Source organism: Populus alba, chromosome 13 (assembly GCF_005239225.2).
Source record: "Populus alba chromosome 13, ASM523922v2, whole genome shotgun sequence".
NCBI lineage: Eukaryota > Viridiplantae > Streptophyta > Magnoliopsida > Malpighiales > Salicaceae > Populus > Populus alba.
The window spans coordinates 7,502,744-7,574,832 of NC_133296.1; the positions used below are offsets into that span (position 1 = coordinate 7,502,744).

At 31.0% G+C, this 72,089-nt stretch overlaps 3 protein-coding genes and 1 pseudogene across 9 annotated transcripts; 3 read left to right on the forward strand and 1 right to left on the reverse strand.

The window, feature by feature from the left end:
- Positions 1–2,227: 2,227 nt before the first annotated feature.
- LOC118053553 (protein PARALOG OF AIPP2) lies at positions 2,228–13,834 on the forward strand. Of its 6 annotated transcripts, none has more exons than XM_035064848.2 (12): positions 2,228–2,807; positions 3,034–3,102; positions 4,768–5,901; positions 6,185–6,270; positions 6,404–6,498; positions 6,615–6,905; positions 7,900–8,409; positions 8,543–9,296; positions 9,410–9,640; positions 9,733–9,854; positions 10,367–10,758; positions 12,547–13,834. In XM_035064848.2, exons 1-12 carry the CDS (start codon positions 2,736–2,738, stop codon positions 13,552–13,554), a joined length of 4,764 nt encoding a protein of 1,587 aa, XP_034920739.1. In that variant the 5' UTR covers positions 2,228–2,735; the 3' UTR covers positions 13,555–13,834. The 6 variants fall into 6 exon arrangements, with proteins under 6 accessions (XP_034920739.1, XP_034920741.1, XP_073260114.1 ...); XM_035064850.2 differs by having other exon boundaries at positions 7,900–8,400; XM_073404013.1 differs by having other exon boundaries at positions 3,044–3,102.
- An 11,102-nt stretch (positions 13,835–24,936) lies between these two features.
- On the forward strand, positions 24,937–27,674 carry LOC118053552 (uncharacterized). The gene is made up of 5 exons (XM_035064847.2): positions 24,937–25,096; positions 25,378–25,516; positions 26,247–26,340; positions 27,215–27,295; positions 27,396–27,674. Exons 1-5 carry the CDS (start codon positions 25,060–25,062, stop codon positions 27,531–27,533), a joined length of 489 nt encoding a protein of 162 aa, XP_034920738.1. The 5' UTR covers positions 24,937–25,059; the 3' UTR covers positions 27,534–27,674.
- A 17,220-nt stretch (positions 27,675–44,894) lies between these two features.
- Positions 44,895–50,305, forward strand: LOC118053550 (uncharacterized). Of its 2 annotated transcripts, XM_035064844.2 has the most exons (8): positions 44,895–45,273; positions 46,038–46,103; positions 46,675–46,752; positions 46,877–46,952; positions 47,719–47,792; positions 47,910–47,980; positions 49,830–49,897; positions 50,010–50,305. In XM_035064844.2, exons 1-7 carry the CDS (start codon positions 45,202–45,204, stop codon positions 49,870–49,872), a joined length of 480 nt encoding a protein of 159 aa, XP_034920735.1. In that variant the 5' UTR covers positions 44,895–45,201; the 3' UTR covers positions 49,873–49,897; positions 50,010–50,305. The 2 variants fall into 2 exon arrangements, with proteins under 2 accessions (XP_034920735.1, XP_034920736.1); XM_035064845.2 differs by lacking the exon at positions 46,038–46,103 and having other exon boundaries at positions 44,911–45,273.
- A 244-nt stretch (positions 50,306–50,549) lies between these two features.
- Positions 50,550–62,624, reverse strand: LOC118053579 (uncharacterized; annotated as a pseudogene).
- Positions 62,625–72,089: the final 9,465 nt, after the last annotated feature.

The window sequence follows — 72,089 nt, forward strand, 5'->3', positions numbered from 1 at the left end:
AATGACAAATTCTATCATTTTTAGGCTTGAATCCCTTATAGAAGTTAAGGAGATGAATTTGTCTAATTTTGTCAATGTTTTAAATGAACCATCAAACATCCTAATTTTCCACTCTCCCTTCAAAACAACCATTTGTTCACATTATAAATAATACATGACAAGCAATTTACAAATAAAATCATAAATTCTTTTCTTCCAATTCACCCCTAATGGGTGACCACCTTTGCTTCTTTAACCATTAAATTTTTCTCTTTGGTATCTCTACATAATTTTACATTCAAGACAATCTTCAATACTCTAATTAATTCAATTTCACTTAATTCTACATTTTCCTCAAATTCTACTTAAGAACCCTAACTTAAATTCAAGATTAATACACCAATTCATAATCGAATTTAAATTAGCTTACACAATCAAGTTCAGGGCTCCTTACCTAGTGATAAATTTGATTTCGATCCTTAACTAGTCGAAAAATTTTGACTCCTTCCTTTTTGCACAATAATCAGCCCCCACTCTCTTCCTCACTCCCCATAATTTTCTTTACTTGTTTCTTGCTAATTTTCTTGCCTAATGATGTTTTTCCTATCAATTGATCTAAACCTTGTGTAAACTTAGCAATTTTTTTTTATGTTTCTCTCTCAAATTTTGGTGGAAAAATTCAATTCTCTCTCCTCCCTTTTGTTGTTGTTGTAATCGGCTTTAAGGAGAAGAAAAATGGGTATTTATAATCTCATTTTTTTTATTTGACATTTGACCCCATTACATATGTTTTTTATTTTTGATCCTTTTCTTTCTTTCTTTTACTATTTGAATTGCACTCATTTTTATCTTTTATAATTTCACCCCTTAATATTTGAATTTAATTTGTTTTCCTTATATTTAACCATACTCTTTTTATATTCAAGTTAATTAAAACTCTTCTTTCTTTTATTTTTTATATTTTAAAATATCTTACTCGGGAAATTCTTATTAGAAAAATTTTCAATCCCTAATTTATTTTTTTTATACATTAATTATCTCATTTTTCTTTTTCCATCTACATTATTTTTAATTTATGTAAAAGTTTATTCCCGAGATTTACAAAGTTGAATATCGGTTTTGAAAATGTTTATTTTTTTATTGTGTAATTAAATAAATAATATTTTTAAAAAAACACAAAGTCATGTTAAGTGTTTTTAAATTTGTCTTAATAGATCAACTTTAATGAAAATATCAAATATTTCCCATAACCTAAATATTTTTCTATATTTAAAATCTTTTAAGTCTCCTGCAATATAGCATAGCAAAGAAGTGGAATTGTCAATTCCTTGGGGATTCATTTGGTGTGATTTAAAATTTTAAAATATTAGTTTGTTAGGGTAAATAGTTGGATATTGTGTGCTGCTTTTTGTTAATTAAAACTCAAAATTCTAAAATTCTTCATTTTATAATTTATGACTTTTAACTTCTACCTTTTTTTTTTGAATCCCAGTATTTTTTTTCTTTTTTCTTTTTGGAAAATATAAAAAACAACATAAGCTAAAATACAAACAATCCTTGAAAACTGGAACTGTTGACTTGACCCTGAAAGGAAAAAAGAAAAGCAAAATCTACAAAAGGAAAATTCTTTTTAGTCCCTTAAGTTTGATCAAAGTTGTAATGTAATAATTTATATTTAAAAACCTAAAATATAGTCCCTAAACTATTGTTTTGTTGCTGTTTTGGAAACGCAGTTATACCTGTATTTTATAAAAAATTTTATTTTTTTTTGTTAAAAATAATTTTTTTATATGTTTTGAATGATATGTTAATTTTAAAAATAAATTTTAAAAAGTTTTAAAAAATATTATTTTAATATAAAAAATATTTTAAAAAATGATTATACCTACTTTCCCAGACAATCAGTTATATTTGAGCGAGCTTCTCTGCCCATCACAATGTTAGTTTCTCTGTGAACTCATCAAATCGACAAGACAGTACAAGAAGAAATTGTCTTACTTAGTATTTTTGCAAATTCTTACAAATTGAAGGCCATTTTATATGTGAATTATAATAGAAAAAAATGGATAAAAAAGGACACTTTAATTAATAATTGTTTTAATTGGCATGAAAAGTCAAACATATTTTTTGAAACATTTTAGGGAAAAAACAGAGAACGACAATTACAAATTAAGGAGCTGAATATGTTTTTTTTTTTTTTAAATATATAATGGACTATACATTATAATAGCTTTCAAAATCCAGAAATTAAACGAAAACTTATTTTTTATGTGGAGAGAGAAAAGAAGAAGGGGAGAAAATATATGGAGAGAGAAAAATAAAAGAAAAAACTTCAGTCCTCTTGTGTGTGAGAGATAAAGATAAATAGAACACGGACACAAACAGATGGAGAAGCAATCAAAAGCTTAGAGAGAGAGAGAGAGAGAGAGAGAGAGAGAGAGAGAGAGCACGCAGAAGTTGATTAAGGATTTTATTAGTATTTATTCAAACCGACCATTTCAATATTTTCTTTCCAGATCATAGAGAGATATTATATATATAATAACAACAACAAGAATTATAGATAAATAAGTGTATTAATTAGATCCTGTTGTATTATTAGAAATATACTGATTGTTGTAGTTTTCTTCTGTGTGATTGATAAAGTGAGAAGAGAGAAAGGGTAGATTAGATAAGAATCTTTGTGAAACTTGGACAAAAATAATCTAGGGATTGATGGTGTTGGGTTGTGGTGGATTGTGTCGGTGGAGAAGGGGATGGCAGCCAAGCGAAGAGGAAGGAACGTCCAAGAGTTGTATAACGCAACGGAGATAATTGGGGAACCAAAGGCATGTTATTTTTTTAGGGTTTCGTGTTCTGATTAATTTCTGATTGGTTATTATTGATTTTGGATTGTTTGGGAAGTCTGCGTTTTGGGCTAGTCAGTGGATTAGGGTTGTTTTGGGTGTTTTGTTCTGTTGATTGATTGCTTTTGTATTCAATTTTGTGTTTTTGCTGTATGTTTGGGAATTTTTTTTCCCTAATTAAATTGTGGTTTTGACGGTGTTTTTTTAGATCACGTCAGTGTTGAGGGAGGGTCATCGTATGGAAGGGCCATTAGACAAAACTCAGAAGAAGTATATGGTGAGGAGAAAGGGTAATTTACATTCTGTTTGTTTACTATTTTCTTCTCTCCCTTTCCCTTAGGAGTTCTCTCTAATAGCGAGCACCTTCAATTGAATGAATACCTGCATAAATGGATGAAATTGAATATTGCAATCGGGGTTGTCATCTTGGGATGGTAGCATTAAGATGTATTGACTCTTTCTTTCATGGAAGTTGATGCAATGGAGTGTTTGGATTATAATCTAGCTATAGATGTTGTCTATATGTTTTGTTGAGATTGGAGTTGTATCGGATAAACAATCTAGACCCAAGAGTATGCTGCTCTGTTTTTTTTTCATCATCTTCACTGTGGACTAACATTACTATAAACTTTGATGGAGCATAGCTAATCTATCAAATGGTGAATCAAGTTTGAACTCATCCATTATTATGAAGTCCCGTAAAATTGCCATATATTGCTGTATTCTCAAGTCCTATAAGATTGCCATGTATTGCTCTTAAATCATAAACTTGCCAATGAACTTGGTCCAATGATGACCACTGTTGCAAAACTAAGGCATGAGAAGTCTTGGGGAGAGAGAGAGAGGCACGCATTTGGCTTGTGTATTCTACATCCCCTCTCCGTGTATTGTAAAAGAGCACTCGGCATTTGATAGGAACTTGCTTACTGTTGTTACATCACAAGGGTGTAAAAATGAAGCTGTCATGAAAGGAGATATCTCTTTCAAAAGGCAAGTCTTTGTCTTGGTTTTAATTAGGTACAATATTGGCATAAGAAATCTTGTGAATTTATATTGTATGGCATATAAACCACCCTTGGTTTCAACCTAAAGACAGTGGTGGTTGATGCTCCTTGGCTATTTTAGACTTGGATAATTGAACGTTCTCCCTTATTTTTGTCTATTTGAATAAATGTCCTTGATATGCTTGAAGTTCACAATTCTGGACTCTTTTAGAGGCTAATGGCAGAAGCCTTCTGGTTTGATTAAGGAGACACTGAGTGAAAATGAAAGGAAATAGTCATTCTTGGACTGGTTGAAGCTTCCTGCAATTACTTTTTTGCTTGCCATTCTTTTGTTTCTCTTGGCTTGTGCTAATTTGATTACAATAAAGGATTGGCCATATATGGTTTTTGAGGTACTATTAATGTGTGGAAAAACTATTCTTCTTCTGTATCTCATGGAACATAGGTGTTCAAAATGTTTCCTGGGGAGGATGAAGCAATAAGACCTTCTGTTAATAAAAGGATTTTGGAATGTTCATTGGATGAGTTGTTATATGAAGAAGTCTTTCATTATTAAAGGATTATCCTAATAACGCAAAGGCTTACTACTCAACAAATATAAAATAATTTCATGCCTTAAGTAACATTGTCATAATCCAGTTGGTTTTGTTATATCATTGAGTAAGATGATCGTTACAGAGCTATCAGCCATGGACAGCATGCAAGTAAATTAGTTACTGCTTTTACATATGATAAGAAAACCCCAAGAAAAGTGCTTATTGCTTTAATGCAAACCTTATATAGTCTGGTTTGGTTTTTAAATGTATCATCTGCATGCAAATTTACCATTTGAGGAATAGTTAAGAGTGCCTTTTTGGTTTTCTTCACTAAGAAGGTGAGCATTACACCCCTGATTTTGTTCTTATCTGATTTCTTATTTTCTTCTTAATTTTCATTAGGAACCATCACAGGCTGAAAAAGGATTAGGCAAGCCTTCGATGAGACGGAAGGTTCGTACGAGAGCTGAGTCTGGGACTTGTAACGTGTGCTCTGCTCCTTGTTCATCTTGTATGCATCTTAAGCTAGCCTGTATGGGATCAAAGGGTGATGAGTTTTCTGATGAAACCTGTCGTGTAACTGCATCAAGTCAATATTCTAATAATGACGGTGATGGTATAGTCTCTTTTAAAAGTAGAGCACGTGACAGCTTACAGCATACCACTAGTGAAGCAAGCAACTTGCTCAGTGTCAGTTCAAGTCATGACTCTCTGTCTGAAAATGCGGAAAGTAAAGCAAACATAAGGTCATCTGATGCTGATGCCTCAGCCGAGTCTCAGATGCTTCCGAAATTGTCCTCTGGTAGAGCTGTTGCTGAGGATCATTTTTCTCCAAAACCAGAGTGTCTTTCAGATCAGAAAACTCTCTCAAAGAAGCATGGGGATCCTAAATCTGAAGAGGGCCATGATGATACCATGTCATGTGTTAGTAGAGCTAGTGATGCAAGCAAAGTGGTTAGTTATCCTAAGAAGAATTTAGACAGGGATAATTTATTGCTCAGTTCAGCTTTAGAAGTGGAAGGATCTGGAAAGGCACTAGTTTCTCACAATTCAGGCTCATTGGAGACTCCTTCAAATGATGCTGATGCTGGTTGTAGCTCACCAAAGGTCCAGACTAAGTGCCTTTCCTTGAATGCAAATGGTAAATGTCTTGATGAACATCTATCATTACATGACCATGGAAAACCATTTGAATGCCCAATGGAACAAGTTAACCTGTCATTGCCAAAAGAAGCAGTATCTAATATTGATTGTGGTGGCAACTTGGCTGCATCTAACAATGCAGATAACCATGCAAATGGTAAAAGTACCATTAATGCTGAGAGTTCCAAGGTTTCATGTAAAATCTATTCAAAATTAGAACTGGAGGCTGACAAGGATAGTGGGGACCGATCAAATGAGGGTTTTAAAGGTTCTGAGCAAGTTGGACGAGAAGAGAAGTTGAATGATTTGGATGAGTTAGCAAATATGCAGGAGCCTCATTTGCAATCTGCATCCACAGACGAGAGTGATGAGTCTGAAATTCTGGAACATGATGTAAGTAATTGTTCTTATACTCGTTTATTAAGAAGGATTATACATGCATCAGCTTAAGGTGTGCTTTTTGACAGCTTTCAGAACTTGTTTTTTCATTCTCTTTTCAATTTATTCTTGTGTTCTGGTGGCTTTAAAGTATGTTCTCCCATTCAATTTATATTTTTGGAGCTCATACATGTGTGTGTTCCCTCCTCTCTGTTGTTTCTATTCTCTGTGATGTGCTCAATTTCTCTCCCTGCGGGTTCCCCTGTCCTTTCTGAACTGTTTTGCTTGCCTGAAACAGGTAAAAGTATGTGATATTTGCGGGGATGCAGGTCGAGAGGATTTGCTTGCTATATGTAGTAGGTGCACTGACGGTGCAGAACACACGTAAGAATATACAACCTTTCATCTATATTTTCATTTGGCAACCCAAATTGGTTATTTTCTTTTTTCCCCTTCTTTTATCTTACATTGCATTGTTTCTAGCCCAAGTTTTAACATGGCTATTGCTACTAATCAGCTATTGTATGCGAGACATGCTTCAGAAGGTTCCTGAAGGTGATTGGCTATGTGAAGAATGCAAGTTGGCTGAGGAAACTGAAAATCAAAAGCAAGGTAAAGCTGAAATAGCAGTCCAAATTATCTTCCTTTTTTTTGCAATGATTAAAAAATCAGTTCTGGACAATTGTTTTTTCATATTAGCATCTTTACAATATTAATTGAACATTCAGATGCTGAGGAAAAAAGAATGAATAGTACACAAAGCTCTGGCAAGAGACAGGCAGAATCTATAGAGCTGGTTCCAGTACCCAAAAGGCAGGCTACTGAATCAAGCTTGGCATCACCCAAGTCATGCAGTCCTAGCAGAATAGCTGCAGTATCTCGGGATACTTCGTTCAAGAGCTTAGATAAGGGAAAAGTAAAGATAGCTCATCAAACTTATTTTGGAAATCGCTTAAGTATTGATATTCGGGAAACTGCTCACCCTTCTCTGAATGGTTCACGTGTTCAAACCCCCAAGGGTAAGAATCAGAGCCTTGTTGGCTCACTTTCCTTTTTGTGGTCATATTCACACTGTACAATGCATTGAGCCAGTTTCAATTTAATTTACACATGTATGGCAAATTTTTTTTTGCACACTTCACAACTTTCTATTCAATCCACATTTTATGTTTCACCAAACCAACAATAGGTTTAGGTTCCCATTTATGTAGATCTATGTTTCAATTTTAGATCCCTTGGACAGCTATAGGCTTGCTATCCAATATAGGTCTTCAATTTGATAATTGTTTATATTTTTTGATGAACATAAATGTTGACATAACTGGAATGCCTATCAAAATCTGGTTGACACGTAATCTATATGGATCAAGAATTAGGATGTGAGTGTTGGTATGAGAAAAACTAGATTACACAAAGAAGTCATGAAGTAGTGTAAAAAGAAAGAATATTCTAATGCTTTATGTAATTTAAGGTTGTGGTTGGTGTGGGGTTAAAGATTGGAGGGTTAATTGTCAAGTGATGAAGTAGTAATGGTGTAAAGAAGTGTTTGAAGGGTGAAGTGTTCATGATGTTTGGTAGGTGTAAAAAATGTGTAATGGTGGGGCCCAATAGATTCCAAATCAAAATTTAAATGAAATATTTTGAAAATTACTAGTAAATAATGTGTATTGGTGCGGCCTAATAATGATGTGAGTGGAAGAGAAGGAAAATGGGTGAAGGGTTCAAGGAATAGAGAGATGCACAAAAAAAATAAAAATAAAAAATTCCCATCTTACAATCCATTCCCTCTGCCCCCACTAAATTAATATATGACCCCCTTATGGGGTTAAATGTTAACCCCTTAAGTTTTCCTCATTTCCTCAATTTTTTTCCAAGCAAGATTAGCCTAAAAACAAACATAATCTAAACCTGATGTCTACAGTTGAATGAAGTCTATGGCTTTGCTCTTTCTACTGTTTCTTACAAACTTGGTTTTATTATGTCAAGAATCAAGACAATTTCCTATTTGTACAGGTACCTTATTGAAATCCAACTCATTCAACACCATAAATTCCAAACCAAAAGTGAAACTTGTCAATGAATTTCCTCAAAAGCACAAGGGGACCAGGGAGAGTTCTCTTGATATGAAGGAGAGGCCTGCTAGAATGATGAGTAAATCTATGTCATTTAAATCTGTGAACTCAGGCCGATCTGTCACTATTGAATCAAAAGGTAAAATGATTTCATCCAAATATTCTCACACTCAAGATGCAAGAGGGTTAAAACAAGTGAAAGACCAGAATGCAATTGATAGAAAAAACTTGTTGAGGCTGGATCGCCCTTTAGGTAGCTCAATGCCAAATAGTGCTGTTTCAACACCTAAGGTTGATCAAAGGATTGCTCCTCGTGGTGAAAGTGCCATAGTATCATCCACAAGCATCAACAGAGAGTTGAAGTCCACACAGTCTGATGGAAAATTGGGTACCTTATCAAGATCAACTAGTAGTGTTGGTCGTAAAAGTGCAGATATCCCAGGTACTTCAGGTATTTCTTGATGGTTAGACTTGACAAAACATAATGTTCTTTCATGGTGCCTGTTTGTATTTTCTGATGCACTTATTTTATTTTTTATTTTTAGGTAAAGTGAGCTAAGCTATTTTATTGTTTGCCAATGCAGTTCGAGTTTCATCTACACATGGAATTAGCAGTTCTTCTGTGGAACAAAAATTGAACCAAATTAGCCCTAAAGATGAACCATCGTCCAATTCCTGGAATGCTGAGAGACAGCTCAATAATGCCAATGAAAATTTGCAAGATGGCTTGCCTCAATCACGGGAATCATCAAATCAAGGTGAAAAGGTTAGGGAAAGTTCTGTCAGTCTCTTGAGGCCTGCTGATACCACTGGGTTGAAAATTGTCACCTGTCAAAAGTGCAAGGAAGTCGGTCATGCTACAGAAAATTGCACTGTTGTTAGTCCTATGGCTTCTGGTACTGATGTACCTATTTCTAGAACTGCCAGAGAGGGGATGAGAAAAGGTAGTAAATTGAAAGCTGCAATTGAGGTTGCTATGCTTAAGAGGCCTGGAATATACAGAAAGAAAAAAGAAAGTGATCAATCTGATGGGCTATCCTTGTTAAATGTGGATGCAAGTAGCGAGATTCAAGATCAGTTCTCAGTTTTAAATAAGATGAATGAAGGAACACTTGAAAGGCAAGCAAATCATGGTGCTTCTTCCTCTGAGTTAAGCAAATCAACAAATATTAATAACGTGAAGCAGCTTAATGAGCACTCCACTGATACTGTTTGTCCTTCCAAGGTGGGGCAATTGGATTCCGTTGCCCCATATTTGGGAAAGCCTGCTCATACTTCAGTGGAGAAGTCTGTCCTTATGAAGATGTCAGCCATCCCAGAGCATGAATATATCTGGCAGTAAGTTTATCCTTGCTAATTTGTGTGCGTTGACTTTACATATTCTTCCACATTCTTTCCTGCACATGTTTTAAAAAGTACAACGTAGGTAAGCTTCTGTTATGTGAATACAGGGGGGTGCTTGAAGTGCATAGATCCGAAAAATTTATCGACTTATATGGTGGAATTCAAGCACATCTATCGACTTGTGCATCACCTAAAGTCCATGACATGGTCAACAAGTTTCCCCAGAATATTAACTTGGATGAAGTACCTCGCTTAAGCACATGGCCAAGACAATTCCACATCAGTGGTGCTAAAGAGGAAAATATTGCACTCTACTTCTTTGCCAAGGATTTTGAAAGGTTAATATATGCTTGTCATTTCTGATTGAGTGGTTTTATCTGCATTTATCTGTCTATGTATTTATTTGGCTTTTAAACTGCTCATATTACAGTTACGAGAACTACAAGGGATTGTTGGACAACATGATTAAAAAGGATCTGGCCCTGAAAGGATCATTTGGTGGTGTTGAATTCTTCATATTCCCATCCACTCAGCTTCCAGAGAACTCCCAGCGTAAGAATATTGGGAAATTGCTTTCTAGACACTGATTCTGTTGCACCACCATAATCATTTTGTTATAGGATGTGTTTTAGACCTTGAGGTTGATTCACGCTGAATTTCTGTTGGAATGAGATCTTTGTGAGACCTACACTATAAATATTACTCTGTGGATGTTGATGAAGCATCCTATCCCGGTCAGCTTTCTGATTTTCATTTTTGCAATTTAGCTTGCAGCAAAAAAATTGCTAATTCTCCATGCATAATAAAGCCTGATTCTGACTTGGCTATATAACTCTAATTCCCTTCCTCCCTTTTGTAGTTCCCTGGTATGATCTTCTTGGTCATTTTCTCTCTTTTTTTGTTATTACTCTAGATAACTCCTTTCTTGTGTTGCTGCTACTCGGTTATGCTGATTCCCATCTAACATGTTCAACTGCTATTCTGGTAGGAATTTGTGAGGAGCCTGCATGTATGCTTAGAAGTCATGGAATTAAAATAATTTAGTGTGTGATTATTATTTGCAGGTTGGAATATGTTGTATTTCTTGTGGGGAGTGTTCAGGGGAAGGAGATCTGATTCAAATTCATTTAAGAAGTTAGTTATTCCCAGTTTGAATGTGGTGCCCAGGGACAAAGACATTCCTGCTGCAGTCTTGTGTTCACCTGAGAATCTCTGCCCATCTGAATGTATTGTTAAAGAAACATCTGCATGTGACAGTTCTTGTGATGTGCCTAATACATCAAATGCTCCTGAAAAGCCATGTGTGTCCTTAAACAGGAATTCTGATAGCAAAGTATTTAATGCACAAACGATCCAAGAGAGTCAAGATGGGAAGCTTGACTCCAAATCCATGCCAAAGATTCCAGGAAGCAATAACCCATGGTGCCCAGAAGTTAGACGCAGCAGTTCTTCCCTGGTAATTTTTTTGCCTCGCACACGACAAACAAGAAAACACTTATTTGGTTGATATTACATCTTGGTTTTATCTATGTTGGAGTCTAGGTGGAATGATGACTATTGTGTCTAGTGGCTAACACACTATAATCCTGACAATAAGCATATGATGCTTCACAACCCTGACTTCCTCTATTCCCAAAAGAGAGAGTGACTGAGAAAGAGAGAGAGATTAATTTTTGAATTTTCTACTCGTTTTTTAACTTGACATTAGCCGTCACTGATCAGCAATTTAGCAGTCACATGAATTTCTCAAGTTTTTCTTGCCTTGTGACTTTTCCATATATTCAAAAATAAGTGGCAGCAACATTCTGGTTTCTTTTATCACCATGATCCAATCCGAACATTTTGTATGCATGCTACTTCAGAAAGGTGGCATGCATGACTTTCTTGAATGTGATTTTGAGATTTGTGATTTGTTGTAATTCTATAAAGCATTTTGTTCTAAATTACCTTTTATTTTCTATTTCTAAACTATGCCATTTCCTGTATCTAATAACATTAGATTTTTGAAGTACATATTTTCTTTTCTAAAAAGCCTTGTTTGTGACCCTAGATATTTAAAATCCAGATGGCTTTAGCTTTGTAGAGGTCATTTTTCCGATGCCTTATTATTAGAAGTGGTTTTGTAAAAGGTAAATTTCATGTTAGTTTGAATTATTTTTCCTGGTGGTGTGCATATAAATGATATTGCCCAACGACCAAATATTTTGTGCTCCTGAAAATAGCTTCCCAAGACCTCATACAATATTACCAAGTTCTCCCCAAAGAACTCCATGACCTCTCATAAATGTTTTTATTGAAATCTCAACATTGTCTTTGTAGTCTGTGTCTGCATGAATCATAAGCAGATCTATTAATGCTCAAATCATTTGTCTACTCCAGCACTAATGGAACCTTTTGAATACTGCAATACTTCCTGGTTATGCTTCTTGATCTGATGCTAGTTTAGTGAGAGATTTTGAATGTGGGCTTCTTGTAGGGGACTTTTTTGCAGTTTGACTGACATGGTCAAATTCCATGTAAAATTCTTGTTTCATGTGTGCTTGCTTTGTTTATGTTTACTGTGTGTGGCCTCTTTATATTTCTTGCTCTTCGAGGTCCTTGTTTTATCTACCTAGAAAGGAGAAGAAAGAGAACTTAAAGTCAAAGATTGTGAATTAACTTTAGTGGGGTTCGAGCTCTTCTGAAATGTTGGGCAAAAAATGATCTTAAGATTGCCCATTTCACCATTCTTGCCTTTAGGAAACAGTGGAGCCAGAAATAATTTCACAAAAAAAAAGAGTATTTTTCAGTTTTCTAGAAGACAGAATATTGTGAAAACGTGTTTGCTATTCACCTTTTTCTTGGAAACACCTGTTTTTTAATTTCACTACTAAAAGTTGCCCTTCAAATTCCACTTTAGAAAGAAGAGCCTTGTTTAGTTCCCCTTTATTTAAACCCAGTTATTTATTATTTTGAAGATAATCCTAGTGAGGCCCTTGTTTCTATATTTGAAACTATGTACTGAGTTAGTAAACACCTTTTCTCAGTTTTCTATTGAGGAATGATTTTAGAATAAAGATGTATGCTGGGGAAAAATCTGAAAATTGCTATCTAAAAGTGAACACAACTCCCAAGTCTCTGGAAATAGTTCCAACTTGTTTTATTTTTCGTTGTTCTTTCTGCATATTGGTTTCGTTGAAGCTTGTTTTATACTTCTTTTCGCCTTCTTTTACAATTCAATCAATGCTGACCCTTCTTTTCACAGGAAGAAGTTGGTCATCCTGAGTGCAGTATGGATGTGGAGTTCAAATCTTGTGCTGAGGTAACTGGAACTAATTCTAGCTCTGATGTGGTGGAGATACAAATGCATGAAGGAACTTCATGTTTTGGAGAAGGTATGCCATCTTTCAAGATTTTTGGTGTTGGTAGTCAAGATTCAGGTGGCAGGACGACTTTTGGTGAGGAAAAAATAGTTGATAGAACATACTGTGATAGAAATAATGTTAAAGTTGAAAGGGACTTGAATGAAGAGAATGTGAATCTGGATGTGGAGGCTTCTTCAGAGAAAACCCCCAGGAAACGACCATATATTGATCTGTCAGAGACTGCACCACTGACTTCAAGTAGCGTGACTCATAAAGCTCTGTGGAATAAGGCAGATAATGACAAGTTAGTAGATGGAGAGAGTGTTAGGAAAAAGCTGAAGACGGGTTTCAGGGAACTATATGGGGGTAGTGGTTCAAGAGATGGAAATTCCTTGAGTGGTAGTTTTACTTCTCAGACATGTGATTTGGGTTCCAGCTCCTCAATTGAGGAGAAGAGCTATGAAAAAGCATCTGATGAAAAAGTTATCTTGGAGGACCTAGGAACTAGTGAAAGGTACTTCTTTCCTGTGGATTCACATCGTGTCAAGGATATTTGGTTGCCTGGTAACTCCATGCCCTGGAACTCATTAAATGATGATGATAAAGTTCGTGATGGGATTCCAAATCTCGAGCTTGCCTTAGGGGCTGAGACAAAATCCCCTAATAAGGGAATCCTGCCTTTCTTCGGATTGGTAGAGAAAAATGATAACCAGAACAAGCCCCCAGACAAGGTGTTGAATAAGGAAGAAGACGATGGCGTCTCTGCTTCCCTCTCCCTTTCCCTCTCATTCCCATTTCCAGAAAAGGAACAAACTGTAAAACCTGTTTCAAAAACAGAGCAGCTTGTGCCTGAAAGGCGTCAGGTGAATACTTCACTGCTCCTTTTTGAGGACCTTTCAGATAAATAGAGCTATGGCGACTCGCCATATGTATAGTGCCCTGCATGGATGTGGTGAATGTGTCCAATCACACACTCGGAGGTCTTCCGTGGGCTTTATAGGGAAATCAATTCCATCTGTTCATAAACCCACACAGGAGTTACTAATAATTTTTCCTCTTTACTTTTCTGTTAGCTCGTGTCTGGAGTGCAGAGTCACGGCTGTTTTGTATATAAAGAGATTTTTAAGCCGGCACAGTTTCAAAAATGCCATGAGATATTTGCAACCTCATGATTTTTCTGACTTGCTAGATATTTTTTGCCTTCTTATCTGCTTCTTGGTATTGTTGCAGCTGTCATAATGAACTGTTTGTTGTCAGGAAAATGGTATTAAAAGATGATGCATGTTGGCTTGAGGGCAGGCAGGGACAAGGTAGATCCTCTCTTTCTATTCGCTTTAATAGATAACAAGCCGTCAAGGCTGATGACTCTGACTGGAGGAGCGCTGGGTGTATTTCATAGAATGCATCTCGTAATCGCTGGGCTGCGTTAGAGTTCTCTCTAACGCGCTGGCACCCATCAGTTACGTGGTGGATCGATGTGAAATCAGGCTCCTGCAATGATTTAAATTCCTTCAAATTGTTTCATTTGTATTAGTGTGTGCGTGCATGCATGCTACAATTATGAACTGCTTTGAGAGTGTCGCATGCCCCTCTTGGCGGCGAAGCCCTCCCACCACTACTGTCAACTTCCATGTGGAAGCTCACCAGGAAAAGGCTTCAAGAGAGTCTACTAAGCCTGGTACTGCTGGATATGAAATTTGATCCATCGCTATTGAATATTGTAAAACTTGAAGCCAACGCTCCAAACTTGTCTCTCTAGACAGAGTTCGTTGTAGATGCTCGTGCTACTCGATCCGTCTTCTATTCCATTTAAGGTATTGATGTTTTATAACAGCAATGTACAGGCTTGTGATTAACGATTCATCGCAAATCAAAAGCCTCGGGTGTCCTTGAAAAAAGAAGAGAAGGGGATGTTATATTGTCAAAATGGTTTGTATGTCTTTCAATATAGGATCTCTTCAAGTACTAACATAATTACATCTTACCATCACTCTCCTAACAATCTTTCTAAAAACTAACAAGGTAACTCTGGGCAACCAATTGTCCATCATTCAATCTATCAAGCTCTCTAAATCAAAAAATTGCATAACATTCAATCTTTTTAAATCAAGATATTACAACTAACATCCTGTAATAAACTAATTTTGGTGAATCACAAATCATTAATTTGTCTACTAATTTAAGATAAAACTTTGGTAAAAACATTAGCTATCTAGAATTCAGTGGAAATATAAGAGATTAATCATATGCTAGTCAAGTGCCCACAAATATATTGACAATCTAGTTCAATGTGCCTAGTGTGCTTATGAAAAATTAGATTGGTAACAATTTGAATGACGGTGGGGTTATTAACATGAAAAACAATAGGAGTAAGCTAAGGAATACTAGGTTCACTTAATAGACCTAAAAACCAAGCAATCTCAGAGCATGTGAATGACATAGTACGATACTTAAACTTGGTGAGGATTTAGAAACCCCATCCTTTTTCTTACTCTTTCAAAAAGTAAAGGTATCATCAAGAAACATGCACCAACCCATTACTAAATAATAAGTATTAAGATAGCCAAACCAATCCATATCACTAAAACCTTTCAATTGTAAAGAAGTCCTGATAGAAAAAAAAAAAAAAAAAAAACCATGACTAGAAGTACCCTTGAAATAACATATAATATGTCATACAATAACCAAGTGAGAATGGCAAGGAGCTTGCATACACTAGTTTGCTGCATAACAAAACAAATATCAAGCTGAGTAATTGTTAAAATATTCAAACTCTTTACCAACTGTCAACATGACAAGGGATTAAATAATAACTCGCCATCATATTGCTATAGCTTCAAGTTGACCTTTATTGGTGTAAGGACTATGTTTTTGGTCTTCTAGACTAAAGACCAACTAAGGTGAGAAGCTCCTAAGTATAATTGTGTTGATGTAAAAGTGTGTTAGTCAGACAATGATGTACCTTAAACCCAAAAAAAATATTGGAGGGTACCAAACTCTTTCATATGAAATAAAATGTTAAGGTACGCCTATAGTTACTTAATCAACTAAGAATCAAACCCTATAATAACAATATCATCCATATATACAAGAAGTACAATAACCTACACATACACACACATATATTCTTTGAGGTCTCTATGTAGAAATTCATTCTTCATATCCATATGTGGGATTGACCACCATTTTGAGGCAGTAAAACTCATAATAGTGTAAACAATAGTCATCTTTACTACAGGTGCAAATGTATACTCATAATCAAGCACCTACTCTTGTCGACTCAGAAGAGCCACTAAATAGACTTTATACCTCACAATATAACCATGAGACCATAGCTTTATAGTATAAACCTATTTTTCAACCAAGAAGTTTGATTCCATGAAGACAATAAACAATATCTCAGGTGTGATTGTCTTGAGAACCTAAAGCTCTTTTTTTATAGCTTACTTCCAACATGCTTGAGTAAGAGTTTATCAGTCAGACTTATGTACAATAGCAGTATTAAGAGTGACTTGAAAAATTCTATAAAAGAACCCATACCTATATTTGAAGGACGTGAAATTTGAGATGATTAATGAAGTTCAACCAAGACATGTTAGGGCTAAGTCAGGTAATAGGGCTGACAGACAATGTCTTCGATATATAATTCTTGACTTAGAATATTTATTGAAACTTAATAAATCATCAAAATTAGGAAGAGTAATTGAATAGGAATCACGAGAAGTAGAAGACTAAAAGAAATATTGATTTAAAAAAAAATTGAATTTTGAGAAATATGAAGTTTATTAATAGCCAAATCTTAATACACAAATCCCTTATAAACATTATTATATCCTAGAAAAGTACACCTTACATATAGAGTATCAATATTGTATTGTTTGATGGATGGTAAGAGAACAAAACAAATGCAACCAAAGATATAAAAAGAGTTATAAGTAGGAATAATACCAAATAAGAAAAAATATAGAGAATCAAAATCAAGAACTTAAAAGGGTAGATGATTAATCAAATAAAAGCCATAGATAATGCTTATATCCAAAATCTAGATGGTACACTAATATTTCTAAGTGAAGCTCTAGTCTTTGTCCCTTCAAAATAATTACCAAAAATTAATTTGGGAGAGTGAGAGCTTATATAACTTAGCTCCTTTAAGGGTACAAAGGAGTTACATACCATTAAAAATTGATTGCTATCTAGTGAGTTATAGAGATATTAAAACTTCAATTGTATTATCTACTTTAATAATAGAGTTTGTTATGAAAACATAATTATTCTTGTAAACCTTTAAGAGTTAGGTAAAAACTCTTGGTATTGGTGAAAGAATTTCACCACGGGAAGAATTTTGAAGATGACATATCTTCAAATGGGAAAAATCTTGAAGAATAGTTTTCTTCAAGTGGTGTTAAAAGCTTGGTGTGGATTCATCAAGTAGTTAGTGTACTCTTGAACTTGGATTGGTGAAGAAATACAATACTTAAGTACAATTTGATACATAAGGTGTGGATGTAGGCCTGCCAAACCATATTAAAAACAAGTTTGTAATTTTTCTCCCTTATTTCTTAACTTTAAGTATTTTAGTTATATTGTTGGTTATTATGTTTACTTGAAGTAATTTGCATTCTTTTTTGAATTTAGTGATACAGTTAATTCACTTCTCTTTGTGGTGTTAAATTGCCTTAATTCTATAATAACAATTGGTATCAAAGTTAAATTCCTATATATAAAGTTTGCTTAGACTGTGAGTAGAATGACAAGCACTAGATATAATCTCTATAATGAAGGATCATTCACATCTACGTCACCTTTTGTTTTTTTTTGTTATATATATATATATATATATATTGATTATACATATTGAAAATCTAGAATGATAATCTATCTTCAATCTATCGATTTTGATCTATGGTTATCTGTAGAGAATCGACATCATAGACCTATTAAAATTGAATTAAGGCAAACTTGTCTTGCTTTTGTTTTAGAAAAGGGACTTCGTTCCCTTTTCCTTGTATTGCTGGTCTCCAGCTTCTTTTTGATCTATACAATTCTTACATTTGATCAAAAAAAAAAAAAAAAACTTATAAATAGTGAAACCTCATATTTTATCATGACTACAAGAGTTAATGGAATGAAAACCATATGTCTTGTACTTTTGATAAAAAAAAGTTGATCCATTAGATAATGAAACCATTCATGACCACTATTTCTTTAAGATAATGTCTAAATTTCTATTACCGATTTAATTCTAAATCTTCTTTTATATCGATTCTAATATATATTTTTCTAAATTTTATTCAAGAACTTTGGATATGTTCTATATCAAATGTTTACACCTTCAATAATGTTAAGAATTAAAGCTTTGTTGGTCAACTTTCATTGTTTAATCCATCAAAAGAAAATCGTCAAAAGCATTTAAAAGCAAATCATCTATACGTTTATACTCTTAAAAAAATCATAACTTATTAAAGAATAATGTTAACTGAGAAAGATATGAAAAAATTCATATAGGAGTGAGGATTAAATAATATCTTCAACCCACTGAATGAAGTAGTTTATATTTATAAAGATATAGACATCATTTTTTTTTTAAAAAAGAAGGTAAGTGTATTTTACTTTTAATTTTCATTGCCCAACCTCTAATTGGTTATGGGTTATCTATTGTATTGAGTTCATGTAATAGTCATGTTGAATTGAAACACTAGCATTCTTGACATCCTTATGCATAACTAATGTAATTCTTGATTAGTCTTGACTAATGAAAGTCTGGTTCATGATAAGCCATCTTATCTTTATTTTAGATGGATAGGCTCTATAGATTCCTCTATAAACCAAAGACATGAATAATAAAGCTTATTTTTTTTTTATCCTAAAATATTTGATTAAGACTTTAGTTTTATGTCTCATGTATAATAAATTTGTTAACATGATATAATTAGTCATTTTTAGTCTAAAAGACATTAACATTTTTTTGAAGGTTGTTGTATTTTTTTTAAAAAAATTCCCCTCTCTAGTCCTTTTTATGGATCAAATACATTAATATTGTTAAGGCCTTCTGCTTGTACCTGGAAAGAAATTTTAGCAACTGTTTTGTTGCTAATTTCTTATGTATTTTGACCATAAAATTTATGTTGCTCTGGTAGTTATTGCATCCATATTAGATATCAACAATAGATGATTGATCAACAATCTTTATAAGGATAATGTCATGATAATCAAAATGCAATTTTATATCTTGATCCATGTTAAGCCAAGTCATTGACTTATGTGTTATTTTTTGTCATTGGAAAAACAAAAATAAAATCATAAAACTTTTTGATAAGATTTGTTGCTACTTCATAGTATGGAGTGAAGGTAGGATGTTCACATTTATAGTCACTAACTAACTGGTTGATAATAAGTAACATATCTCTTGTCATTATAACTAATTTTGTTCCTAACTCTATGAGTGTTTCCAGGCCTATGATTAAGCCCTCATATTCAGCTTGATTATTAATGCTAGGAAAATCAAGCCAAACGGATAAAGTCACTTCATGACTACTAGAGATATTACCACTCATGCACCAACATTGTTATTTGTTTATGAACCTTCAAATCTAACTACCATGAAAAACGTTTTACCATAATGATGTTGATGTCTTGTTTTATCTTATGGTCGATGTTGATGCATAGGTGACCAACTAAGAAGTCAACCAAATCTTGGCATTTAATTGTTTGTTATGTGACAAATCTTTGCAAAGAAACATAATCACAACTAGTAAAGTTTTCATAAAGAAAAAAATATCTAACCTGTAAAGACTAATTATGCTATTGAGTATTGAAATTTACTAAATTAATTACTATTTAGAAATAAAACTAAAGTTTTATAGAGATGACCACCTAAATTAAACTAAAGTATTTGACATAAGTAGATAAAAAAGAAAAAAAGAAAAAAACTTTAGGTTGTGGAGATAATAAAACAAATAAATCTAGAGCTTTTGGTTTCACCTAGTTAATATTGCACAATTTATTACTTGTTATTATAAAACTTCCAAATTTTCATGTTGATGATTAAAAAATATCTCTTAATTATTCAATGTTTTCTCTCTAACAACATTAAAAATATTTCATCCTAATAATTCAACCTATCTCTATTTAAACTTAATTATTTGAAAATTCATTGAGTTCTTTGAATTTTTCATAATTTAAAACCACACTAATAAGGGTAAAGTATCTTTACCTTTCTCTCAACTAATAGTGTTTAGTTTTGAAAGCTTCTAATCATAAATTACCTCCTAGTCTCACTATGATTTATTAGATCAAATAATAATTGGCCTAGATTATCAAAAGTAATAAAATCAAGGATAAACACTAAACATGAAAAAAAAAACTTGGAATTTAAATTGTGTAATCAAATCTAGACTACATCAAAGCCATGTAAAAAAAAAAATCAGTTCATAATGAATATGAAATAAACTATGTTCTTATTGGAAACTATTAAGGAAAACTAAAAAGAATAATAAAAGAAACTCTTTTGCTAGGAATAGGTTGAAGAAGCATTCACTACAATGTTTAGTTTCTTGTGGTTCTCTCATTCTCTTTTAATGGTAAAAATAACCCCCTTTCTTTTTAGCTCAGTTGATGGTCTATTCGTTGATCTTCTCTTTTTTTTTTTTTGGTTTAAAATATCCTTTTATTTGTTTCCTGATTTTCTTTTCAAAGTAGTAAGTTCTAATCTATTTTATACATTATATCAACTTATTTTGAGAAAATAATAAAATATAATATAATATATATATATGTATATATATATAATCCCCTTATATTTATTTTAATACTAAAATAACTTAATTTGGATATTTATATAGAAAGTTATGGTTGAGTTATTCCATACTTGCTTTTAGAAATTATGGTAAGGAAACTTTGTTATTCTTATAATAAAAAATTTCATTTTCCTCTTTCTTTCTTCACCGAAACATGTACACAACCTCTTCAAGGTGAATTTATTCATTTAATTGGATTCTAAATATGCTTCCTTAGCAGTTAGTATTATGAGTCTCAATCCAATTATGTATAATGTTTAGCTAAAATTCAAAGATTAAATGTTGAATTTCCACTCCAAAGTCCATGATTTCAAGAATTCACCTTTTCTTACATATAAATAAAAACTATATAAAATAGAAATATTTAAGATAAATTAGAATAAATTAAAAGCAAGAGTAAGTAAAAATCATATAAAAACCAAGCTCATCAAATACCTCTACTTCTTGTTTGTCCTTAAACAAGAAGAAAGAGAGAAATAGATAAAAATAAGATTTGGTTTAATTTATAAAATTTAAAGCCTCAAAAATTACCGAAAGTTTATAATCCAAAGGAATAATTCAATATCACATGAGTCTAAAAGTTAATTCAAAACTAAACTTCACCAATTATCAATCTTTTAATTCGTGCATATGTCATTCTCACTTCATTGTTAGCTCTTGTGATGATTTTTATTTTAAAAAAATCTATCTTTATCATACTTTCAAAGATCTAGCTCAAACAAAACAAAAATCTCAGATAATAGTAAAGAGGAAGAATCCTTCCATTATCAGTCTTGTCATCTTTTGTTACATTATTTTTAGCTTTTCACCTCTCTCTCTCCCATCAAAAAGGCAAATCATGTAATATCAACCAATGATCATAACATTTTTTTGTTTGCATTTTTTTTACCTGTAGATGCTCCACCTCTCACATCTTACGTACTTTTCTAAAAATAAAATTGTATAAACTTAGTTCTCTTGAAGGATAAGAAGATTAGTTTTTAAGATAAAATTGGGCAAGGAATATGTTGTTAAAAAAAAATTATAAGGCTAAAACATAATTAAACAAAGCTCAAAAGGGGTGACTGGGGATAAAGATAATAAATAGGTAAACTTGAAAGGCTCAACCTAAATCATTTTCCATGTAATACTTTATCTACGACTTCATCTTGAGTGTCATCAAACAAGTCCTAGAGCTTGTTGAGATCATATAAATTTATAGTATTCATATAAAGTTTCTCTAGATATGCAAAACAATTGATGATCATAATAATTTGAGATTTATTAAGGGGATAAAGTAGGAATCAATCATGAATCAAAAGAATCAAGAAAACTGAAAGAGTTTTTTATTGATTAGGAGTATTGAAGGAGCAGTCAACCAAATGATCAGAAGTCAAGATCAGCCATAAGAAAACGATTGATAAGTAGAGTTGAAACAAACATATAAAACTAAAAGATATAGTTATATTCATAACATTAGTCCTTAATAGAATAACTAATAAAAAATTAGGTTAGCCTAGGATTTAAGAGAACATCAATAAAAGTGGAGTTTAGTTTGTATTAGGATTTAATAAACTTCTTTATCTAATAATATCATTATCAGTGCAAGATTATGATTACCTATTGAAGTATTATGCAAACTCTGTAACAATATAAATTGGTTCATACACTATTGTAAGTGTTTTTATTGCTTTTGTTTATGGTTTTTCTTTACCTTTCCTGTATTTAAATTCTAGCAATTTATTTCCTTACACTCTAGTTTTTTCTACATGGTAGTGTTTCATAGAATATACATCCATTTTCCTAAGGTTTGAGATCTAGAATTCACTTCTTGTTTAATAAAAGTAGTTGTCTCTTTATTATAATTAAAATCCTAAGTAAAATTAATTGGAAACACTAATATTATAGCATACCTCAATACTAATACGAAATTCTCAACCCGACTTGAATTAAAAATAAAAAATAAAAAATAAAAAATAAAAATAAATATATAAATGATTGAAATACTAAAAACAATAAATCAATCTTGTTTTTCTATTATTTTCCTAATTATACACCACTTAAAACCATAATAAATATAGAAAAGCTTTTTAAATCACTCATAATCTATATAGTAACTTAGTGACACTTTATTAACCATCAAAAACTCTAAAATGCTTAAAAATCTAATAATATATTACCTCATTATATATTATTTCAATTTCTTATTATATACTTATAGATAAAGTAATGGAAATTTTCAATGATTATTATTTTTTAGAGTTCCCATTCTAACCAATTAACAATTAAATACTAAAAAATAATTCAATTTTATGTTACTTATGTTTTAAAAAAAATTCAAAATTAAGGGGTTTAATTTATAACTTACCAAAATTTACATGAAATTATTGATATTTTAATATAATAACTATTCATAATTATTCATTTATATAATTCAAAAGATATATTAAAAATTAGTTAATTAATACATGTAAAACAAATTAGTATTTTTACGCATCAGATTCAATCAACCAATCAAGAATATTGTAATTTTTTCTCTATCAGCTTCTTTTATAGCTCAAGTCTAGTCATAATGTTATCAATAATAAAATAATTACCCACATGTATTAGCACAAATGATCAAGGATTTGACTTTAGATATAGGAATGTCTCGAGTTCAAGTTCATTTTTTTGGATGGATTATGTAAATAATTCTTTTTGAAACATAAAACATAGACCATTTCTAATAATAATAATAATAATAATAAAAAGATGAGAGAAGCAAATGAAAACAAAAAAAAGAAAAGAAAAGAAAATGAGTATAAAAACATAGAATTCTATGGAAAATGAATCACAAGAGATTTTAAATTAAAATTCTATAACTCCACTTATCTTTAAGTAATTTATCTTTTTAAAATTCTTTAAATAAATTTAAAAACTATCCTAAACAAATAAGAAAATCTAAAAATAATAAAATTCCTAAATAAAGTGAAAAAAAATGAAATTATTAAATATGCTATTTAATTTCCTAAACTAACTTGAAAAAATAAAATAATATTTTCTTATAAAAGCTCTTTATATCATTAAGTCTTGATAATCAAAGGATTAAGCTCTTGACATAGTATTTGATATTAGAGTAGTTGTTACTTTTTAAAATATTTTTTATTTGAAAATATATTAAAATAATATTTTTTTATATTTGAAAATTTATTTGTAATATTAACACATTAACATAATTTAAAAATATACATTATTATTATTATTATGAAAAGAAGGCCCTCTCAGCATAAACAAAGCTGGCACGTGTGCAATAAGATTTGATATTAGATTAGATGGAAGTTGGGTGGAGACGGATAACCCAATGCCATATACGCTTTGGGCTCAACTGCAGATCTGTCTTTATTATATATATTGGATGGTTTGGTTTTAAAACTCATCACATCTTTACTTTACAATACTGCCCAACTCTATAAAACCAGCGATGATGGTAAGAAACGCACAAGATTTATATACTATCTGCGAAGGCGGTTCAAATTATATATTTATAAATTTTGAATATTTTTTTTGTTTAAAATAATTTATATATATATATATATAGATTATTTTAATATGCTGATATAAAAAATAAAATTTAAAAAAATAAAAAAAAATTTTATTTTATTTATAAGCGAAAAACACTTTGAACCGCCACCGTTATTACAATCCCAAATATGCCCTTAAAGGTGTTTAAGAATGTAGTAGCGATTGTGTTTTTTAAATGTTTTTCACTTAGAAATATATTAAAATAATATGTATTTTTTTTAAAAAAAATTATTTTTAATATCATCATATTAAAATAATATGAAAACACTAAAAAAAATATTAATTTAAAATAAAAAAAATAAAAAAAATTATTTTTTTTTAAAAATATTTTTGAAACGCAAAACCAAAAAGTATTTGAAAAGAATAAAATACTTCCTCTTAGTCTTTCAATTTTTTCTTTTAATTATGAAAATGTCAAATACATTTTTGAGTATTACTTTGAATTTCCATTTTATTTACCATTCAACATGTGAAAAAAAATAAACAAGAAACATTACAAGATTATAAATGTATGACATATGTTTTGTGTTAATATTGTGTATATGGTGTAGAGTCATATAATTTTATATTATTTGAAAAAAAAATATATTTATACATTGAAATCTCAAAAAGAAAAATCAACTAAAAATAAAAAAAAATTATTTAAATTTAAAAATAAAAAATTTTTGCCATATTTATTGCAATCGCTTAATAATTAATTATCAGACTAGTATTATATCTTTTTTTTGTTTGTTATATAAGGTGTTTTTTGTAATTATATTTTATGAAAATTTATTTTTTTTCTATATAAATTTTTTAATGTTTTGCTGCGAAAATAGTTTTTAAAAAATAATAAAAATTATTTTAATAATAAATAATAAAAGAAAAAAGAAAAGAAAAAGAAAACAATTCCTTACGAGGATATGATTGGGAAATATGGAACTTAGAAAAGTGATAGCTATTAGCTGGTGTACATTACAAGGACTCCAAGAGACAACATTACCTAGTAGCATTTCCTCATCTTCGGGCTTAATTACACTGCATTATCTCCCTAAAATTTTTTTGGCATTTCGTCTCTCTCTAGGCTGCTAGATCTCCATGGCTACTTCTTTCGCTCCTGTTTCAGTCTCATCAGGTATATAATTTCTTCTTCTTTTTAGTTCATAAAGGGTTTCTTGATTGTTTATTTATTTCCTGAGAAAACAAAGCAAGATTTTTCTACTTTCGTTAGAAACAATTCTAACGTTAATGATTGATAGTTTTTTTCTTCTTTTTTGAGAAAAGATAATAATCTTGTATGGAGTATTATTATCTTGTAATGTTTTGAAAATCTTGATCATGAGAATTGAAGTGCTGTTATAGTATAAGAGAAGAAAATGGTGGGAGTTTGTGTGTTTTATTTGGGTTTGGGTGTAGGTGGAGGATCCCAACTTAAGCCACGTGAACTTTGGTCGACAAAATCCATTTCATTTGCCAAAGCACCGAGATTGGCAATTGGAAGGAAATCAAACCTAGTTGGAAGCAGCCCCAAGTTCGCAGTTCGTGTCGAATACAAGTATGCTGTTCTTGTTCTTGATTCCTGTCTTATAAATGTAACAATTCCATGTCATTTGATATGACAACTCGGAAGCCTGTATTTCATGGCCAAGAAATGGCCATGTTGTTGACCTGTTGTTAATTTGCTATGATGGAAAGTATTTGCAAATGGCGAGATTTCGTCTACTACCTGTTTCATTGGTGTGGTAGCTTGTAGTAACAGATATACTAGCTTGATTTTTGGATTTGCTTTCTATTCTTTTTATTAGTTGATGCAGTGTTTGTTATAGGACCATTTCATTGACATGATGTCCATCACCTAAGTGTAGATTTGCGAAACTCACAAATATTAGCTCCAATTAAAGTGGTGATGCCTATGGACAGTAAAACTAATATGCTCATTTTGAACTGGTAGTTACATGTGATTGCCCACATTTCAAGTGTAAAACTTTTTATCCACAGCTAAGGCCATTTCACTTTCACAACTTGTGCTTATTAAGGAGTCAATAGAAGAGAGTTCTTGACTCAATTAGTTTACATCTCTGACATCCATTCTAACTAGGAAGAATTGAACCCCAACCGCATCCATCTCATTTTTATTATCTGAGCTGAGCCAAGCCCCTAGTTGTGTCTATTGAACATTTATGAAGTCGATGCTTTTCTCCCTTAGGCAGCATTTGTTCCGAGTATCCCTCTACTTTTGCTGATTTAACTCACCATCTTCTCTTGTTTCTCTCTGTTATATGCAGTGATGGTAGTAGGGGTGGTGGCAGTGATTTTGTTGCTGGTTTTGTTTTAGGAGGTGCTGTATTTGGAACTTTAGCATATATTTTTGCTCCTCAGGTGATTAGATATCTTGCCTCTTAATAATTTTGGCTACAAGGTACTTGAATGCTCCTTTCAAAAGGAACTAACATGCCGACACTTCAGTTGAATGCATAAGGAAAACTTTTCCTTCATTGAAATGAGCCATTCTTATTTCTCAAGTTTTTCCACCTTTGCACAACAATTGGCTAGAACATGTTGCATCAGGTCGAGTTTACTCTCGATGTCCAAATGAAGTGGTTGGATGCTTGGTGTTTATGGTTCTCAAAATCATTTTGCTTGTGCGGATGTAACATCAGAATCAGTATGATTACCTGTCATTTTTTCAATTTACTTCTTGATAACAACGTATTTATAGGCTATGTTCTATTTCAATTTGATAGGGTTACATACCTGGCTTGGCGTCCATGCATTATTCTCTATCTTGAAAATTCTCAATGCTATGCTGTTTGACATCCTTGTGTTGATCCTGTTCTCGATAATATGACTTGGGCTCTCCCGTTACCTTCCTGTTAACTAATCTAAAGATTAAGGCAGTACATAAGTTCATTTCATCGTTAAATAAACTATTAGAGTAACACACAGAGTTTCTTTTTTCATTACTTTTAGCTTTCAGTATACATTGCTGTATACTTTTCTTTCATTTCTGAATGCTACATGTCTTGCCATAATGACTTATTACCACTGTAATGTACACTGAAAGCTACAAGGATATAAATGGATCGTCAATGATTTATCCAATATATTGTCTTTGGACTGGAAAAAAAGAAGGGAATGTTGTTCATTGTTACTCTTGTCTGAGAAATGGCTTACGGTTTATTGCTCTTTTGAAGCTCAGGTTTATTTATTAAGTGTTGGTTTCATGTTTTTTTTTTAATTATTATTGTTTCAGATAAGAAGATCCTTGCTAAATGAAGATGAATATGGATTTCGGAGGGCCAAGCGACCAATATATTATGATGAAGGATTAGAGGTAATTACATTTTATTCATTCATCATGCATCTTTTCTGCTTGCTGGATAATCTGTACAGAAGTTTAACATTGGACGCGCTTCCCTTTTCTGGAAAAGCAGAAGACTAGGCAGACCTTGAATGCAAAAATCAGCCAACTGAATTCAGCTATTGACAAAGTATCTTCTCGTCTGAGAGGTGGTAATAATTCACCCCCCGTGCCTCTTGAAGCTGATCCTGAGGTGGAAGCTACAATGTGAGAGATATGGTTCTGTTTGTTTATAATAATCTGAGACCACAAGTTTGAATATCAGACATGTACCCTGTTTTTTTGCCATTAATGTTGATCAAAGGTTGCATTTGTGATTGTTTAAATGATAATATGAACTTGTAGTTTGCCATTTTGTTGGTCGAAATGTTTAGAGATTATTTTGAAAGCCACTTAAAAAAACCTTCTAAAGATGCTTTTAGACTTCTTTATTTCATTTTTTGCCCTTTCCCCACTGATCAGTGTTAGAACATGTTCATGAGATCAGATGATCTCTCTTTTTGAGCTATGATAGTGCACTGATCTTCAAATTAATCCTCAAGAATCATGTGCACAGCTGTGATAGTACCAAGCAGATTTTTCCGTGAACCGGGATAGACTCGTCTAATCTGGGGGAGGCTTGTCTAATTTTAGAAAGGTTTAAACTCTTCGAGTTTAAAATATAAGATTCAAGCTTTACTTATTTAAAAATTGTTAGGTTCAATCCCTTGAACTTGAGTAGTTGTTTGCTTAATGAGTTTGTAAATAAGTTAGATTTAAACTTAAACATATATTTATGACAATACAAATCAATCCCTATTCTATTATAATATCGCTATGTTCCAACTAAAAAACATAGAATAAATAATTATTTAATAAGAAAAAAATTTAAATTCATGTTCTATTAGTTCTCAATCTTTTTAACTATTTTCCAACTACATTATAAACTTATTTTATTAGCTCAAAAATCTCATTTAATTGTGTAATATCATAAAAGGTTATGTAAGCATAGTGTGTTTCATGCCGTTTTTAAAGAAAATATATTTATATTTTTAAGTCTTTATTTTAGCACACATGAAGATAATTGCTAAAGAATTGTATTAAATTTATTTCATAAAAATAATGTATTTCAATACATATTAAATTAGTTATTTATTTTATGAAATGTTAAACAAATTGTTTTTGCTTTCAAATTTTCATAAATTTGCAAATGAGCTTACTTGCAAGTTTTTAAACAAACTTGATTATAAATAAATAGAAAGAAAATTTAAATAAGTTAAAAAGTGCAATTTCTGTTCAATTTAATTTTAAAGGAGTAAAATGAAAATATATACTTATTTTTTAAAAAAAAATAACTTGAGTCAACTTAATTAAACTTGTCAAACTTGCAACTTGTTTCATGAGAACGAGATAACTTCATAGAAAATAAACAAAAAAAAAATACAAAGCTCAATTTACAACAAATCAAATGTTGAATAATGAAATTTAAATAAAAAAATTAATTAAAAAAACAATAAAAAAAGACTCGAGTCAACTCTAGTTAATTTGCCAAACTCGCGACCCGCGTTATGAGACCAAGATAACTTCATCGAAAGAAAATTGAAAAAACTAAGATGCTCAATTTCCAACTAATCCAAAAGTGAAGGATAAAATAATAAAAAAATTAATTTTAAGTAAATGATAAAAAAAAAAAAAAGCAATCACAATAAGGATCAAAATTGATATAAAAATATTGACATGCCACTTTGTTATTTTTGAAGGGCCATGCATGGGAATCGAGGAGATGAGAGAAAAAAAATAAAGAGAAGAACGGGTCATTCGAGCCCCATCATAGCTCCAATGTTACCTCATGTCGTATAAAAGAGCACTTGCTAAGATGATTCTAAATGTACCAAGAAAAGTCGTAGTCAAATCATGGATAAAGTTGCATGTGCCACCACAACACAATAATCACCTTTCACCCTCTGGCTCATGTGTTACAATCGCTAACCAATTTTTCCTCTTCTTTCAATCTAATCATTGGTATGGACAAAAAAAGGTTTGAATATTTATAATAGTTTCAAATCCACCCCTTAAACTTTCTATTAGTTTAAATCAATTTGATTAAATCTTACTTTGTTAAATTGAGTATCAACCCAACACCAAAATAATTTTCAGGCACTAAGATAAGCATAGAGAAGGAATACGAAACAAACCATAAAATCTAATTCCAAGACAAAGCAATGTAGAAATCCATAGTGCATTTACTCATAATGCACAGTGGATTCAACAGTGTGAACACTATCTCATTTAGTTGTTTTTACTAAATTATTGGCTTGTGTTGTCCTACAAGCCAAGTCAATTTTTTTTAACCTAAAAGAATATCCAAGCATTAATAACTTGTATTTTTAATAAAAATATTAATCATAAAAAATATGCATATTAGTTGACCTCTTTATTAAATATTAATATGGCTACATATTTGATTTTTTTTAAAAAAAATTATTAAGACAGCATCATATTGGATTGATTTGAGTTAACTTGTCAAATCTGCGACTTGAATCATGAAACCATGATAATCCTATAAAATTAAAATTAAAATTAATTACGAGAGTCAACTCCTAATCAAACGAGTGTTAAAGGATGAAATTAAAAAAATAATATTAAATAAAAAATGACAAAAAAAGCTACCTAATTCAACATAGATTAACATGTTAAACCTATAACTCAGGTCCTAAAGTCAGAATAACCCCATAGAAAGTAAATCAAATAAAATTATGAAACTCAATTTCCAACCAACTCAATGTTGTAGGGTGAAATAAAAAAAATTAATTAAGAACGAGGACAAAAAAATTAACCCAATCAACATGGGCTAATCTATTAAGCTCATGACTTGGGTTATGAGACTATGATAATTTTATAAAAAGATTACAAAGCTCCATTTCCATCATATACAATGTTAAAAGCTGAAATAGAGAAGAAAAAAAAAACTCAATCCGTGAGACCAGGATAACTCCACAGAAAGAAATTTGAAAAAAAATTTATGAATCTCAATTCGCAATCGATCTAATATTGAAGAATAAAATTAAACAAAATAAAAAAAGAAGATTAAGTTGTTGGAGGATAAAATTGAAAAAAAAAATCCAATTAAAAAAGGATTAAAAAATGAACCAAGTCAACCCGATTCAACTTATCAATCCCACAACTTGGAATATAAGATCAAGATAATCACATAAAAAGCAAATAGAAAAAACTAAAAAGTCTAATTTAAAATATATTAAATTAATTAAAAAAAATAACCCTAAAGTTTAACAATTTCAACCTAGGTTAACTTTTCTAAAAGAGAAACCAAGGTCATGAAATCGGGATAACCCTGTAGAAGCAAATAAAAATAAATTACAAAGTCCAATTTCCAACTAATTTAATATTGAAAAGATGAAATAAAAAAAAATGAATTAGAAAAAGTTGTCCTAAAAAAATAGAAAGCTAATAAAAAAAAAATCATGACCTGAGTTATGAGATCGAGATAAATTCATAGAAAGCTAATAAAAAAAAAATCATGAAGCCCCACTTCCAACAGATCTAATGTTAAAAGTTGAAATTGAGAAAAAAAAAAAGTAAATCCATGAGACTTGTTTATAACTTTACATAAAAAAAAATTAAAAAAAAATTATGAAACATAATTTTTCAAAAACAATCTACTTTCGAAAGATAAAATTAAAAAAAAATACTATTAACTTAAATATTACTTTATCTGTGTGGCTAAAAAAAAAATAACATTAATTTAGTTATACCCTTTACCCTTTAGTGTTTTGACTAGATCATTGACTTGCGCGATATTGTGGGTTAAGTCAAATTTTTCTTGAACATAAAAAAAATATTCAGATGTTGCTATTTTTTTTTTTTAGTGGGAAAAAAAATTTAAATTAAGTGAGGGTTAACCCGATGTACCCGGTTGACTTAGCGGGTCCAAAAACAACTTATACAACTTGTAAAAACATAGTTTGACTAAAAAAATTTCAAAATGATATATTTTTTTTAATATTAAAATAACAACTTATTGAATTGACTTGAGTCAACACGGGTTAACAAGTCAAATTCATGACCCATATTATGAGACTATGATAACCCTTTAAAAAATAAATCAAAATAAATTATGAAGCATAATTTACAATCAACCCATGTTGAAAGATGAAATTAAAAAACAAATCAATTAAAAAATCAACTTGAGTTAACATGTCACGCCTATAACTTCAGTCATAAGACCGAAATAACCCCATGAAAAGCAAGTTGAAACAAATTATGAATTTTGATTTCCAATCAGTCTAATATTGAAGCATGAGATTAAAAAAGAAATCAATTAAAAAAAGAACATAAAAAATGATTCGGTTCAGTTTGTCAAATCTATGAGCCAAGTCATCAGACTAAAATAACCTCATAGAAAGAAAAATAAAAAATGACTTGATTTAACTTGAGTTAAACTACAGAATCTATGACTTTTATTATGAAATTGAGATAATCCTATAAAATAAAATCAAAACAAATTATATAACTCAATTTTCAATCATTTATATAAAACTCAATGTTAAATGATGAAATTTATAAAAAATTTAATTAAAAAATGAGACAAAAAATGAGCCAAGTCAACCTAGATTAACCCGTTATGCACTATTCCCGGGTCATGAAGCCTAAATAACCTATTAAAAAACAAACCAAAACAAATCATAAATCTTAATTCCCAATCAAACACAATATTAAATGATGAAATTGGGGGAATGGTCAATTAAAAAAAAGAAAACAAATTGAGTCAATTAGGTTAACCAACCAAACCTGCGACCCGAGTCATGAGATGGTAATAACCCAATAAAAAACAAATACAATGTTGAAGAACTCGTGCCACAAGTGATGAGACCAAGATAATTTCTTAGAAAGAGAATAAAAAATAACTTGATTTAAACATGGTTAAATGTACCAAAATTCATGATCTTGAAAGTACGATAACTCAATAAAAACAAATCTTATATTACAAAAATTAAAAAAAAAACATATTAAATTGAACAAGAAGAAGCAAAGAACTATTTCAAACAAGGATTAATTAATTAAATAATAATAATATAATAATAATAATAATAATAATAATAATAATAATTCAAAAAAAGAATTACTACATCGTGGACAAATCAACGCCCTTGATAACCCATGGTAAAACATTATTTTACATCATTTTAGGGTAGGTCCAGACTCTTGTTCGGGCCTATATCCAGAACCATACTTATTGTGGATTTTAAGTGTAGTTACTATTGAAACTTTGTTCACCATTATATTTTTGGATATTATGGGCTGATAAAAAAAATTTATCATTTGCGATAATAGACCTTTAAAAGAAATTAATTGTTATTAGTAAAATACTGTAACTCTAGATTGATTTGTATGGTTTATTAAAATAGTATAATGATAATTTTATTTTTTACATTTAAAATTTTTAACAAGAGTATTAAAGTCTTTTTAAAAGGCTTATTAGTTATTATTAAATTGATTAGTAAAAAAATAAATCTTGTTCTATCTCAATTGCATAGTAAAACAACCAAAATTCCATTGAAAGTAATAAATTTAAAAACAATCAGCAAGGAGCATTTTTGTATTTTTCACAAAGATATTTTTATTATTATAATATCAGCTAAGGAGCAATTTGATATTTAATCAAATATAAAAATTAATGAACAATTAAAAAGCACAGTAAAACTAGCAAATACTCTTAAAAAAAGCTAGAGTCAAAGATGTTTTTTTTCATAATAGTTTTTTTTTATTATTATTATTACTACATTAGCCTAGGGGCAATTTAATATTTCAATAAATATAAAAATAAAAAAATACAAGCGCTTCTATGACACAATGTTATCTCCTCTTCCTTAAGGTTTGACACTTGTCAATGTTCGTGGTCTGGTTTGTTATCGATGAATTGTTTTTACTTTCCCTGAAAATTATAACTTGACCCTCTTTGTTATTGGTATTTTAACTTCAGTCTTTATTCTTTTGATTTGTAATTTTGTTCTTTAGCTCTTCTGTTAATGTTTTGTTGGTTTTTAATTTCATCTTTCAATCCAAATTGAAGGTATAATGTTTTTCAATTTGGTTTTTTTTTTCTAGATTTTTACTTGGTTTTTTTAAAAGTTATTATTCTTTTTAATTTTATCATTCAATCAAAATTTTGTTTTTATATTTTATGATAATTTTGATCCTTATTGTTATTGGAGTCATTTTGCTAAATTGATTTTTCTTTTCAATTTCATCATTCAATCAAATATAAAATATATTTTGTATTTTGATTTTGATTCTCATTCTTTTAATCGCTGTTTTTTTGAATCATTTTGTATAATTTAATAAATAATAATAATTTCATTCATCAATATTTTATTGGCTGAGAATTGGACTTTATGATTTTTTACAGATAGAGTGCTTCAGGTCTTAATGATTTGGGTCATGAGTTTAAAAGTTATCACGTTTTTTTTTTTAAAAAAAGACTTTATAATTCTCTTTAATTCTTTTATTAGGTTATTCTAATGTCGTGATCTAGGTCAGGAGTTTGGTGGGATATTTCGGGTTGGCTCGACCTTAGTTGTCGGGGTTACAGGTTTATCATGCTAACTTGGGTTAACCAGGAGTTGTTTTTTTATGTCCTTTTTTTTTTACCCCATTTTATTCTTTTGTATTTAAAGGATTATGAATTAAGATAAATCATTTATTTTATTTTGAAAAAAAATATTTTTCTTCAACTTATCTTAATCACTTTTTTTTTTTTAATTTGATCAATCGATTGTCATTTTTTTTTCCTTTTCATTTAATTAAAAAAAATCAAATTTATTTGATTCAGTTTGGTCTGTATCTCGGATCACATATTTTTCTTTCTATTTAAAAAACACCTGCGGCAACTAATATTATTTTTTACACAAAAAATAGTTTGGCTGTGCAACGGACACCAAGGCTGGTATAGCCTAAAACGTAAACTGTCAACCTATCAACTACAAAATTTATGGGGGTGAGTAGAACATCCTTCTCTTGGTTAAATAACTTGATAGCATCAAGACAATCAATGCATGCATTTGCATATCCGAAGATGTGGCTGCCTTCTATTCACACAAATGGTGCAACATCTCATGATCAAGACCTCCATCTGAGGCTTTCTTCATAATAAGATTCTGGGTAGTTTGCAAGTCAACTTCTAGCTTTAAATATTTGAACTCCAAGCTGGTTCAAGCCAAAACTATACTCCTAAAAATAGTTTCCTCGACATCATGGCAGAGATAATGGCTTGTCTCCATGGCGGCCGATGAGTAGTTGTGCTTCAAAATGGGTGTTTTTTTTTTTTCATTGTTAAAATATGATGTTTTTTTTTTTAATTTCATCTTTAATCATTTAGTTTAATTTAATTTTTATATTAAATTTGATTTTTATTCTTTTGATTTTTTTTCCTTTTACTAATTGAATTTTTTTTTTAATTTTATCTCTAGCATTTGATTTGAATTTATTTTTATATAGAATTTGGTTCCTGTTGCTTGTTTTATTTTGTATATATTAGCATTTATTTTCAATTTAATCCCTCATTTTTTTTTAGTTAGCAATTTGCTTTGTTTTTTTTTTTTTTATACATTCTATATATAGTCAGTCCAAGCCTCATGACCATGGTCACAGATTTTGAAGGTTTACATTGGTTGTTTTTTGTCCTTTTAAGGTATGTTTTTTGAAATTTGATTTTTTTTTTTAATTTTACCATTCAATATTATTTTTTAATTGATTTTCTGTTTTTTTTTCTATTTTTTTATGGGATTATCCCAATCGTGTGTATATGATCATGAGTTTAACGAGTTAACTCAGATTTACCTAAAAACAATTTCACTGTCTTTTTTTTTTAAAAAAATATTTTTCTCTAGTTTAATCATTCAACATATAGTTGGGCTTCATAGTTTTACTCAATTTACTTTCATTAATCTTTTATTTGCATGAATAATTGTTTGATTAAATAAAAAAAATTATTCTAAGAAAAAAGTTATTAAACATAATTGAGTGCATGATGACATGATCAAAAAATTAATATCTTATCCCAGGTGCATGAGTGTCGAAGTAATAAATAACCCAGTAAGATTGGGGTCGAACTATAGGAAGGTGAACTATATAAAATTATAAACAACAAATGAAAAGGAGTTGAATATAAATTTTGAGATGTGATATTGATATAAGGATTAAACAAGGATAAAACAATTGTCAAGATTAGAGGATCCATTAATGGTATTTCAAACAAGTATAATATAAACTCTTTTTATTACTCGACTAGAAACCACACACAAAGAAGGTTCCAATCGAATTATAAATTGTTAACATGATTACATTAATTATCTTATTCGAGTAATGCCAATACTTGTAAATATTATAAGGTATTCATGATGATAACTTATGTTAACAACAAATCAAGTTCCTTTTATAGCACAAGTGTCTGCTATATCATACAGTTGGGCTATGAAAGTGTCAAGTATTTATTATACCAAGGGTTGTTCAATACAAATCTAGATTAACCATTTAACAAGTAAGGTATTAAGAGTGAGTAAGATAATAAATACAAAACATGTTAGTATCAAATATTAAAGTCCATGTTGAGTTTATATTAATTCCTACACCATTAGTGTAACCTTTTCACCTTGACATAATAAACTTAGTTGAACATTATGAATAAGATATACATAGATAAACAAGAGGAGAACATGATTATATACATAGATAAACAAGAGGAGAACATGATTATATACATAGATAAACAAGAGGAGAACATGATTATATAAATATAAAAAAGGAAATCAAAGGCATAAACAAGAGATTAATGAAAGTAAAACTTAAGCATTACAAAAATATAAAGAGAAAGAGCAAGAACATGATCTTGATATGAAAACCAAGATGCTTTAATGCATGGCAAATGCCTTCTTTTATAGGTCAAAATTCGAAACTATTGGTTTGATGACTAATTATTTAGTGGGTGGCCACATCTTGACTTGATGACAATCCTTATCTTCTTATCTGCAGAAAATGTCATTGCTAACATCAGAATTTGAACAGATAGTCTTCATAAAAGTTCTGGAAAATTGTTTCAGCTTTCCAAAAAAATAAGAATGAGATCATTTAGACTTTTAGAACTTGAGATATGGAATGAACACTGAACAATGTCTGGGTTGTAGGACAGATTCAGATTTCTCTTTTGATGCTAAGATTTGGACTTCTAAATGACAGAATTGAGTCTTGGACTCTTCATGAATGTTTTAGACCTATGTCTTAGCTTTCTAGCCATATAAACCAAACTGAAATCCAAGATCTAAAGCTCCAGATATGACCTAATTACTGAACAGTGTTTCAATTTAAATTGAATCAGCATCTCTTTTCTAAGCTTAGCCTTTTCTTTGTCCTTTCACTTTAAATAGTTAATCACATCAATCAATCATTTGAATGATGAGATATTCTTGCATTTAAAATGAGCATTTACCATAAATTAAAGTTATCTTATATTATCAGACTTGTTATTATAAAACATGCTCTAGTTAAGGAGTTATCGATACTTCAAGTACAAAATGATAATAAAAAACCTTGATAAAAATATACTTTTAAGTACTAATCACATGACACATGTTATGAGATAAAATATCTTAATCTAAGTTATCTCTTGATTAAATATCAATTTATGTAATTAGATGCATATATAATAATTTCAATTTATGTTGGGAGTTTTTTATATCCAAAAACACGTTGAAAAAGCTTGTATATTTATCTTTTTACTAAAAAAATTTGATCTTCATCAAAGCGTGGATCACATAGCTAGTTGACATTGTTGTCTCACTATTTGCTGAAAACTAAAAATATACAAATTTGTTTAAAAATATAAAAACCTAAAAGTATAAAAATAAAAGTTTAAATTTTATATATATATATATATATATAATGTATTTTTATGTGAATTTGAATGATATGTATTTATTTAGGAATTAAGGAAAGTAAAAAAATGAGTGATAGCATCTATTATCAATTAATAAATTCTAAGCAATTTTACCCACCGTGATGTACTTAAAAATACATTTACCAACTATTAATTGATTAATGGATTCTTTGATCAATATGTTACCTATTATTCATTCTTTCCTTCAACAAGGAGAATCTATATCATTTATATAAAAAATAAACACTAATGTATTGATTATATGTAAACATTAGTTGTTCACTACCCAATAGAAGAATGGAGACTAGAATCAATCATGAACAGTGAAATCAACCAAGTTTAAAGAGTTACAATTAACTAGGATTCTTGAGGAACCAAATAGATGTGATTGATCGAGGGAGTTTGAGTTCACATAATCAATCAAAAGGTTCAATCCTACTTAGAACAATCTCAATGTATTAAAATGATCAAGCATTGTGGATTAAATAGGATTCACGTAATTGTTAACAAAAGAGAAGTTTATATTTTATCAAGATTAAATGTGTAAAACTCTTTATCTTATATAAATAAACTGTATAAAATTATAATTAGATATTTATATAAAACTTGAACACTATACATATATAAGGACATACTGTTGATTTATTATACTAGATGTAGAAGATTCAACTAAGAATCAAAAACTGATTGAATGTCTATGGAAGAACAATTTAACTTTACCATTACTATACTAGGTTATTTGTTTGAGTTAGATATTTAGTTGTGGTGGTTGTAAAAGTTTAGGTTGGGTGGCACCTTCAAGGAACTAGTTTTCTAGTAGGGTAATATCTTTTTATTGGATAGATTTGGATGATTATACTTGATTTAGAAAGGTATGTTTAGAGAAGTAAGGTTTCACCTTTCTGAGATTGTAATTTATGCTTACTAACAAACGCATAAAGCATGGCTTTTATAATGGATCTTAAAGATTAAGGCTACATGAATTGATCATTCAAGCATGTTGTAATTATGGGTTTTTATTAGTAAGATTATACTTTGTATGACGTTTTTGTCTTTAAGAGAAATGGCTAAGTTTGGATAAAAATTAAAAGAAATAGGACCACTACATAAACTGGACTCAATGGAATTGAGTAATGAATAATGAAAATTTTGGAATCTAGCATCTCTGAGAACAATCAGGATGAAAGTATTTAAACCTTTGTTGGTAAGATATTTGATTTCTACTTGTACAAGGCCAATATATATATATATATATATATATATATATATATATATATGTATTTTTTATCTTTGTGTTTTTATAAGGATTTTTGGAAAAGAAATGGGATAGTTTCAAAAGACTTTATAAGCAAAATATCTCTTTCTCTAGTTTTTGTTATAAAATGGGTTTTGAAAAGATTGAAAGAAGAATTTTGATAAATCTGGTACTTTTAAACCTTTGGAATTTTCCGATCGTTAATATTTTTTTATATATAATCTTTGAGTGCAATCATTTCACTATTTATAATTCTTTTGTTTTTAGAAGGATCAGAGGTAGAAGAAGCTGAAATAGAAGTTATTATAAAAAAAATAGAATCCATATTTCAAAAAAGATAATTTAGAAAAATAAGTTGCAAGTTATATGGATTTACTGCCTTGTCATCACTTTGAAATGAGACTTATGACACAATCAAAAATATTAATGTCTTATCCCAAGTGCAAGAGTATCGAAATAATTAAAAAACCCGACAAGATCGGGATCGAACTACAAAGAGGTGAACTATATAAATTACAAATAATATATATAATTAATAAAACAAAGATTTTATGAGAATTTTATTGGATATTAATATAAGGATTAAACAATGATAAAAACAATTGTCAAAGTTAGAGGATCCAATAATAGTATTAGAAATAAGTATAGTATAAACTTTTTTTTATTAATCAACTAGAAACCACACACAAAGAAGGTTCCAATCGGATGATTTATCATTAATAGTTTATTATAAATTTTTAACATGATTATATTAATTATCTTATTTAAGTAACACCAAACTTTTAAATATTGTCATGGATTCATAATGCTAACTTATGTTAACAACAAATCAAGTTTCTTTCATAGCATATGTATAGGTTATACCATACGGTCGGCTATAAAAGTGTCAAGCATTTGTTGTACCAAGTGTTATACAACACAAATCTAGATTAACCATTTAACAAGCAAGGTATTAAGAATTAGTAAGATAAAAAGATAAGACATGTTAATAACAAACTTTATTGGATATAAACATTGAAATCCATGTTGAGTTTATATTATACCTATTCTAACACCATTAGTGAAACCTTTTCACCTTGACATAATAAACTTAGTTAAACATAATGAAGAATAGAAACATAAATAAACAACATAAAAACATAAGTCTAGTAAAGGAAATAAAAAGCACATAAAAGAGATTAAGGAAAAAATAACATGAAATAAAACTTAAATATTACAAAAATATAAAGAAATAAATAAAGAACATGATCTTAATCTGAACAACCAAGATGCCTAAATGCATGATAAATGCCTTCTTTTATAGGCCAAAATTTAAAACTATTGATTTGATGACTAATTGTTGAGTGAGTGGCCACATCTTGACTTGATGATAGTCCTTATCTTCTTGTCTGAACAAAACATCATTGATAATGTCCGAATTTGAACCAACTTTACTTATGAAAGTTCTAGAAAATTGTCTCAACTTTCCAGGAAAAAAAATTGAGGTCATTTGGACTTCTAGAACTCAAGATATGGGCTGAACATTGAACAGTATCTAGGTTGTAGGACAGATTCAAACTTCTCCGTTGTTGCTATAATTTGGACTTGAAAATGATATTTTTAAATCTTAGACTCCACATGAAAGTTTGAGGCCTATGTATTAGCTTTCCATCCATATAAAGCAGACCTAAATCTGAGATTTACAGCTTCAGATATAACTTAATTACCGAACATTGTTCCAATTTAGACTGAATTAGTATCTCTTTTCTAAGTTTGGCTTTCTTTGTCCATTCAATTTTAGTACTTGAACTCATCAATTCATCTTTTGATTTATGTGATAGGCCTGCATTTAAGATGAACATTTACCATAAATTAAGGTATCTTATAGTATCAGACTTGTCATTATAAAACTTGCTTTAGTTAAGGAGTTATTGATACTTCAAATGCAAAATAATGATATAAAACCTTGATAAAAATACACTTTTAAATACTAATCAGCCATCATTCAGTACCATTCACCTATACTTCTAAATTTCTCTCTTTTCACTAAGTTTTTGAGATTTTGTATGAACAATACTACTCAGATCCCAATATGCTCTAATACCAATATTGTCTGTGTGTGTAAAAGTTATATATAAGTGTATTGGCCTAAAAATATATTATATATTTCCTTGAAGTAAATATATTTTATTGGCTAGAAATATAAAAGTCTTTCTAGTAGGGTATTTCGTTAGCTTTTAAGATTTTTTAAAAGTTAACCTTGACTTACAAAAGATGACAAACAACAAGAAGGTAATTTTTCCAACTTTTCAAAAAACCACTCCCAAACCCTTCTATATAAAGAGGCTCCTCCCAAGCTTTGAAGGCAAAACCACTTATAAGAGATCATCTCCATAAGGCATCAAAACCTCTCCTTTTATAACTTTTTGTAACCTTTTATATTGCTCTCTTATGTGTTGTAAACATATCCATCTTTTTTTTTTATCCAAACCATAAACCATAAACCATATATCTATTATACTAGTTTCTATACAAATTTAAGTAAGATTCATTTAAATTTCATTTTATTCCAAATCCTTACTGTTATTTTGTAATTATATTTTTGCAAAATTAAGTATGCTTTATGTTTGTAGAGGATTCTGTCATTCCTTGATTTACCTCTTCATTCACATAAAATATTTATGTTGTTTTTATAGTTTTGTTTTGTTTTGAAATCAAGTATATCGGTTGGAAACCTATGACCAGATCTTTGAATCATTTTCAGGTGTGTAATAACACCACATACTAGTTTGTATTTTTATTTTTGATTGTCTATTTTTATTTCATTGATATCAAAGCCCATTGGGATTCGAGTAGTATTGTTGCATAAGATTTTAGAGCCTTGGTTAGAAGAGAGAATTTTAGAAGAATAGATGAATGTTATTGAATGGTGTAAATCTCATTTATTAGTGATGATAGGGCAATAAATCCATATAACTTGTAGTATGTTTTTTAAATGATCTTTTAAACCATGGATTCTGTTTTCTGCAAAACAACTTCTATTTCAACTTCCTCTCCTTTTAATTATGATGAAAGTAAAAGAGTTATAAATAGTGAAGAAATTACAATTGAAGATTTATAGTAAAATAATAAAGATACTCTTAAAGTTAAAAAATTCAATCACGAGGTTAATGAGTGTTTTTGTTTTTTTACAATGGTTTTTGTTTTTTTTTTTTTGTAATTATAAAGTTAGCTCAAAAAACAATTTCATATTTGGCTAAATAAAAAAAAGGTGGGTGCACGTGTGGGGTTCCTGAGGATGATCATCTTCCTATTGTCATGTCAGTTGTGGTGGTCCAGTTTGGCATAATGAGCCTTTTTTTCCCCTTCTTCTATCTCTCCTCTCCAAAAAATTACAGCTTGACACTCTTGGTTGTTGATATTTTAACTTCAATCCTTATTTTATTTTTTATTTCTACATTTTGATCTTGGCTTTTTTTGTAGAAGTTTTATTAACTTTCTATTTATCATTCAATATCAATTTATCAAATATTATATTCTTCAATGTTTTCCTCATTTTTTGAATTTCTATTTTTTTTTCTTGCTTTTTTTTTTTTGTAAAAGTTTTAGTTGTTTTCAATTTCATCATTCAATTCAAAATGATAGTAATTTATTTTCCAATTTTACCCTTATTATTTTGATTTCTATTTTTTTTCTTGGTTCTATTGTAAAAGTTATTATTCTTTTTAATTTCACCTTTTAATTACAACATTGCTTTTATTTTTATTTCTGCTTTGATCCTCATTCTTTTATATATTTCTTTTCCTTTTACTAAATTGATTTTGTTTTCAATTTCACCATTCAATTAAATATAATTTTTTTTTAAATATTGTTATTTTTTAAAATCTTTTTATATAAAGGAGATTCTTTTTTGAATTTCATCCTTCAATATTTAATTGATTAGAAATTGGACTTTATGGTTTTTCTAGACTGGGTGCTTTAGGTCTAATGATTCAAGTTACATGTTTGAAAAAGTTAACATAATTTTTTTTAAAAAAGGCTTTATAATTCTTTTTATTTTTTTATTGAATTATTCCAATAACATGATTTGGACCATAAATTTGGCAAGAGAATTAGCGTGGTTACAGGTTTGTCATGAATGATTTTTCATGTTTTTTTTTTTTTACCTCAATTCAACACCTAAACATCATTTTACACACAAAAAAATAGTCTAGTCTTGTAGCGAGGTGCAAGCACTGAGGCTAGTAGTAATGTAATAGGGACACCCTAAGACAATTACAAAAATTGAAAAAAAAATGAATTATACAAGCAATTAAAAAAAAACTAAAAGAGAAGGAGAAAACTCTGTTCACCTAGATATGGTTCATTGTTGACATGAATAATATTTTCTCCTTGGCCTTTAAAAAAAAACTATTAGTGAAATGTTTAAGGGTAAAATAGTCTCTGCATTAGGATAATTTTGGTGTTCCAAGATAGATTAGGGATATAATGTGTATTTTACATTTTAAGTATATAATATATTTACATCACTACCCTTAAAACAAATAAATTTTTAAGCTTCTACTAATGGTTACTTTTGTATTTTAGTATAAAAAATACACGGTAAAATAACCTATCTATCCTTAGAATAATAATAATAAAATAACTGACAATGGGAGGCTTTATGTAATTTTTAGTTTTTGTTGCACTATAAAAAGATGTTGATGCCTATAATGTCAAATAATTTAACTCTAAGGTAAAGGATATTTGTATCATTTTATTAATGTTTTTTCATATAATAAATGGGTTGGGATGGGGTCATTTAAGTATTTTAATAAATAAAAAAGAATTAAAAAAATATGTTGTGAAGTCGTCAACATGTTAACCACCCTGTTGTCTTAAAATGGTGCATGTGGTTTATTTAAGAGGTCAAAATTGTCGTTGTAGGGTTGCTTTTGATGCATCTTAGCATGTTTTCTATGAAATAACGGCATGTGCATAGATAAGTTCATTGGTTTGTCACCAACACCCATTTTTCTTCTTCTTCTTTCTTTCCTCTCTCTTCCTTGGTCTTTGCACTTGCTCTTTAATTTTTCAAATCAGTCATTGAAATTCTCTTTCATTTTGATTTAGTCCATGTTCTTTTGGTTATTATTTGCTTTATTTTAAATAATTTATGAAATTCAAATTTCATTTCAATTTCATCTCCATTCAAGTTATTGCTTTGTTAGATTTGGTTTCCATTTTTTAATAGCTATTTATAGAATCTGGGATAATTTTGTTATTTTTTTTCTTCTAATTTTGCTCTTTATATTTTTTCCTATTAGATTTCATCCTTATTCTTTTTATTGTTGTTTTTTTTCCTTGCAAAGTTTTTAAAATTATTTTTTTTTACTCGATTTCATCCTTGAACTTTTAATTTTTTTAGATTTTAGCTTCTTGGTTAAGCCTGTGTTTAGGATTTCACAGGTTGTAATTTTTGAAAATTAACCCAGCCTTAGAGGGTTCGCTCAAGATTTATTTGTTTTATTTAATAATTTTTAAAGCTAATGTTTTTTTTCCCCGATTTTATCCTTTAGTATTTATTTAATTGGAGATTTGACTATATTTTTATCCAACTTTTCGTGTCCTTTGTTTTTGTTTTTTTTTTAAATTATTTGATTGGGTTCTCTTGTCTTTTTACTTATTGTTTTTTTAGTAATTTTATTTTTATAGATAGATTTTATTCCTCAAGTTAAATAGAATTAATTTCTTGAATATAGGTGGATGACCACTTCTTATTTTTGTTTTCTTTTTTGTGCGTTGTTCTAGCAATCCATACAGCTTCTTTTAATGTTATCATGCACTATGTTGCAATGAGATTTGGATAGTCTCAGCAAGATTTTTTGGTATTGTTCATAGTGAAATGATAATGAGTCTTCAATAATTTTTTCTTTGTTTTCCTTTTGAGTATTACATTGGTTGTTTAATTGTTTTAGTTAATTATTGTCAAATATTTTTTGATAGCTTGTTTTTTATTGTTGCCTCTGGTTAAAATTATATTGTTATATTTACTTGATCTTATTAAATCTAGTTAATTTAATAATTCAAGTATCGGGTTTTTCTTGTTTTTTTTTGAAATACTATCATTGTCTAAATATCCATGTTGTATACTTTTTTTAAAAAACTAATAGACCCGCAGCGTATGGGACGATTTACAAAATAAGAATTATACAAGGAAACCCATGCCAAATATGACAATAAATACTCCCCTAAACAACGGTGTAGGTCGGGCATCATCATAAAAACTTGAATCCCAATTAAAAGGCTGAGTATTAACCAATCATGTCTTTTCTTGCAATGCCCATGTTTGTCCTAACAGTACCATATTCGACATCCACTTCAACGAGGTTAGTGGGAGAGTCCTTATCTCCTAGGGTACCTAAATCTCTCTCTTTTGGCCCTTTGACTCAACGTGCATGACACGTGCATCAGAGGAGCAATATAACGAGAGAAAAAAAAGGAGAGGTTATACCAAACAAAACTTGGAGATCCAATTACAATTTACAAATCCACAGAACCTCTCCTACCATTCCATTTTTTTCACTCTTTCTTTCAAAGGAATCCAAAATCCACCCCAAAATATACCCCCATTCCTATTTTTATTCCAATTTTTCAAATATCCTCGTTCAATTTCATTACTTTTGAGAAGTTCCCGTCAATATCCTTTTTTTTTTTGGTTTTATGAGATGAAGTTTTATGCACAAATTTCTCTCCACAACAAACCCATCATCACAGCATATGGAAGACAATGAAAACACCACTCAAAAGGTGCTCGATTTTTATCCCCTGTACCCCTTTTGGGGTTGAATTTAGTTTCTTTTAAGGCAATGGTTTCTGGGTTTCTTTTCTTTTGTGATGAGAAATGGTTGGGAAGGATACTAAATGAACTGGGTTCTTGATCATTCATTTTCTGGTACCCTAGAGGATTATTAGTATTCTTTGATGTATATGTGGATTCAGTTGCTCTTGTTTTATACCAAAAGGGAAGTTATTTTATTCTATTGTTGTTTTGTACTGCCGTTACTTGAAAGTTCTTGTCCATCTGAGTAAGCTTGTATTGGTCGTTAATGGGTAACGTTTAAGAAATGTAGGCTTCGTTTGATCACTGATATGGAAGGAAAGCAAAAGAATTCAAGTTTCTTTCCCCTACCTTTTGGCTATATGATTCTTCTTATCGTACTTGCTTAAATTTCCTCTTTTTGGTAATGCAGTTATGCTTGCTCTTAGAACAGAGGTCTCATGCCATGACTAGTTTATTCTCTTAAAAGCTTGTTCAATTGTAGCATAACTGACATCCTGCAATCTTGAATGCTCCTTCTGTTTTATTACTTCTAACTTTCAAGTGAAAATTTACTACACCAATGTTTTTCTTCCTTCCTTAATCACTAGGTGATCATTAAATGTAACATATATTCAAACAATGAACTCTTAAGTTAAAAGGTTCAGGAATATTTTTGTTTTTTTGAGGGGGGAGGGAGTTGGGGGACTGTTCAATGTCAGAGTCATGTGACAAGAAACTGGATTTTCTATAGATCAACATATCCTCATCAACTTCCAGGTCTTGTTCAACTGTTGGTACCTTTCATCTGGTTTGGCAGGTAGGTGCTGCAGCTACCTTTCAATCTGTGTATGCATTTTGGTATATCGCATGACATCAAACTATTGGCAGGTGGTGGTCTATGAGTGTCATGGTTATATGACTAGAGAAATGCTACAGGATAAAGGGTTTCTTCTCTTACAAACATGCTACTGGATAAAGAGTTTCCTCTCTTATAAAGTTCTGCACTAGAAAGCTCTTTTGCAATAAATGATTATGAGAATGAAGTATATTAAAGAGTTAGAGAATGACGAAGAAAAAAATCTTGAATCTTTTTTGATCAAGCCTATCCATACTTTCTTCCTTAAGTTGTGCTATCCATACTTTCTTCCTTAAGTTGTGCTATCCTCTTGTTAGTTAAGTAGTGTAATGGAAACTATTTATATCATAATCCTGTTTTCTGGTGTTTGTTTCTATTTATTAGGGTTTCTTTTTCAGGGACCATTTAATGATGGTTTCGGGTGTTATGTCTGTGAGCCTGTTATTTACAATGCTTTCCCATTGTGGATATTTTGGTTTGCATGTCAAAGCTTTGTCTGTTTCATCTTATGAGAAAGACTTGCTCTTTATAGGATTACTACAAAATTTTGGAGGTTGATTATGATGCAACAGACGAGAAGATAAGATTAAATTACCGAATGCTTGCACTGGTTAGTGGTGCATCTGCTCTGAGCAGCTTCTTATGTGAGCTTTGCATTTCTCAATTCAATAATAGTTTTCTTCAACAACTTTGACATTGACTAAAAAATTCGTGATGTTTTTGTTTGTTTATAGAAGTGGCATCCTGATAAGCACCTGGGTGATAGTGCAGTTACCGCCAAATTTCAAGATATCAATGAAGCTTATAAAGGTAACTCTCATGCATGCACACAAGCTCGAGTCCTTTATTTAGTGCAACACATTTTTTCTAGTGCATCAATCGGGGAAATTTAGTTTGTCACTCTGGCCCAATTACTTTGTTTGCAGCTTTCAGAAATTAATGAATTGTTTTATTAGAATTTTCTTGCAAAATGCATATAACATACAAGTAAAATTCAGATGAATCAAGGCAAGCTATTAATCTATATATAAATTGCAGTTGCTATGAGCTGACTTTTATTTCAAGGCCTTTGAAATACGTGTTGGAAAACTGAACACGTGAGTGATGCTTAAAAAAAAAAAAAACAAGTATCATTGCAATAGATGTACCATATTTCGTGCACTTTTCAATAGACTCTAATGCACACACATGTGCATCATAGAGAGAGAGAGAGAGAGAGAGAAATGTGTGTGCCCCTTCACACGCATGCACACTATGTTTGTATATCCTCTCCTACTTCATGGAGAGAAATGTGCACTCACACCGGGGGGTTTGCATACACACTAATTTATGCATTTCTTACTTTGGATCTCCTCCTTTCTAAGGAAGCAGAGCTTGTTTTCTGTTACACAGAAAACTATGCAGAAAGTAATTGGCATCCTATTTTCAAACCACATACCCCTTCTGGCTTAAACAAATCTATGAATCTGATAATTTCTCAAGTTAAATGCTATAGCAATAGATGATGCAGTAGCAATGTTCAAAGGTTCCACTTTGATTACTTCTGCTTGTTTCATACTCATATTTTCTTCTGCAGTGTTGAGTGATCCAGCTAAACGATTTGAATATGATTTAACTGGAATATATGAGATTGATAAGTATACTGTGCGGGTAAGAATTCTTTGGTAACATCAATTCCAGATGGCAGAATTAATACTTGTCAGGTTGATTTCATCTTTAGGTTTAATTTATTGATGCTCATCTGGATATTCTGCTATGGTAATGCAGGAATATCTTGCCAGATTTAAAGGAATGATACTTACGTGCAATGGGCTTGGTATCAGTAATACATCAACATGGTAATCTTCTGACAGCTTTCTGTTGTGAGATTTCCTTGGAAGAGTGCTTCATGTTAAATGTACTGGCCTTATGTTAGATTGCTTGTTAATGGAGTTCTCATGTGGTGTTAAAGTGTAATTAGAAGGGTTGCCAATATGGTTTAGGGTGAAATCACTGGAAATGGAATTCTGCAGAATTTATGAAGCACTAATTTGTTTATTGGCTTTAGAAATATTGTGGAGAAAATGGAAGTTTTGAGTAATCTACTTATAGTATAGCAATGAAGGAGACCACAAATATATGATAAATTGCTTGTATCTTCTCTTTTGGACCTCGATATCAAAATGAAGTCTAGGATCTCCTCCTTCATCAACTTTCATAATTTAAGCTAGCAATGGTGTCTAGGTTGTTTGCATTTGTAATACAAATGCAAACAACCTAGATTTTCAATCAAGTTTGACAGACTGAATTATGCAAGATTGCCACCGAAGTTTCATTCAGTGGGCATTGGGCACTTACATGACATATTCTTTCTGTCCTGCTAATTAAAGTTTTCAGTGGGTTTGTGTGTCTTAGTTTGATGAAACATTTCAGGTTGGTTGGAATGGTTTGTGGTCTCAATGATGGGATCAGGAATAGACAGCGTAGGAAATGATGATGAAACTGATTACGTACTAAACTTGTTTCAAAACCTCAAAGTATTTGTTGTAATTTGAAGAGAATGGTGGTTGAGAACAAACAAAGTGTAAGGGTTTATGGTGGAAATAAGGATGTGATTACTTGTTTGGTGGCGGGTTTTTCTTCAAAATACTTTTAGCTGTCACATGGTTGAACAAATCCCTCGTAATTGGCGAGGAATCCTGTCATAAAGCAAGGTGGTGTAAACTCTCAGGAGTAAAGGGGGCTTGACAGGAACTTGTACAAGCCAGCACAATAAACTTGTGATGGTCCGAAGGTCATTCATTGTCTAAGATCAAGTAAAATTCAAGTTCAATGAACCTCCTTTTTGTTCTTTTTTTGATTTCATAAATGCAGGATTTTTTGACAATGGAAGAGCTGAATATATTTATTCTACTTTTTGATATGATGTTACTATCAAAGAACCATCCCAACTTAAAGTTTAAGTTGTTGGGTGAAACCTTAGAAATGGTTTTTTATTATCTTCTAACATCCCTTTTAAGTGAAATCCTTTTAGGTTTCAAACTTGAATAGACTCATGCTATCTTGTGTTATTGTATGTTAATTAGAAGAAATAATAAAGATGATGAGATTCGAACTCGTGACTGTTTAGTTAGCAAGATATTCATACCATGTCAAAAACCATCTTAACCTAAAAGCTTAAAGTTGTTTGGTGAAGCTCCGGGAGATTTATATTTTAATCTCTAATAATTGCTAAACTTTTATTTGAAGTTTAGAAATTCAGTCAAATTTTGATCCATGAATGAGGAAGTGATAATTCTTCCTTGTAATTGTTCGGTTATGACTTTGTTAAGCTGTTGTGGTATTGTGTGATTGTTGTGGTGATTGCTTCATGCTTGAAGCCTAAAAAATTCACTAGCAATTTTGAACTTGGGAGATACAGGCAATAGGATCAGGATCATAAAGTGTCTTTTAGAAATATGAACTATAAAGTGTCATCAAACTTTACATGTAGAAAACCCGTGGACTTTCATTTTGTCAGTGGTTTCCCTTGCAATATTTGAAAGCTATGAACTGAAATTGCATCAGTCTCCTTGTGCCGTCTCAAGGATTCCATTCAACAAAGTTATCTATGCACCCGTGGCTGTATTTTGGTTGATATGATCCATCAATTGAATCTGTTATATTGTATTGCTTACATCATTAGTTACAATCTTGGTGTTGGTGCAGGACCCAGCAATTGACTGAAACCAAAGACTTAGCAGAAAAATAGGGTGCGATTCCAGCCATGAACCTATGTAAGTCGCCATATATCATGATCTGCTAGTTTTCCACCGATGATGGATATTAAGTGAACCTGAACCTATGCTTGGTTTTGTCTAATGAAATTTCTTTATGGATTTGAAACAGGGATGAAAACATGAATACCATGGTGTGAAAACAACGTTGGAACAATCAAGCAAATCTATAGATGCAGGTGGAGCTGTTTGCCATGTTCCATTACAGATGAAAATGTTAACAATCAAGAAGATGAACTCAATTGGATTCACACACACTCTTTTAGTTCAGTCATCACAGGAAAACTTTGCATTCTGAGGTCAGATTGTATTCATGGGAGCCCATAGTTCTTAGATGTAAAATGACGAAGATACAAGATCTTTAGACCCATGGGTCATTCTTAATAACAAGATGATTGTTTTTACCAATGTTTCACAAAATAAACCTAATAGCTCTTATTCTCAAGCTGAGGGTGCAGGATTGTTTTGGACACGAAGTGTATAAAGTTGATGCAAATGAGAGTTTAAGTGTTTCTTTTTATATGTGAAAATATAACTATTAAAATATAGCCTTATTTTTTAAAAAAAATTATTAATTGAATTTAAAAATTAATAATAAAATAGATTATGCGTATCAACTAGCTCCACCTCAACCATATTGAAGCAACGAAAATGTTAAAGTAACTTCCCTAGGTTAAAGCATTTGCAACAGAACATTATACAATAGGATGAAGTACACGCGTACTCATAAATTGTAATAAGAATCCGAGCACCTTTCTTAGGCACGCTAGTTTACAATCTTATGACCTGGTGGCGTTATGATGCACCACCACGGTAATGCCAGCAGAAGACAGCATTTCTCCGAACAGAGCATGCTGCGTCTGTTTCAGAAATGGTCACCTTCTTCGTGTGCCATAGCATGTTTTTGCTGCGATAGCAAACGTAGCCCAACTCACACAACGTACAGTAGTTTACGAGTCAATATGCTCACATTCAAAACATATAGTGCAACTGACGTTCCAAAAACACAAAGAACAGAAACATAGTACTACTTACCGAGTCACGAGTCAGATACTCTCACAGTGACTTTGCCCCTTCACCCTGTATTCCATTACCACCATACATCAAAATCAACAAGTTTGTATCGTTAAAAAAAGAAAATCAATAGCAAGAAAATCCTATAACATTAAAAAAAGTGAGTTTCCCATTTCAGGCTCTGCAAAGCATCCCCAAGTTTGTTCAAAATTAACATCTATGACTACTAGTTTTCAAGTCAATAGCTAATATAAGGAACACCACTGAGTACTTTTTCAGCACTCTCATTTTCAGAATGCCAAAGATCTACGCCAATATTCACTTGCATTTTAATTAATGCTCTCGTTTTTGTTGGGTGACCAAATTGAAATAGACTGTCCAAACTTGTGTTTTCCACTGCTTATAAGTTGATGCTAAGAGTAATTGCATTAACGATTGAAAACTCTCTTATGTTCATGCATGCGCCATGGATCAAAACAATAGTAATAATGATAATGAGATATGAGAAATCTCTTAAAAGCATCGAGATATCACTCTAGGGTAATTTATCTCTTCATAATACAGAACATTCATTGTATAATAGTTGTCATGATGTAAACGATCTATGACTTCTGGGTAACTTTTTCTGACAATTTTATCATTTACTCAAACCAAAGTCAATAATTCCTCCATGATAGCTTTTAAACTACAAATGAATCATAAAAATTGATACAAATGGACTTTCATTTAGTATTAGCAATAGAACATTAAACACATAGGGAGAACTTGACAGCTTACTTGTAGTTAGAAATCTCAGCACACTGGTTTACAGTCTCATGGCCCAGTGATGTTATGTAGCAGCAACATTGCCAATAGAAGACACAACATTTCTCCGTACAGAGTGGGTTGCTTTCTTCACATAAGAAGAATTCCGTTCCCCACCATCCTGAGCACAGTAATCCATGGGATACTCCCCACCATAATCTTCCTCCAAACCCTTTGTATCTCCATTGTCACACCCACAACAAGATCCGTCACTTTTCCCACCAAACTGTTCTCCACCAACCAGCCGACTCCCCAAGCGCAGTCTCCGCCTCAAAAGGCGTCAACAATGGCTTCTCAGTCAATAGAAAGAATAGGACAAGCAATTTGAATTCAAGCATCAACCGAATCCTCAAAAAATGAAATCCTAAACGCACTAATACATCAAAACAATCGTATAATCAAAACCTTTACCCCTCATCTTCCTTTTCAACCTATCCAATATCCTCGGATTCCCTTGGCTTCCTATTGTCCTCAGAAAAACTCCCCAATATCTCGCTCAATCCCTTGGCTACTCTCTATATCGCCTTTTTCGTCACCTCCTCCATTCCCTTATGATCATACTCCTCCAAAAACAACTTCCATAAATATGGGTCATACCTAAACGCCTTAATCCTCGGATTCGCAATCTTAAATGTTTCTAAAGGAAACGCTACAAATACCAAAACCAAATTCCCAACAACATTTTTAGACATATTGGGTGCCAAAACCTCTGCGGCCGATAAGGGTTTCGATTGCGGGATCAAAACAACCAAATCATTACTTTCAAATTCAGGTTTGGCTTCCCTAATCGCCGAAGCAAACTGAATGGTGTCCGCGAGTGCAATATTTCATTGGGACTCCCAAAATTGAGGTTTCCGGTGTTGATCGATTTTGATTTCACATGCTGTTTGTTTGGAACATGTGAATTTATAAGCTTAAATTAATTAACTTTTTTTTTAATATTTGAGGATATTAATTTAAGTTTTTTTTATATATATATATGCAAAAACTAATCAAGATTTGCTAAAATAATTTCTCTTAAAATTTTAGTTATTTATAATATTTCAAAAATATTCATTTTCAATATATAAAATACAAAATTACTTAATTAAACACAACCTCAAAAAGTTAAAATCAAGTAAAAAAAACTATGATCTAATAATCAAAAGCAAATTCTTTTATATATAGATTTTATCTTTGAATAATGTATTTTTATTTCTAAATTAATCTAAATAACTCTATTTATACAAGTAAACTTCTTTAAAAAATTTTGAAAAAATAACAAAAGAGTTTTAAATCAAATAGAAAAAATAATTCTAAATCACCTAAAAAAATATTACAAATCTCGAATAGTAATATTCAAGCTTTATTATAAAACTTTCTTAATATTTGATCACTATGAAATTTTAACTATGTAGAAAATAAGATTTTTAAAATCTTCTAATAAAATTTTAGCTTGATCCAACAGTTAGACCAAAACTTATTCTCATTAACATAAAACTATATATTATAAAAATAAGTTCAATATGCATGTAAATAGAAAATCAAGTTGAATTTATAAATTTTTTTTCTAGGAAATAAGGCCAAGTATCTTGAATTAACCCATTAAGTGTCTCTTTAATCTTTTTAGTCTTAATCTTGTAAAATGTTCAAAAAACCAATATAATTGATCAAAAGGATTCGATCATGAATTATCACCTTATTTAAATGTTAACTCACTTTTGGAAGATATAATTAAAAGGTGTAAAAGATGTTACTAATAAACCTCATACACTTCCTTATATGTTTGTAATCAAAGATATATCACTCCATTTATGTTTCATTCTTAACTTGACTTTTCTCAATATTATTATCACATTATCTTGCCTTTTACCATTCTTAACTCCCCTTTTCAGTTTTTTATTGAACTAAATAAAAAATTATCAAATACTTTCAACTTTTAAAGTTCAACCAATGAATTAAAAAAAAAACAAGACAATCAAGAGAACAAAAATAAATTCAAAAATAAATCAACGAAACCCAAAATTAAAGCTAAAATAAACCTAAATTCAACATAAGATAACTTAATAAGATCTATTTTTATATGAGATTTTGCCAGGCTACCTAATTTAACAAAATAAATTTTAATCAACTTGATTTTGCAATTTGATTTTTCCCTTTATATTGGTTGAATACTAAATTTATAGACTATTTCTTTCTTTCTTTTTACCAATGAAATCACAAACTAAAAAAACTAGGATAAAGCTCAAATCAAGAACATAAAGAAACTAGAATCAGGGTAAAAACAAAATAAAAACCTAACAATGAAAAACAAGACTTAAAACACAAAGTAAATTGAATTTAAAGATAGATAGATGAAACTTGATTTTAGAGTTAAGCTATTATACTAACTGATGTATACCTAAAGAGTAATAATCCTGGAACTCACAATCAAAATTGAACATAACCCAAGAAAGCTATAATCAAGTAAAAAAAAAAACTTGATTCAATGATCACTTAAACCAAAGAACCATATTTATCGGATGAAAACTTTGATCCATCGATTATAACTAATCAAGAATCAAATGTATAAGATTGAAAACCTAGAATCGTTGATTATAATGAATCAAGAACCAAATGTATAAGGTTGAAAGCCCTGACCTGTTGATTATAATGAATCAAGAACCAAATGTATAAGGTTGATTATAACGAACCAAGAACTGAAGGTATAAGGATAAATAACACAAAAAAATAATCTCTGATAAATTTTGAAAGTTTTATGAAAAACTAAGAGTAAGAGAAAACTCACACACAAGTTTTATTTTTAAATAATCAATCCATATTCTTAAATGCAAGCTAACTAACAATATTTATACTAGATAAAACATCATAAATAAGGTTGGAAAATAATAGAAAAATCTAAATAAAATAGAAAAAATAATCCTAAATCAACTAAGAAAAATAATGTAAATCTCAAATAGTAACGTTGGGCTTTATCACAAAGTATTCCCGATGTCTAATTGTTATAAAATTCTAACCCTGTAGTAAAAAAGGCCTTTATAATCTTTCAACAAAAGTTTAATTTGACACAACAGTCGAATAAAAAGTTATGCATATTAACATAAAACTATACATAAGAAAAATAAGCCTAATCTGCATGTATGTAAAGTCTTGATAAATCACGAATAAGATAATTGATAAGGAAAAATATTAAATAAAATGTTAGGATATCTTGAAAGTTAACCTAAGGATGTTGGTAGTTGGAGCGTAAACACCCGGTCCAAGCTCGATAAATATGGATTTAATAGAGAAAGTACTAATTACAAATGATAAAATAAAGATAAATATTATTAGGGGTATCAAAATGAACACTCCTGAATGATTAATTTAAATGTCAGGTGAGATAAAGAAATAAATCGATACGCAAATTATTAAATAAGGATAAATTGTGTAAATCTCCTAATCGTGCATGATAATTATTGGAAGGAATAAAATTTTAAATCTTGAGTGATATTATTTAAAAAAATAGGAGGAAATTTAAAATAAGTTATTGCATGATCATTGCGTGAGAAAAGTTAAAATGCTGGTACAAACTCATGCATAAGGCTATGTTTGTTTCCTGAAAAGTGGTTTTCAGAAAACCACTTTCTAAACTTTCCTGTGTTTATTTGCCATTAGAAAAGTTGGTCAATGAAAAACACTTTCCAGTCAAAGAAAAATTTGGCTTGGTTTTCAGGTGTTTTCTTGAAACATTTAGGTGGAAAACACTTTCTGGAAGTTGTGAAAAATTTAGAATGTCATATTATTTGCTGATTATATCAAATTTGGTCTTCAAATTTTTTATTGCTATATATATATTGTTTTGAATATTTATTTTTCAATTTCATCTCTTAAAATTTAATTTTTATATTAACTATGGTCCTTATTTTTATAATTGTTATTTGCTTTTTCCTTATCATTTTTTTATTGAAATTCTTTATCTATCAAATTTGATCCTCATTCTTTTGATTGTTACTTATTTTATTTGAAATAATTTATGAAATGTTAGTTATTATTATTTTAATTTCTTCATCTTTTATTTTTATTTTATTTTTTAGATTTGATCTCTATTATTTTGATTATTATTTATTTTATTTGAGATAATTTATGAAATTATATTTTTTTCAATTTTATTTTCATTCAATTTTTTAATTTGTAAGATTTGTTCCTCATTATTTTAATAAACTTGAGAAACATAAAACATTAATAAGTTATTTTCTAGCTCATTTTTCATGACATAGCCAAACACTGGAAAGTGTTTTCCAACTTATTTTCTATTATACTACCAAATATCGAAAAATAATTCACTTTCCAAAAGAAAACTACTTTCCAGCAAACAAACAAGGCCTAAATATGTTATGGGGTTGGAGAAATAAATTGTCAGTGCCAGGTTAGTGCATAGAAAATAGAAAGATAAATTGTGGTGTCACCAAACAAGGCTTAAAGCATTTTATAGGGGGGATATAATTACACGGGGACAAGACATGTATGCTTTCTTTTTATATAGAATGTGTTGTCCAAAACAACCCCTTAGGCCATTATCTCCTTCATTTTCTCTCTGACCAAAACCACTTGCATCTCCTTACAAAGAGGAGCCTTGAGTGAGTTTATGTATAGGTGAGAAGAAGAAAGCTACACCGGGAGATATAGAGAGAGAGAGAGTGAGAGAGAGAGATCGATGGATTTTTTGAGTGAAAAGTTAGGAAGTGAGACAAGGGATTCTTAATGAGAAGAAGAAAAGGAAGAAGAAGAAGCTAATGAGAAAATGAAAGTAGAACAGACATTTTTACAACGCTCATCGCACCATCTTCTGTCATTAGATCGACCCAACTTTTGGATATGTTGTTCTAATCAACCTCATCTACAATCAGATTATTGGGTATTCCAATATTAGATTTTTTAAAAAAAGTTACAACAATAAGGTGAAATTGTACAAAGTTGGGATTTCTTGCTTAAAAGCAACCAACTTCAGCACTGTATTTTTCATTCATCTATCATTGGATTGCTACAAAATTTTGAATAAAGGTTCATAAGATCAGGTTATTACTTATGAATGGTAGAGATTTGAAACAAAGCCACCACGAAGCAATTGTTCTCTTTTAATAATAAGGGTCTAGAAAACCTTGATTTTCAAGTCAGTCTGGTATAAAGGAAATTATGTCTAATTTAACCATTTGATCATTTTGATTTTAAGATATATTGTGCAATACTCCAAGTTATATATTTTGACCATTGGGTTTGAATATATAATTTACTGTTAATTACTTATTGCTTTTTGTATCTACTGCTAATATATGTAAAATTTAAGAAACTTGATTGATAACATATTTGATGTAATTAAAATTATGTGGATGTTAAGGTTTGAATGAATGTTTGAAAATGAAAGTTTAATTGATCAAATATGGTCATTAATGATGGAAGAACATCTTATGATTTAAAATAAGGATGATTGAGTTGATAATGTGTGTACCTTGTGTAAAAGAAGAGATGATTGTGATGTAAGGTAGGAATAAACCTTATTGCTTGAACAAACTTGATGTATGAGGTTAATTGTAAGCTGTAAAGATGTGAATAAGGTAAAATGTATAATATGTTAAAATGTTGAAACATAACTTGTAAGTTGCAAATTATATATTCTTATATGAGCATAAGGATAAATGTTATACAAGTTAAGAAAGAGCTTTAATGTTGGTCTTGTTATGGTGATAATGATAGGAGAATGGTCAATATGATTTATGTGGTTAAAATTGATATTACTTGTTTAACTTGGATTGTAAGAAAACTGTAAGAACAATTGTTGTTATTGATACCTTATCTTCCTTGTATAATTTTCATATGTAAACTTGTGCTTGAAAAATACTAGGCCTCTATAATATTTTTCCTGTCATATAGGGATCCATCTTGCAAATCACAGGTGACATTTATTAATTATCTTTTACAACAACAAGAATACTATTCATTTCAAGATATCTCATTCAATTACATGCACATAGCTTGTTTAATTAATCCATACATACTTATATGTTCTGATAAGTATATTATACAAAAGAAATCACTGAAAATCCTAATGAATCATGAAAAAGGTTGTAGAAAATCAGGGTCGTTTCAGTGTAAGTAGAAAAATAAATTGAATCTACAAGCACTATAGGAAATAAGGTCCAAATATCTTGAATTATCCCATTAAATACCTTTTTAATCTTTTTAGTTCTTGACCTTGCACTAGATCGAACTAGCACATGTAATAGATCTTGTGGTGTTGGTTGATGATTTTCATCATACTTAGTCTTAGTTTATATATCTATACTTAAAAAATTTTCCAATTATATGTATAATAAATATAAGTTAATTCATTAAGGGATAAGTGTAACCTTGTATAAGTATTTGTCACGTTGTCAGAGATATTACTCCTCTTATCATAATTGGATTTAGCTCATTTTCAGATATGTTATTTGTCTCACCCTTTTCTACAATCTAATTAAATGGATCTTCATTTCAATTGCTAAGCAAATAAATGGCAGATAATAAATGGCTTCACTTTGACTGTTCAGCTTTTTAATTTATTATCTAAGTTTGGAATTTTATTTTCCAATCATGGTTGCAGAAACCTACAGCTCTGTTGCCCCTAATACCATCCTCAACAATGACACCATCACTACAATCACCACCAAAAACCAACACCAATAAGACTAAAAATTATCTTCACACCATCTAACAACCTCCCACAAACCACTTAAAACAACCCGAAATCAAAATCAACATTACCCCACAAAAAAACCCACCACCTGCCACTTAAAACACCACTACAGTGCAAAAAATAGCCACCACCATCTGAAATCAAATAATTTGTCGTATATTATTGATCTTGATGATTATTGTGATATTTTTTTTTATATAAATTCTAATATTTTATTGTGTCTAATACATTATGTTATGGATGATTGTGAAAGATTTAAATATTAGAATTGTCATTACATATATTATTGTGGATGATTGTGGTTAATATGTCGTGGATGGTTATAAAATTTTATTGGTGATGGATTGTTTTGTGAATTTTTCTTGTGATGAGGATGTGATCAGGGTTTTTTTTTACAAATTCTATTTTCTATAAATTCACCTAGAATAAATGAATCAATTTTGGTTATTATTCTAGGTTAATGACTTTCGTGTCAAAAATATATAAGTCCACCTCTAATAAATAAACTAGTTTAGATAGTTATTATAGGTTAATGACTTTTGTGTTAAAAATTCATTTTTATAAGTCTTTTTAGGATAAATAAATCAATTTTTTATTATTATTCTAGGTTAATGATTTTCATGTCAAAAATACACTTTTATATGTCCACCTTGAATAAATGAACCAATTTCAAACGTTATTTTAAGTTGATGACTTTTGTGTTAAAAATATTTTTTTAGACATCCACTTAGGATAAATGAACCAATTTTTTGTTATCATAGGTTAATGACTATCGAATCTAAATTACTTCTGTTGACATTATTAGAATGTGACTTTTCTATATTCATGTTCATGTGCCCATGTGATGAATTATATTCATGTTCTTATGTTTTATGCCATCTCTTTGATGATGCAGATGAATTTAGGCTAGATCAAGATGATTTCAAAGAGGTTCATTAAGTGTGAATGATGGTTTTTAGGCTCTTTTCAATCAATATAATCTTGAATAAAATTATGTCTACCATTTATTCATCATCCTCTCAAGTCTAATCACCGCATTTTAAAAGTGAGGATTGAGTTTTGTTACTAGGCTCATCTCCCCAATTATTGTCTTAGGTTATAATAGTACTTTTAATAATAACACACATATACTAGTGTAGAAAACTTTAGCATGTAATTACTTTGATCACCCTTATCTTTAAAAACAAACACCAATACAATTTACCTTAGATATAATATATATGGTGATTGTTGTCTTGTTTATTACATAATCAATCATTTACCTAGAACCTTTAAAAGATAAATCCAAAATTCTAAATATTGTAAAATTAGATAGCGACTTATTTTTCTATTTTTACCTTTTTTTTACATGTAGTTCTCATTGATGTCCTTTGCGACATAGAGAAAGAGTTAGCACTCAAGGCATATCAATCTATATCTCTTAAAAGAGTTTATGGGATTCCTGATTTAGTGATTCGTGTGAAATGTTGTTAAAAGCTAAACAATTAGATAAATTGTAGTTTATGATAACTTAGCATTAAAGAGTTAATCAAACCATAGAAAAAAGAATTGATTTTCAGGTAATCTTTTCTCAAACCCTAAATAGTCCTTAACTGTCTAACGAGATCCATGGGGCTTTTGAAAAATTTAAAATTAGCATTTCTACTACATTAATACTCTTTTAGGAAATCTAATAGTGCAATTGTCTATATAAGTAATGATATATTTTTTCAACTTCTTGTTTTCATTAATTGTAAATCACTAATATTAACATGAATTAAATCTAGATGTTCACTATTTTGTTTTTAATTATTTGAAATGAAGTCTTTGTGAATTTTGATTCTACAAAGACTCCGCACTTATGATTTACTCTTAAGAAAAAAATAATAATTGTTAATAATTCAAGATTTGTTAGTCTTTGTATAAAATTATAATTTACATGTCCTAACTTGTCATGCCACATATCACAAGATTCAAGTAAATAGAAAGAACAATAGCCTTCCTAATGTCTAGTACTTTTATATTTGATGAATTCACCATGCATACTTAGTCACTATCTACTTCTTGGTAGGTGGAGAACATCATTTTCCCGGCACATACATATCTTGTTGCAATAGTATCTTTACACCACTACTTGGTAGTAGTATCTCAAAGAAAAAAGCAAACAAGCTCATCTTTGACACATCATTTGAGAGGTTCTCAACTTCATTAATATTAGCTTGACCATAATTTCTCTTAGGATTGTCTTGCTAAAACTTATTTTTTGTAATTTTAGCTTGCTGATTACAAATAAAACATTTATTATTGAACTTATTGACAATACATTTTTCCTTTACAATAAGCCTTTTCTTTTGTTATTTTTTTTCTTAAAAAACTTCTCAACTTGTTCAATCATATTTTCCTTTAAAGCCATTGAGGCAGAGCTTGTTTTTCTTTTGAATAACTTACCATCCTCTTTTAACCTTAATCTTGAAATGAGATCTTTAACTTGCATCTTTTTTCGCTTGTATTTAAGTTAGGTCTTGAAGTCTTTCAAAAAAAATAATAGAAATTTTTCAATAATAGTACTAGTCACTTAGAAAAATCTAATTTGAACCATCTCTTTAGTACAATATCATGCAGGATAAGTTGAAAATTTTAAACTTTGCTCATCACTGTCGTTTAATTAACCTCTTTAAAATCAAGAAACTTTGTGACTGAATTTCTTCAAGCTAACATTTTTAACTGATTCAATGATTCCCATAACATTTAAGCATTGTTAATGTATATATACATATCTATTTAATATATAATTTTTGCATATAAAATCATTATGCTTTCATAAGCAAACAGTTGTTATTATAGTAGGATCAGACTTTGTCAAAACATCTTTGGCACATTCTCTATCAAGAATTTAATAAAGTTCAATATAGTAAAATATAAAAACGTCTTTTATTGTTATCTTTTGAAGTTAATACCACTAAACTTTTCAGGTTTTTCACAAGATATCATAATTGAGTGATAAGACATCATTAATTGTGCCTGATTCAAAGAATATAGACTTATTATGGATTGATAAAAAAATAATTTCTTGTACCAAATAATTATTTTACAATTAACTTAAACTGAAGTCTAAGAAAAGCGTGCTTGTTTTCACTCGAAGCCTGCAATTTCCTAGGCCCTCTCCCCTTGAAAAGTACTTTCGGTGTTTTTCAGACCTAATTTCAACTTTTCAAAGCACCATCGTATAAGCTATTGAAAAAGTTTGTAAATTTTCAATGAGATATGACTTTTAGGTTTGAGAATTTTGCCAACCAAATATTTTTTTAATATGAATTTCTTATTTATGCACTATTAGTTTTATATAAGTTAATATTCTATGTTATAGAATTTATGTTAAAAAATATAATCCAACAATACAAACGGTCATTAACTATATAAAACTTATTTATATTTTTGTTGCTTGGCTTCGAGAAACTAGTGCTAAAGGCAGAGGCAAGAGATTGCAACAAAGGCTGGACATGTGAAGGCCAAAATCGTTGCTGGAAAGACTATAAATTAAAATTGATATGGCGAGAAGAGCCTCTGCGATTTATACACACCACCTGTTCCAAAACAATGCTTTTGTGCATATAAACACTGATCTGACTTTTAAGCATCATGTAGTAAACTAATCAAGATTTGAATGAATAAATGAAACATTTTCAAGTATTAAATTTAAAAAACGTGAAGTACAATTGATGATGAACAGAAAATACATCCATGTATACTTGAGTTAAAGAAAAAAGAAATTAATTCTAAAAATATGTATTTAAGATGATAATAATAATAATAATAAACACATTTGTTTTAATGAAGAAATTCAAACTATATATTCAAATCCAATTCCATTGTCATTAATCAAACAAGGCATGCATGACTGAAATTAACATTAAGTTTGCCTGCTCTTCCCTGCATTTTGGCTTGCACCAGCACCAGCTCCATTCTCCTGATCACTGATCCTATTAATTATAATGTGCGGTCGCTTGCATGCATTAGCCCTTCCAAGACACCATTTGTGCGACCTTGTAGATGATCAGACTCCTTGATGAGGACGAACCATAGTTCCTTGTTGCTCCTAAAGGAATAGATCTGCACATAGTCATTTTTCTGCAGCACTCCCACATTCCGAAGCATAACATCTTTCCGGCCACTTCTCAAGGCATAGTAGCTGTTTTTGACCATGTTCCACTGCTTCAACCTCAGTTGATCGGCGATCATGCTATCTCTCCTATGCCATCACCTATACGGACATCCCTCTTCTCATCATCATTTAAGAGATTCTCGCATTCATTAATTGATTTGTCTCCAAGGCATTGTGAAACGATCATGGTGGCTGCTCGTATCAGTTTGGTACAGCTTTTTCTTTATCCTAGCTGGAAATCCGTATCTCCATCTTCTCCCATTAGAGCTTTTACTTCATTAGAGAAATCAAAACCCGATTCAAGTACTAGTGCCTTTGAACCACTCTTCCTTCGGTCGCTTGTCCTCGGCTTCTCCTCCTCCTCGTGAATTTCTTCAAAGCATGGTTTTCTCTTAGTACTGATCATCCTTTTCTCTTCCAGCCTTTCCCCCTATTATGGAATATCTAAATATGGGATGAGCTGATTGTAATATTATCCTATTATGGAATGTGAATAGTCCTAGGCATGTATTTAGGCATTTATTATGGCATTAATTGTGGAGATTTAGGTATTATAAAACCCTAATACAATACACGCAGACCTAAGGTTTTTCGGCTGCAACATTCCTTCTCTACTGTTTTATTATTCCATTGTTTTATCATGGTATCAGAGCATTAAAACAATCGAAAGAATACATGGCAGAATCCATGTCCGGGAACAAGAGTGTCTCTGTTGACAAAACAGAGTCCATGTCCGGGAGCAAGAGTGTATCTAGTGAGAATCGAAAAACGATTTCGCCATACGATATTACATCTCTTGATAATCCTGGGTTTACGATTACTCAGGTCCAACTGAAGGGGGACGACTATGAAGAGTGGGCACGTTCGTTCCGAACGGCTTTAAGAGCCCGAAAGAAATTCGGGTTCATCGACGGGTCTATTGAACAACCCAGTGAAGAATCAGAGGACTGGGAAGACTGAAGGACCATCAACTCATTGTTGGTGTCCTGGATTCGAAACACTATCGAATCCACACTCCGATCAACCATATCTCATGTAGAGATTACACGGGATTTGTGGTTGGACATCAAAGACCGATTCAGCATCACCAATGGACCTCGGATTCAACAATTAAGGTCCCAATTGGCCGATTGCAAACAGAAAGGAATGACTATCATGGATTACTATGGGAAATTGAAAAAATTATGGGATGAGCTGGGCAATTTTGAGCAATTGCCGGCGTGCAAGTGTGGAAAGTGCACATGCAATTTGGGTTCAGAATTGGAAAAGAGACGAGAGGAAGAGAAGGTGCACCTGTTTCTTATGGGTCTCGATGAGCAGCGGTTCAGGACAACCCGATCTAACATCTTGGCACAAGACCCATTACCGGGGTTGCACAAGGTATACTCTGTCCTCACTCAAGAAGAACAGGTGAAGGGGATGACTCGAGGCAGAGAAGAACAAGGAGAATTTGTGGCTTTTGTTGCTCGCACCTGAACCGATGGACGACAGCAGGGTTCCATGACTCGAACCGACGGGCAAGAGAAGGGGATTTGCTTGCACTGCCATAGATCAGGGCATGGAGAAGACACTTGTTTTGCCCTAACGGGATACCCCGAATGGTGGGGTGACAGACCCAGGGGAAACGAGAGAAGAGAGGTTGGCCGTGGAAGAGGGTACTCCGGTGGTAGAGGAGGAGGCCGGGGTCACAGAGGAACCCACCATGCTAACGCTGCTCTCACCAATATCGGGTCCAGTTCTGCCACTATTGCAGCCACAGGAGGAGGCTCGTCGTTCCCAGGTTTGAGCGACGAGCAGTGGGCAAAATTAAAGGCTATCTTGGGAGAGCCGAAGGAGATAACTGATAAAATGACCGGTAAGCTTAAAAACTTGTATGGGACAGTGACTGGTTCGGTGTGGATATTGGACACCGGGGCTTCTAACCACATGACAGGGTCAATAGAGGAACTTAATGATTTAAAGATAATCGATCAGTGTCCCGTTGGATTACCAGATGGAAGTAGTGCTTTGGCGGTCAAAGAGGGAACAACCGTTCTTGATGGAGAGTTGTGTCTCGGAAATGTTCTTTATGTGCCAGGACTTACTTGCAATTTAATTTCTGTGTCGCAATTAATTGATCAATATGATTGTTTTGTACTATTCACTAAAAAATTATGTGTTATACAGGGCCACACTTCGAGGATGCTGATTGATGCGGGTGAGAGACGAGATGGACTCTATTATTTCAAAGGGATACCGCGGATTAATACAATGAAGATCAGTCATAAAGCGTCTCTTGATCTCTGGCATCAGCGACTGGGGCATCCTTCTCTACGAATAACAAAGTTAGTTCCCGAAGTTAATTCTAGCAACCAGGAAAACATTTTGAATAAAAATTGTGATGTTTGTCAAAGAGCAAACAGCGGAAAGATAAATTTTGTGTTAGCGAAAATAAGACCTTGGGTATTTTTGAACTGATTCATTGTGATTTATGGGGACCATATAGAACAGTTTCTTCATGTGGTGCTTCGTATTTTTTAACTATTGTTGATGATTTCTCTCGTGCTGTATGGATTTATTTGCTTGTTGACAAGAAAGAGGTATCTAGTATGCTTAAACGATTTTTTGCCATGGTTGAGAGACAGTTTGCTCGGAAAGTCAAAATTTTCCGAAGCGATAACGGGACAGAATTTACATGTCTGAAATCATATTTCTTTGATCAAGGAATTATTTTTCAGACTTCTTGTACAGGCACTCCACAACAAAATGGGCGTATGGAGAGAAAACATCAACATATTTTGAATGTAGCCCGCGCTCTGTGATTTCAAGGTTCTCTTCCAATTAAATTTTGGGGCGAGTGTGTATTGACTGCTGGGTACTTAATCAATAGGACCCCTTCCTTGATATTGGATGGAAAAACACCATATCGCGTCTTACATGGGGTGGAACCGTCTTCTAATCACTTACGCGTTTTGGGGTCTTTGTGTTATGCACATGAGAAGACGAGGGATAAAATGGCAAGTAGAAGTCGTCGGTGTATTTTTGTTGGTTATCCCTATGGGAAGAAGGGATGGCGCCTGTATGATTTGGAAAGACAAGATTTTTTTGTCTCTCGGGATGTTGTGTTCTCAGAAGATGTTTTTCCTTTTGCTCAAACTATTGATGGGCTTTCCACTACCGATATGGCTCTCACCACTTCTGACGAGGCCCACGGTCTTATACCCAAGGATATGCTGGAGTTAGATCATTCATCTTCTGAGCCACTTCCAAATATTGCCCCATCGACTTCTCCTCATCTAGAAGAAGAAGAGGTTAATCTATTGGGGAGAGGACATCGCCAGCGATATCCCTCCGTCCGACTCCATGATTATGTCACCAACACCATTCAACTGAGTCCATCTCACTCGCCACTCGACCCACTGCATCCTTCAGGTATACCCTATCCTTTAGCACATTATGTGAATTGTGACAAATTTTCTATGCGACATAGACATTTTCTTGCAGTCATCACAGCTGAGCGGGAACCCGTGTCATATTCGGAGGCAGTCAGAAACAAAGGTTGGAGAGATGCCATGCAGCGTGAAATTTCCGCACTCGAAAATAATGAGACCTGGGTTGTTCAGAGTCTACCGGCTGGGAAGAAAGCTTTGGGATGCAAGTGAGTGTACAAGATCAAATATAATTCTGATGGTACTATTGAGCGATTGAAGGCTCGCCTAGTCATTTTGGGCAATCATCAGACTGAAGGCCTTGATTACACGGAAACCTTTGCGCCTGTCGCGAAAATGGTTACCGTACGGGTATTTCTTGCTGTGGCCGCCGCGAAGAATTGGGCAGTACATCAGATGGATGTTCATAATGCATTTTTGCATGGTGATCTTCAGGAGGAAGTTTACATGAAATTTCCGCCTGGTTTTCGCGTCGGGACAACTGGGGCAGTTTGCAAACTTCGAAAGTCGCTTTATGGGTTGAAACAGGCTCCTCGGTGCTGGTTTGCTAAACTCTCTCAACCGCCTTGACGAGCTATGGTTTCCAGCAATCTTATTCCGACTACTCATTATTCACATATCTGCAGGGGGAAGTACAACTTAGTGTCCTTGTGTATGTTGATGATCTTATCATCGCTGGCAATCGTTTGGGTGATATACAGACATTCAAAGATTATCTCAGTGCTTGCTTTCACATGAAAGATCTTGGCTGCCTAAAATATTTTTTGGGAATTGAAGTGGTGCGCAATCCTGCTGGTTTTGTTCTTTGTCAACGCAAATATGCACTTGACATTATTTCAGAGTCCGGGTTACTAGGGGCTCGACCAGCAGCTGTTCCTTTAGAACAAAATCATCGACTTGCTTTGTCCACTAGTACAGCATTAGCCGATCCGGAAAAATATCGTCACTTGGTAGGACGATTGATTTATCTTTGCTTCACTCGACCCAAACTATCTTATAGTGTGCATATTCTATCCCAATTCATGCAATGCCCACGGGAGGAACACTGGGAAGCTGCTTTGCGGGTGGTCCGGTATCTTAAGGGTAATCCGGGTCAAGGTGTATTTCTCAGTAGTGAAAGTGATCTACGGCTACACGGGTGGTGTGATGCTGATTGGGCCGGTTGCCCCCTTACTCGACGATCACTTACTGGCTGGATAGTTTTTCTTGGTAATTCACCGGTATCTTGGAAAACCAAGAAACAACACATTGTCTCCCGCTCCTCCGCCGAAGCAGAATACCGATCTATGGCCATGACGACATGTGAGTTGACTTGGCTTAAAGCTTTACTGGAAAGTCTTGGCGTGTCTCATTCAACTCCTATGTCCCTTCATTGTGATAGTCAATCGGCCCTTCATATGTCGCAGAATCCTGTGTTTCACGAGCGCACTAAGCATATTGAGGTTGACTGTCACTTTATACGTGATGCCATTGTGGCTGGGAGTATTACGACTGAATTCGTTACATCGTCATTACAACTTGCCGATATATTCACAAAAGCCTTGGGAAAGCAACAATATGAATTTTTATTGCGCAAGTTGGGCATCCGAGACCTTCATGCTCCAACTTGAGGGGGGGTATTATGGAATATCTAAATATGGGATGAGCTGATTGTAATATTATCCTATTATGGAATGTGAATAGTCCTAGGCATGTATTTAGGCATTTATTATGGCATTAATTGTGGAGATTTAGGTATTATAAAACCCTAATACAATACACGCAGACCTAAGGTTTTTTGGCTGCAACATTCCTTCTCTACTGTTTTATTATTCCATTGTTTTATCACCCCCTCGTTCTTATCTCCATGAGCACTACCAGTCTTGGAGTACTTGTTTTTGTTGACAAACCCAATAAGAATCCCCGCTCCTCTCTCTTTCCTACTAGAGACACTAGCACTCTCGGCCTCTTCTTCGTCACTACCTGGGCTTTTCTGGTGAATTATAAACCTTTGATCTCTCCTCCATGATCTCTTATTCTTATTGGGTATAACAGGCAATGTCCCAAGTGGGGATGTAAATCGAGCATAGCAACAGCTAGTACCGGGGGGGCTTACGCTCCCGGGCCGGGCAAGCTCTCCTTTGACAGTGCCGATATTCCTCGTCCGCAACAACGTAAATGCCCAATCATTGTCATCTGTTTCTTGTCTATGCTTTGCAAACAGTTGATCAAAAGACCCATCATCATATTCATCAACCATGTCATCGACGAACTGATGATCACTTTGACTGCCACAACCGCACATTACCATCTTTTTGGATATGTTGTTTTTCTTTCCTCTTCTACTTCAGTAACTCCAAGAACCAATAAAATGGGCTAGAGATCGAGTGCTCAAAAAAACTGAATAAAACTAACTTGTTCGGGTATTAGCTATCTACGTTGTCTATATATGGAAGAGAGAGCAGCGTGCATGCAAATCCTTGTACTGTCTGAACTTGATGAATTAGCTAGGTTTTGACAATCCTTTTCGTAATAGGAAGACTTCATTACTTATTGTTTGTGTTTCTAAATCTAATCGGACTGCGACTAGAGAAAGAACTCGCCTATTTTTTTATTACAGTTTCTTGACTCCCAAGTTTATCAAATTATACTGAAGGGCATAGTTGATACTACTGTGCACTTAATGGTGTAGTAGTTTTTTTCGCATTTAGATTATTTAATTTTTCTTGATATTTTTCATAAAAGTACTAATTTGAGGAAATTCAAAGTTGATGACTATCCTAAATTAATACGGATCATATGCTATTTTAAGAAAACAATTTATATAATGATAATTTTCCATAATCCATTTTGCTACTTTTTTTGTTTGGATAAAAATACTCCTTCAATCACAAGAAAAAAATTATTTTTCAAAACAACAAAAAAAAAAAACATGAATCCTAAGAAATAGCTTAATTTTTTTTATTCAATAAATATGTTTTAAAATTTTAATATCTGTGCTATTTATTTTTTTTATTTAAGATTTTCATAAACTGTGATTTTTTCTAAAAATGACTAAATTTTATTAAATTTTTTGAAAAATATAAACTAAGAGAATCTATAAGGTATTTTTTTTTAACCAACCTTTTGGATTAATTTTTTTTAATTTCTTAAACATCTTAATTTTTTATTTTTGTAAAAATTGTTTTTTGTTTTTTTTAAAAACAAATTATGACTCCATATTTTTTCTTTTTCTTAACATTATTTTTTTTAAGAAGTAATGATTTTTTATCCCTTAAATATTTTCAAAGTCTTTTAGTTTTTGAAAGGTATTAATTTTGCTATTTATTCAACCCTTTGAAAATAAATTGATCGGTAATCATCTTATAATTTAATGCAATTTAGCCCAATTGGATGAAATTAATTAAATTTTTGGTAACATTGAATAAAATTTTACCATAGTTCTTTAAAATTGTTTATTCATCATTTGATACAAAAATAGGGGCAACTTTTGGGAAAGGATTTTTCATAATTTGCGGCCAACATAATTAATATTTAGAGTTTCAGCAGCACAAAAAATACAATTATTTTGTGCCATCTTCATTAATTTGTAAATTAACCCTCCAAGCACAAATTTATCAACATTTGGAACGAGACTGTCACATATAAAGTCCAATGCTAGGAAAATATATCATGAGCCAAAAAATGCAATTGAACAATGAACAACTGTGTTTTAAAAAAAATAAAAACACAATAAACTTCTTGAAACGTAAACTTACAAGAAAATAGCAAATAAAAATTATTGCAAAACAACAAAATTCAAGATAATATAGAAACAATATGGCTAATTTAATTGAAAATTGAACCTAGCAACTATTAATTGGAGTAATACGAATTGACTCCCTGAAAACATTCAGGCTGAAAATCTCCAAAAGGTGAATAGCAAGAAATTAAATGCACGATTTAATGGCTGCCTTCATAAACTAAATTAGGATTTGGAGAAAGAGAGTTGAGTAAAGAATTCTTAACTCAAAAAACTATTTTGATATCACAACAAATGAGTTTTTATCTCATCAGAATTGAAGAGAGAGAGAGAGAAGGCTCATGCTGTTTTATGAAGAAGAGAGAAGAAAGTTTTCTTTTTGAGAAAAGAAAGAGATGAAGGTTGTTAAAATATGTTTTTTTTAACATAATTAAGTTTACTAGATTATTATTTCGCATTGCGCTGTGGGTTGGGTCAATTATTTTTGTAACATAAACAAAATCCAAGGGTTCCTAATGTGTTTTCTAATAAAAATATTTAATTATGAACTCAAAATATGATGTGTTTTGGATGATTTTTTTAAAAAAATATTAATGTGGCAACTTATTGGATGTTATTTTTTTTTCAAATATTGAGACAATGAAATGTTAAATAGACCCGTGTTGACATATTAAATTTGAAATTTGCAACCTAAATCATGAGATCATAATAACCTTTAGAAAGTAAATCCAAATAATTATGAAGGTCAATTCTTAATCAAACTAATATTTAATGATGAAATTGAAAAAAAAATTAAAATAACAAAAAAAAACTACCCCAATCAACTTGTGTTAACCTACCACATCTTAATTTAATCTAGGTCATGAAATCAGGATAACCCTATAGAAAGCAAGTAAAAAAAATAACAAAGTCCAATTTTCAACTAACTTATTATTGAAAGATGACATCAAGAAAATATCAATTAAAAATATAACAAAGAAAAAAATAATGCAAGTCAACCTGAGCTAACATGTTAAAGATGTTACCTGGATCATAAGCCCAAGATAACTTTATAAAAAGAAAATAAAAAAATTATGAAGCTCTATTTATAAGAAATCCAATATTGAAGATTGAAATCGAGAAAAAAAATAAATCCATGAGACCGGGGTAACTTTATAGAAATAAAATTAAAAAAAATTACAAATCTCAATTCCTAAACAACCTAATATTGAAGAATAAAAATAAAAACAAATTGAGTTGTTGAAGGGTCAAATTGAAAAAAAAATATTTAGTTAAAAAATAACCAAAAAAATAAATTGATTCAACTTAGATCAATATGCCGAACTTGTGACCTAAGTCATAAAATTGAAATAACCCCATAAAAAACAAAAATATATATATATGAAGCTTAATTTAAAAAAATCAATTATAAAAAGACCAAAACAAATATGAACATGATCAATTTATCAAACTCACAACTCGGTCATGATACTGGAATAATCCCATCTCATAACAAAAAAAAAACAAATATATAAAGTTTAATTTTCAACTAATATAATATTGAGGATGAAATTGAAAAAAAAAAATCAATTAGAAAAAACCTAAAAAAAAATAATTAAATCAACTCGGCTTAACTTGTTAAATTTACAATTTAGGTCATGAGATCGAAATAAATGTATAGAAAACAAATAAAAAAATTTATAAAAACAAATGGATATTTATTTCATTCAATATTAATGAGAAAATTATATATTAGGTTAATGCATATTTACTAATAAAATAATCAATAATGTCATCATAAAAACATCCTAATAGTTTTTGTTAAAATAGCATAATTTGAAAATCATTTAAATATTATTTTAATAAGTTAATTTAAAGAGATATTTGGTCAAAAATTAAAAAAAAATAAAGATATATCTAAGAAAAATATCAAGAGTGTCTGGCCAAGAAAAAGATCGATGCACATATAGGCCTGAAAAAATCCAAGCATGTATAGGACTTGAAGACTAGATCTATATGACTCTTTATTTTTTAAAATGGGCATTGTCCACCCCAATTATTTATACACACACACACATATAATAGATGAAGTGTCATCTGCTTAGGTAGATGACACATCATGTTTTGGTTGCTTTTTTTATCATTTTTTATGGCTAAAAAGTTAAAATCCAAGTTTTGGAATCTCAAAAACCCAATTCATAACTTGTTTTCACTCAAGAAAACATACCAAGAAACATCAAGAGACTTATCTCATTAAACCCAAAAAAAAAACCCATAATCACTCTAAAAACAAAAATATAATATCATTAAAAAAATATATCTAATCTATTTTTTATGACAGGTTCAAAGGAAAAAAAACCACCTTTATTAAACCTTTTTTTCAAGATGAATACATTGACATAAAGATCAGCTTT

What these genes read in the sequence shown, in the direction of transcription:
- LOC118053552 (XM_035064847.2), top strand. Translation starts at nt 25,060, where the DNA reads ATGGCTACTTCTTTCGCTCCTGTTTCAGTCTCATCAG. An exon ending in GCAGTTCGTGTCGAATACAA is followed by an intron (nt 25,517 to 26,246) that starts GTATGCTGTTCT and finishes TGTTATATGCAG; the next exon opens with TGATGGTAGTAGGGGTGGTG. An exon ending in CATATATTTTTGCTCCTCAG is followed by an intron (nt 26,341 to 27,214) that starts GTGATTAGATAT and finishes TTATTGTTTCAG; the next exon opens with ATAAGAAGATCCTTGCTAAA.
- LOC118053553 (XM_035064848.2), top strand. Translation starts at nt 2,736, where the DNA reads ATGGCAGCCAAGCGAAGAGGAAGGAACGTCCAAGAGTTGTATAACGCA. An exon ending in AGATAATTGGGGAACCAAAG is followed by an intron (nt 2,808 to 3,033) that starts GCATGTTATTTT and finishes GTGTTTTTTTAG; the next exon opens with ATCACGTCAGTGTTGAGGGA. An exon ending in CTGAAATTCTGGAACATGAT is followed by an intron (nt 5,902 to 6,184) that starts GTAAGTAATTGT and finishes TGCCTGAAACAG; the next exon opens with GTAAAAGTATGTGATATTTG.
- LOC118053550 (XM_035064844.2), top strand. Translation starts at nt 45,202, where the DNA reads ATGCACAAATTTCTCTCCACAACAAACCCATCATCACAGCATATGGAA. An exon ending in TATCAATGAAGCTTATAAAG is followed by an intron (nt 46,953 to 47,718) that starts GTAACTCTCATG and finishes TTTCTTCTGCAG; the next exon opens with TGTTGAGTGATCCAGCTAAA. An exon ending in TTGATAAGTATACTGTGCGG is followed by an intron (nt 47,793 to 47,909) that starts GTAAGAATTCTT and finishes ATGGTAATGCAG; the next exon opens with GAATATCTTGCCAGATTTAA.